The following is a 72,089-nucleotide window of genomic DNA, read 5'->3' on the forward strand; positions in this document are numbered from 1 at the left end:
ATGGCGGATCATTCAGATGTATGGACTTCAGAGGAGGAAAATGAGGTAATCTCTTACAAAACTCATGTTACCTAAAGAGCCGCCTTCAAGATAATGTTAAAGCTACAAAATAGTTATCAAGAGAAGATCAAATTTGCAGCTCTTACCACTTTAGGTCATTGAATTTGTAGACATGAGGTATGTTGGAATGGTGATTTCACTAAAATTTTAATCTTTTTTTATCTTTTTTTAGTGCAATTTCTCTTGAATTTTACTGTGTTCCTTGAAAAATTTGACAAAAACACTCCTAAATACATAAATATTTAATGTGTCGGTGAAAATATGGAAAATGACTCATTTTGGAGCTTGTGAACTCATTTTGGAGAATTTTGGTGAAAAAAAAAAAAACTATAAAAAACCAAAACTAATTTGCTTGTGATACATCAGCACTTACGAGAGTTTTTTTTACTTTTTTATTATATGATTTTTTTAATTTATTTGAGTTTAATTGAATTTTATTTTAAGCTTTAATTTTCATATTTTTCATTTGAAAATGTCTTTTTTAACTCGCTAATGCATTGTTACCTTTTTAATATTTTTACAAGTGTTAAAAAGATAATATATGCCTTAATGTAGTTTGAAGCTATCTTTGGACTTGATAATTTTTCAAAATTTTTCATGTATAAATTGTCCACTGAATGATTTGTATTTTGGTAGAAATTGAAGGAGAAATTGGTTACAATTGGCATGAAAAATAGAAGCAAAATCCAAGGAAGGCCGTTGGATGCATGTCGTCTCATGTGATCAAAGGATTGTGGTGCGCCTTTTTGGAGATTCAAAGAGGGACTAATTGGAGCTGTTAAGCTGGCCATTTGAAGGCTTCTATTCAGACATAATGTTGGCATCTTGGAAGTGAAAGATCAAGCGAAAAAAGCTTGAAGTGAACTAAGTCAAGAACTAGCAAACAAGGAAGCTAAGGATGAAAGCTACTTTAAGTTGGAAGTATCTAAAGGAGGTAGCAGCAGAGCTGGCTTTTTTTTTCGCTTTGATTGATTAAACCACCTCACATTTGCCTATAAATAGAAAACAGTGGCCAACTATTATGAGACTTTTACTACATTTTTACAATTTTTTTTCCAGATTTTCGTTTTCTTTGCATTTACTATCATTTCTCTCCAAACAAGTTTCTCCATATTCTTTTTCAGAACAGTGTGAGAGAAAAATGCCTTTATTTTCTAAAAATATTTTACTTTTTTTATTTTTATTTTACATGCACTTTAAAATTCTTTTAATAAAAGTTCATTTCCTTTAAGATTTTTTGTTCAATTTCAGTCAATTTTCATTAATTCTCAAATCTATTTGATTGATTTTCCCGTTGAGCTACTTGTGGTTTTTGCATAAGATTTTCATTAATTTTTACAAGTTTTGATCCAAAATTTTTTTGGTAAATTCTTAATTCATAATTTTACAAATCCGTAAAATTTTACTTTCAAATTTTTCCTACAAAATTCTATAAAAATTGGGAAAGTTTCAATTTGGAAAGTTCTAAAAATTTATTTGGCAATTTTCGATTTTAACCTATGTGTCATTTTTGGATTAAAATTTGATCAAATCTTATTTGCTTTAAGCTAAATATGAAATTTAAAAGATACAAAATATGGAATATATGCATTTACAATTAACTGAATTTGTAAATACTATAAATTCATGAATACTTAATAAAGCCAACATGACAAATAATTCATGCTTATAATTAGAATTAGGAGATAAAAATTAAATATAATGATTCGTATATTTATATCATATAAAATATTAAAATTTATATATTTATATCATATTTTACATAAAAATTATAAATTATAATATAAAATATATTTTTCATTTTATTAAATACATATATAATTATCATTAAAATTTTAAATTATATTTCTTCTGTATCTTTTTTTACTGATATTTCTATTGTTCTTTCAAGTATCATTCTCGCTTGAATTAAATTGTCAGGTGCAAAAAAATATATTTGTAACTAGAATATTCGTGGACGAGAATTTGACGAGAGTTCTTGTAACAGCCTGTGATAACAGCTGAAACCGGTTTGGAGAACAATTCCAGTGATTTAGGTGTGAGGACTCTGGCTTCCACGAGAAAGTTTATCGAGCAAAGCCAGACCGAGGCAGCGATACAGTGCGGGAAAGATGGGGTTTCTTCACTTTAACCACACTCTCACTGGCTCTAACTTCATTCTGCCTTTTCCAACCAAACCCACCTATGTTACCGCCAAATCTTCCCCATTCTTTTCACACATTCACATTAACTTCCCCTCACAAGGTAAGTGGGTACCATTTTCCCTCTTTGTTTGCAATTTAATCTTTGCTCTTCAGTAGTTGTTTCCCTTTTTCAGGGCAAAGAGTGGAATTGAGAAGAAGGGCCGAGATCGGTGCTTTTACGGTTAGGTGTTCGGCAAAAGTTGATAATGTAAGACATTGATATTATGTCTTTATATCGAAATCACTGCAATAGTTTTGTTGGTTTCTTTGGTTGAAATCAATAGTTGTTGGTTTTGGCTTAGGGCTCTGCAATGGTGAAAGATAAAAGCGTTTCAGTCATTCTCTTAGCTGGAGGCAAAGGCAAAAGAATGGGCGTGAGTATCAATTCCTATCCATTCAATTATATATGCTATTATTAGTTGAGTTCGTTTTCTATGGAGTATTTAAATTGCAATCAAGATCATACTGTGTGTTCAAATGCCATGTGAAGTATAAAATCACAATGCAATTTTGTTATCATCATGGCTTTCCTTTAAATTGTACCAAATCTCTTAATTATCCAACTACAGTTTTTCTTACAAATTACCATATGGGTACAAATCTTGTTAAATCTGATATATATTGGTTGGAGAATCATGAACTTTATTGAAATTTTGTGTGCCTTCTTTCATCATCTCCAATACTAGGCATTGGTTCTTTAATTTCTGCTCTTCTTGCAAAATCACAGTTAATAGCTAATAATTATGCAAATTTGAGACTTCAGCCGTGTAGTTTCCTATATGTTATCTAACAAAATAATGGCCTGTAGTACATATACATTTACATGTACTAAGTACATACTTGTCTTTTTATCTTACAAAATAATGGTCAAGTTTTTGATTCTCTGTTTATTTCATGAAGCATCATTATTGATACACGTGTATCTTGAAGTTACTAGTTATTGTATACACTAGAAGGCTTGGATTTTGGAGAGTTGAGGGGCTCAGTTCTGTTTATGCCAATTAATTTTTGTTCTTTAACCATTTGACGGTAATTATCAGTTGTTTATCCTAGCTTGCAAATGTTCTCATGCATATTTATACCAATAAAATTACACATGCTTTGTTATTGGTGGTTCTTTTTTTTTTTTTTTTTGATCTTCTAGATGATAACTTTCCTATGTTGGTGCAAACAGGCAAGCATGCCAAAGCAATATATACCACTTTTAGGACAACCGATTGCATTGTATAGGTAAATAAGAACAGCTTCTATCAACTTCATCATTTTATTAACCAACTTGATGCAAACTTTGAATTATTTTAAAGGACTCTTGGAACCTTGTATTTGGTAACTTTAAGACCAAAGTACCATTTTATATGCAAGGATAGTTGCATAATATTTGCAAAATGAATAAAATGATTTATTTAGGCTCCATGTGGTTATGGAGCCTTATACTTTTGTGATCATTGGGTTCTAACAAGCCAGCTGTAAATGTTATATTTGGCTCCTGTTCATTATGATGGTATCTATTTTCCTAAACTGTTTATATTCTTTATTTGGCAGTTTATATACTTTCTCACGAATGATTGAAGTGAAAGAAATTATTGTGGTTTGTGATCCATCGTACAAGGACATTTTTGAAGGTCTCTCTCTCTCTCTCTCTCTCTCACACACACACACATGCATGCACGCGGACAGGTACATATGTACGCTCAAACACACACTTTGTGTTTGTTGACTGTGTTTGGGCACTCACTCGCACAAGTGAAATGTGTATGTATGTTTTGTGCTTGTGGTTGACTGCCTCAGAAAATGTTTCATTGTGTTTTGGTTGTTTCCTAGACCTTTTGATTCTAGCGCTTCAGGAGATATTCCTTGTAATATGACAATTTTTATCCCAGAAACCAAAGGCAAAATTAACGTAGACCTTAAATTCACACTTCCTGGGAAGGAGAGACAGGATTCTGTTTACAGTGGACTTCAGGTATCTGCAAAATGCTTTGAAATTAAGAAGAGAACACTGTTTTATTTCAGTTTATGATATTGTCTGGTTAGCTTTACTGCATCCTTTTGTTTCCTCATTATTGATGCTTGTGTAACATAATATCTAACTAGTCTTTGGTGCTAGCTTCCAAAAGTTAAATCATGATTCTTTATTAAGAAAAGATTGCTTGAGATCTTGGAAATTATACTGAAAACAAGTTATTCTTCATATAAAATTTGCCATTCTTATTTTTCTGCATTTCTTTGTATCATTTGTTTGACCCCATGTTAATAGCTGATGTATGCCTTATAGACTGGAAAATAAGTTACTCTTCGTATAAGATTTTCCATTTTCATTTCTCTGCATTTGTTTGTAGCATTATGTTCGGCCTCATCTCAATAGCTGATGAATGCCTTTTAGACTGAAATTAATTTTGTTCCACATGTTATAAAATGACCTAATTATGGTCTACCAGCACAAACATCTGAGAATCCTAATCTGGATATAATCCAACTTTCTGCAATTTTTCTTGGAAAAGTTTCTTTCACAAAAATTACTCTAAAATATAAACATCTTGAAAATTTACAGTCTTGACTGCAAGGGAATGTTATCAGAATCTTTATACGAAGGTAGAACTACATGTAGCTATGGCCTTTTTCTCAACATTTCTGACATTTGAATTAAGGTATATTCCTCAAATTAATAGTTCCCTCCAAAATATGTACTTAAATTACAAGCCCTCCAAATTTAGTACTAATCAATCTCATACTATAGTTTGCCAACCCGAAAAGTTTACTCTATCTCTGCCTCTGTTCAGGTACATTTGTTTCATTGATCAATTACCTGATTGTTAATTATAAGATGATCATTTGCTTTTAGTTTTGTGGTCCTATGTTTTAAGGCAAAATGTTTCTGGATGCTGTGGCTGGTTAGTTTGTAATTTTTTTTTCTATTTTCCAAGAAAAATCCTCGTATTGTATGTTAATGATATCATATTTCCTTCTTGACAATCAAATGCTACTTTTGTCTACAGGCTGTTGATTTGAACTCTGAGCTTGTTTGCATTCATGATTCTGCAAGACCCTTGGTAACATCTGGAGATGTAGAAAAGGTTTTGACTTGGAAAGTTTCTGGTGATATCTAATGCAGTAAAATTAGATTAGTGGAACTCTAATAATAAAGATAAGGATTTGGAATATAGTCTCAGTATCTGTTGGAAGTTGGATCAATTAAAGCCTTGTTTATGTCCTTTCTAGTGCTTGTTATATATGGCATAGTGATCAGTGAAGCAGGTCTGGACTATCCTCTTCTTGGTATTGATTGGTGCAAGACTGCAATTATTTTGAGAGATTAATTTCTTTATACTAACCTGTTTGGCTATGACAAGCTTTAAAGCTTTGCTTGGTAGGAAGGATAGAAAGGGGTAAGGATAGAAAAACTTTTAATCTAATGTATAGGTTTCATAACTACTTTCCTACTTTGTAGCTTAACCATTGAAGTAAACATTTTTCCATCCTTACCCCCTTCCTTCTTACCAAGCAAAGCCTAAGAGCATAAAAAGTTAAAGATTCCGATACCATGAGACTTAGAGTTAAGGTATGGTAGACAAATTTGATGTCTTGAGTTAGTCCCTCATGGTGATGATAGATATCTTTGTTGTGACTTCTTTCCTCATTGCTGTGCTGTTGTTTTTGTGATGGAAGTGGGAAATGGCTATAGAAACAGGCAAATAGTGGTAATAGATTAATAGGCAAAGATAGTGGAGAGAAGATAGCGAAAGAGAAGAGAAGATACTATGGTCCCTGGCCTTCCGCTGAACAAATGGGATATCTTCTGTGTAGAGAGATGATGATCAAGACAAGTCTTGATTGGAGAGAGACAATTCTTTAAGCACTAGATGTATTCAATTGTATGTTAGGAGGGAAGGGGCCTTTTCCAATTTGAATAGAAAAGGACTCATAGAACCTTTTGTTTTCAAGTGGACCAAGGCTAAGGTATATAAGGCTTTAGGACCATCTTGTCTCGAAATAAATGCTTTCAAGTGTTAAGTCATGGGCCTATCTCTATATATAAGTCACTTTTTTTTTCCTTTCTTTTTCTCTTTGTCGGGATAACAACACACTCACATGTGAATCCTAACACAAGTCATTCTTTGACCTTTTCTACAAATAAATTCCAAATAATAAGTGATTAGGTTTATCATTGCTTTGTTAGGTTCTTAAAGATGGTTGGCTGATTGGAGCAGCAGTACTTGGGGTTCCTGTCAAAGCCACAATTAAAGAGGTAGATATTAATCATAAAGTCACTTTCTTATACCCTTTGAATTTCATGTGTTTATCACTGGTCTTTGCTGGTTGTACATTCACTTGATGTTTTTGTTTCTTTGGTTGCAAGTTATTTCCCTGCTTGCTCACATAAATAAAATTGTTCATTATCCAAAGAAAAAAAGGAAACAAACTATCTAATATAACTACTAAATTTTAATGGCTAAGAAAAATAACGGCGTTGTGACCTTGTAGGATGGGAATAAATTTGTATAGACTTTAACATGATATTGCTGAACTAGCATATATATTACTTATCTTCTTATCGATAAGTTCTAATTTTTTCTAGCTATACCCTTGTTAAACAAGGAAGTTCTGGGATGGAACTCTGACTGAGGCTGTCAATGGAACTTATAACATGAACAGATATTTTATATTTTCCTATGTTTCAGTCTCTATCTGTCTGTTCTGCGTGTTTAGAAATGTTCTTTGATAAATTTGGCTACATGGGATCGTCTTTTACCAAAAAATGTTCTGCTAGTTGTTATAGGTTATGATATTAATGTAGCCTTTTAACATCAAGAACAGGGTTTCTTTCTTCTTTGTAAGCCCTAATAAATTCAATTGCGTTTTAGGATTTCATTCAGACATTAAATGGACGATGATTCTGTTGGAAGCTCTTCGCACTGATCATTATGTTTTATTCTTTCTTTATGCGTTTTGTTGCATGTACTGCCATTTTAACATGTTTGCCATACTGTTTATATCCAGCCTCCTTTTTTCATTCTTAATACAAGACTTGAAACAGGTTACCAGTCATTATCTTTTCTTGTTTACTTGATTTAATTGATTGTCCAATATGTTCTCTTCTTCTGCCAAGGCAAATAGTGAATCTTATGTTTTATGTATTGGAAGCTCTTTGCCCTGATCATTATGCTTTATTCTTTGTTTATGCATTCTGTTGCATATACTGCCATTTTAACATGTCTGCCATGCTGTTTATCTCCAGTAGTATAGCCTCCTATTTTTGTTCTTAATCCAACACTTCAAACAGAATACCAGTCATTATCTTTTCTTGTTTAATTGCTTTAATTGATTGTGCAATTTGTTTTCTTCTTCTGCCCAGGCAAATAGTGAATCTTATGTAGTGAGGACTCTGGACCGAAAAACACTATGGGAAATGCAGACCCCACAGGTTTACATGTTGAAAGAGATAATATATCCCATTATTATTTCTGAGAATGCTTTGGTTGAAGATACCACATAAATAAGTATGCAACTTCAAATTTATATACAGGTGATTAAGCCAGAGTTGCTGAGAAAAGGTTTCGAGCTTGTGAATAGGTACTTGGTAATTCTCATTTTTCTGTTCAAATTGCTTATGTGATTGTCTTCCTTTTTGCAAATTTCTTGGGAAACATTTAACTTAATATTGCATGTCTTCTATTGAGAAACATTAATGGATATAATCTTGTCTTTCAAGTACATGTATTGTAGGCTAATGATATATTATGCCTACTGGGATGTGAAGTCAATATATTTTTGCATTTCATATTTTCCTCGATTGTCATTAATCTGTTAAGGATGCTGATAAAAAACAAAATAGGGGAATGCATGTGTCTTCATGCATGAATTTCTAGGAATGTCCATTTTTCCCTAGACGGCTAGACCTTTTTTGCTCCATTTCTACTCATCCATGTTAACACGGTTTTTGCAAAAAAAAAAAAGAAAAAATTGATACCCGAATTATAAAGAAATATTCAATTTGATACTTGAAGAAAAAATATTCGCAATTAAAATACTCAAAAGTATAGTTCTGTCCGTCAGTTTGCCCATTTGATTAATGGAGTTAATCAAATGTGTTAGATGTCCAAGTGCATCCAATAAGCACACTAAATGTGTCCAGAAAGGCATGTCATTTTTACTTTTATTAATCTTGTTGTGGATTTTAGCATTTGTTATTCTGTGATTTGCTACTGTAGTCTAAATGGAAAATGCATACTTTGAAATTTATATGTGATACAACAATGAACCAAAAATTAACAGCACAATAAAGCAGCTGCTTGTTTTTCTATCATCATGATTTCCTGCTAAGTGATGTATTGATCAATCAACCTTTACATCATAGTATTTCACCTCTTAACGGGTGACGAAGGATGAAGGATCTCTATACTATGTCGTCATAGGAATACTTCAACATGAATTCTAGCTATCATCAGTAGCTCCCCCTCAGTTGTTACCTACTAAGCAACCTCCCATAGACCCATGAAGTTTTGTCCCGGTGGCTTTTGCTCATATTTAAATGGGATCTTCTCCATGGCCAGGGTTTTATCCCTGACTCCTGCAATGCACTGGATTATATCCCTCAATTACCTAGCTAACCCATATATAGGCTTGTAATATCTCACCTAAAGATGGTTGAATGTTTTGAAATTCAATTTATGTTGAATGCATTCTCTTACGTGTGACTTCTAACAACCCTACTACGTATGGCGTACTCCAGAAGGTCCTTGTTAGCCTTTTTTTTCTGTTTCTTTCTTTCTTTTGGCCTAGAGGTCCTAGATAACTCTAAACTGTTATTAGTTTAACCACTTTTTCATTCTAATAGCAATCACTATGAGCTTTTCACATTAGTGGAGACCCTATGCATGGGAAGAAGAAAGAGCAACCCAGCAAGCAAGAAGGATTGATTGGCAATCGAACTAACTTTAGAATCATGCTGAAATATGAAAGAAAGTGCTGTCATGTTTAGGATGGCTGGTGATTTGAAAGAGAATAAAAAGAGTGTTGGATGATATAAAATTTGCTATTCTTTGCAAGCTGTCATACGGGAAAAGATCCACAATCGATGCGTAATAGGCATGTTTTAAGGTGTCTTCTTTTTGGGAAGCGGATAATCACTATTCTCAAGGAGTGTTAGCTTTGGCTATTTATATTTGAATATCTATTGCTTTCCGAGAAAGGCAGTGGTGTTTGAGGGTAAATAGTTTTTAGTCTTCCACCCAGTTGAATATTCCTTTGGATCCTAGGACAGAAGGTTAGCTTTAGCAACTATCATTTGTGGTGAAGTCATATTACTTGTGTGATTCCACAAGGCTATCTTTAACTGTGAAGTTTGAAGTGTTATTAGTGTAGATTTTGTGTAATATGTTGTCTTTTTCTTTTTGCTCTTAAAAAAAACAAATTATGTTTTCTTCTTTTAAATGTTTTCTCTTCAATTCTAACTCAACAATAACTCTTTTGGTAATATGAAACTTAACCCTGGAATTAGCTCTTGGGTTTGTTAAGCATCATTAATTAAAATGTATACAAGGAACAGATTCTGAGCATCTATGTTTCCCCGCAGAGAAGGTCTGGAAGTGACGGATGACGTGTCAATCGTGGAGCACCTTAAGCATCCTGTGTATGTAACTGAAGGATCTTATACCAACATAAAGGTATTGTTAATACTCAGTATTCTTTTTTTTTGCACATGTTTATTTCATTGTTGGGGAAAGCAACCCCATTAATTTATTTGGCATTGAAGAATGATGTGCTAAATTCTTGTATTTGCAGGTCACAACTCCAGATGATTTGTTACTTGCAGAGAGAATTCTGAGTATGAAATAACACATTCTCAGGTCTCTTAAGTGCCTCTGCTACATGTGAACAACCTAAAGCGACATGACCTCTAGAAAGAGGTGGAGAAATAAACCACAACAGTCCCCCTCAAAGATTTTCTATTGTTTGGAAACAGGAGAGGCTTTTTGAGAAATTTTTAAGTTCTTCCTTGTTGTAGGGTTGCTATTAAGAGGAGAATTATGCTGAGGATAAACCAGAGGCTGGCTAAGCAGTAGATGAAGGCCATAGTTTCTGTGGCAAAGAACGTATTATAGCAATAAAGATTTTACAGGAGACAGTATGATTATTAAAGCAACCCTTTAGTTTTTTTGGTCTTTCCATGTTTGTCTTATATAAATCAAATCTAATTCTAAGTGGTAAATAACAGTCATTCATAATTGTTATCTTTTAAAAAATAATTCTAAATAAAATATAATAATAATAATAATACTAAATATGTTTCACTTATGGTGGTGTAATACTAAACGAGGTTAGGTTTTGAAGATATTGATCATATGCTTTGTAATTAGTGGGGGATGTGAATTATATTAAATAAAAGCATTGAGCCATCCTATGTTGAAAATTTAAACTTTATTTCTGTAGCTTTTACTGTTCTTTCTCGTCTCTTAATTCACCCATAAAAATGGCCAAACCTAAAAGAAAACTGCCGAATTCCAGCAGAAACTTTACATTGACCTTTTCTGTCATTGAGCTCACATGGCTTGACTGGAAAATTAAATACATAAAAAAATATATAAATTTAAAGAAACAAATGACATCAAGAAAGCCAATATATTGAGCTTTCTAAATTACCTTCTACATTTGTTTTCAGTTTTCTTCGATTTCCCACACTCGCCAAACAACAAAAATCGTCCGGTTCTGCGTGATCCCACGGGCGTTCCCTTGACCTGTTAAAAGAAAAAGCTCATGTTGCATATTCTTGAAACAAAATTCATGCAAATACCTTTAATGTTGAGAGAAAGAGAGGAGAAGGGATTGCAGCAACAGCCTACCTTGGCCCTTCTGTGAGGCTTCGAGTTATTCCAACAGAACAACCCACTGCATCCTCCAGTTCCTGATCCTGATTCATATCCACTGAAGAGAAACCATGAATGAACATGAAGAACATAACACTAAAACAGCCAACAGCCATGTGATTTTATATATATATATATAACACCAAAACAAATCTTGGTCCATTTCGTTAAATAGAAAGCTCTTAGTTGCAGCGACTAGAATTGAATCCTAAATCCTAACAGCTTCAATATATATATATATATATATATATATACAGACATGTAACACTAAAACAAACCTTGGTCTATTTCGTTAAACAAAGGCAATAAATCCCATCAAACAAGTGCTAAAACAGCATTCTCATGAATGTTATAAAATATTTCAATTGGCAGGAACAAACATAAAACTAATGCCGTATTCTTACTATTACTGAGGGAATAGTAAAAAAAATTCAAGTTAAATACAAAATCCAAGAATTAGCTAGCAAGATCATTCCTACCAGACAAAAAGAAGGTGCAATGGTACAACAATTAATAAGTTAATAATGTCTCATACATTAACATCTAAAGCAAATCTTTGGATCAATTTAAACCAAATATTAAAGATTTAACTATAAACTTTTATAACCAAAATACACAGAAAATCAACCAGAAATCAATGATTTAACTAAATTGATAAGTTATGACTAAGTACAGAAACTTTTAGACACAATTAAGATTTTAAGAGTGTTCAAACCCATGCCAATTTTTTTTACCAATGTACTAAAAATATTAGCTTCCAGTTAATGATGAAAAATTAATCAATGGCCATCATACTGAATGATTTCAAGAATGTTACTCATTACGAAGGCTTTTTGACTTGTAATGATAGTACTAAATATTCAGCCGTTGCATTGACTTAACTAATTCAACAAATGCCTTTGAATCAACATAGAGAAGAATTGCTAAATGATGAAAATATTAGGCAAAACCAGTTATGAGATCGGTCAAACTCACAGGTTTTCTTTGCTTAAACTGCTATTATGCAGCAAGCTGGGAGACATGGGATAATGATCAGCCCTTCTACCTATCTGGTCCTTCTGAATCACTTGCCCGTCATTTGTTCTCAAAATTTTAAGCTCACGGTTCAGTTCGTCATCCCATTGGTGAGAGGAGAATGCCGATAAATTCATTGATCCCAAATTATTTTGACGATAGACCTCTTGAGGCAGAACCTGATTCTTTTCAGGCTTCAATCGATCCAATGACCCAGGAGTGCCTTTCGCTACAGCTTGTAACCAGGCAGTTTCTAACCTTTGCTCACGTATAATGGATTCAATTCTCTGCATTGGAATCTCTTGGCTACCCTCCTTTGAGCTGCCAATGTCAGCAGTGCCTTCAGCTAGTAATTCAGGTATTCTAACAATAGATCGTGCAGAGCAATTAGAATAGTCTTGTACTCCTCTCAGTTTACCTTCCAAATCACTAAAACTTCCCTTGGATAGTTTTAGCGACTCTGGATTTAAGTCTAAACCAGAAAAACCTTCTAGTACATTTTTAGAAATGGCCTTTCCGTCCTCAATTTCAACAGCAGTTTCAGCCTGCTGCAGACTTTCTGGCATCTCTGCTGGATGTGCATGGTCTAAAGAAACCTCACCATCTGTCAAGAGAATTAATCGAACTTCTACACTACATCTCATCACTATTTCAATAGAGTTCGTAATACTGCTTAAAAACCTTTCAGCCCTAGACTTGATATCTCGATCAGCAAATGTGAGATAGGCAATTAGAACACCTGCTAGCAGAAAAACTGAAAGTAAGAAATAAAGAGAAAAATATAAATGCTTGACTAAAAAGTAAGCTTCGCCATGAAATAGAATGCACAGCATGTGCACTGGATAAAGATATAAAAGATTGAAAAGAACAGGTGGAAGTACAAATATAGATGGAATGAGTAGACTATCTTATTTGAACATTATATCCATTCAACCTCCAGATCTTGTTTCAATTCCTAGCAAACTTCAAAGAATAGAAACCCAAGAATTTTTTCCTGAAGTAAACACACACACTCTAGAGAAAAGGTGAAACATGCATCAAAGTCTATTTCAGCTTTGATTTTAGAAACATGAAAACATTGGAAAAAAACAGTACATGGCCTATGTAACATCGAGTATGGATCACCACATTGGTGACCTACCAGTTAAGCTCTCAGAGTTGGAATACAATGTCATTGTAGAGAACCCTTTTAAGAATTGACACATGGTATACCAAATAGAAAATTTTACCCATAAGGCAAAGAAAATTCAGTAGGGCAGCAATAATGCTTGGAATATTGGACCCAAGAGACCATTTAATTCTATTATAACTGTACAAAAAATTCATAAATAAAATTCTTAATCTTCTGAAGTATATCCAATGCATGTTCACTTTAGGATACATTTCCTAATTTCAAAATGTAGATATATAATGAGATAACATAAGTAAAAGCATCACTAAAATCTTCTTTTTTTCTCACTTTTCAACATAAGATCACAAGTTCCAAAAAAGTCATCAATAGTGTAAAAAGTAAACACGTTAGATCAGTCCGTCATGAATTTTCGACTAGAAATTTAGGAAGCAAGATTGATCAGTCTGTCAGAATAAGAAACACTAAACTAAATTTAAGAACCAGCTGAAGAGTATCTATCACTGTAAAAGAATTGCCATCTCTTTGGCATTGCAGTAATCTATTATGCATCAGAAACCTTTATAGTCTATCTCACAAAGATATTTCTCACAAGCTGACTAGAACAAGATTGATAAGACCAATTTGATGTCAATTTTATCAAGAATAGTTATATCTTGTGTAATTTGCAAAATTATTCGAAATAGTTTAAAGTTTATGGGCTTACCTTCATCTTCAGCAAGAGACAAAAGCTTCCCATGATCATGTAGAAGCTGTCTCAATGTCTTTGAGTGGCACTTGTCAATACACTTTGCCCAGATGTCATCTAATTTTTCTAAATTTCTGCAGGCAAGTATCATATTTCCACTCAAATTATTGTCACATGCAGCAGGTAAGGCACCACCATCCATAATTCGGCCATGTGAAGGTCCAGAACTGGAACCATAACCATCAATCCTTGACACTAATTCTCCCTGATGATTGGGATTCCCATTCACAGATTTGTGTAAGGATGCAGAAGAAGTTGATTTCCAGGGCATAAACTGAGTTCCTGACTTTTGCTTGTAAGCTATAGCTTCCCTTGACGTGCTTGATGGGTCATCTTCAGTTGTCTTTGAGCTCTGCCTCCAGCTGCTGCTCGACTGAGTGAGATCTGGTGAAGGCCATGAACCAAGCTGAAGCAGTATAGCTGTAAACCATGTCGAGCGTTCAGTTGAAACTCTTAATTGTTTCTCTGCTTCTGAAAGAAGCTTCAAAGCATCTTTTAATCTCTCTAGTTCTGCTTCAGTCACTGCAGCAGACACCAAAGATCCATAAGAAAATTTTCAAAATAATAAAAATAATGTAAGAATAATAATAATAAATGCAGAAAAGGCACTGCAAAAAATTAGGCACCTAGAACAAAATGCAATAGGGGTATCATCTCCCTTTTTTGGTACAAGAGTATTATCACTTTCACAATTTCACAACCATTTAATATCACCGACGAAGTATATACAGCCATGGATAAAAAATCACAAGATGCAAGAAACTACACCATTCTAAAGAGCAGCAAGTAAAATTAAACATATTCTCATAAAGCGCAGACCACAATATGGGTCATATTGCACTAGTATATACCATCCATGTCCTTGATCTTGTTCTCCCTCTTGTGACATGAATATCCTCCATTAATTTACATATTCTCATGATAGCATCGCTAAATCTCCTTTACACATTGAAGCCACCCTAACATGTTTACTTCATTTTGTTCTTACTGGACTCAGTATACTCATTTGCAACATTGTCTTTCCTTATATACATATGCATCAATTGAACCATTTTCATATCAGTGGCACTCATGCTGTATCAGTTAATTGCTTGTCTTATCATTTTCCTATAAAGTATTTCCATTGAATTTCTGAAAATTTTGAGGTTAGATGACTCCCAATGCACTTCTCCATTTCCCCGTCATGCTCAAATCCTATATGTGATATCTCTCAATTTCCCTATCCTTTGGGATAATTGAACAAGATATAAAGACCTTGATTCATGGTATGGTCTACAATTCTTACTGACTTTCCTCCCAAACCTACTAGTAGCAGTTTTGCATTGTTTTTCATTTTAAGTACTCTTTTTTAGACTGACTAAACCAAGAGCCTTTAGGTTCCATTGTTGCTCTCCATAAGCATTAACCCTTTTGATGTAGAAGAAGTAGGGAAAAGAGATAGAATATAGAAATCTAGAGGGGAAATCAGAAATAGAAAGCAATTAGGGAGGAACAGAGGCACTCAAGGGAGAAACAGAAGAACTAAAGGGGAAAACCACAAAGAATCAATAGAGGGAGGAAATCTCAATCATCATTATCACAATAACTTCAATACCCATCATCCAAAAGCTAATTGAAACTAAAATAACATGTTAAATAACATGCATCACATATCTATCAAAAGGAGTCAATATATGGGGGCAGAGCCTACTATAATACCATGTTAAATTTTAAGACAGGTAACCAACCTAAAACCCATTGGCATAAGTGGAGAGTACCTTATTGTATTTATATATAAAAGATATCCCTATTTAATCAATCTGGGGTTTCTTTTTCTCACTGGTTTAACATAAAGGTTGATCCTGGATGCAAATATATTGCTATTGGCACAAAATATAATATCCTTCACAAGTCCATGCACATAAGTACTCCATCAACATGTTCTTTATGGTTTAAGTACATGTAACAGACTCTTTTTTCTTTCAAGACCTTTAAGAGGATTTCCCCGCGGACTTTATTTTAACACTTTTCTGTATCAGTTAACACAATGTGCAAATCTGTTTGTTTATAATGAAATCTCCTGAGCAAGTCCTTAGAAAGATAAATAGCTTCCATGATTGATTCTTATAATGGTGATTTGGTACTAGAGATTGTAAAAAACCCCGAATCTGACTGATTCAGTCTGCCCCATAACAATAGGAGCAATTTTTTCATAAAAATTGTTCTTATTAGGGTACGGGAACATTTTCAGGAAAAAAAAAAGGTGTCAAGGCAAGGACAGATTTGCCTAAGCTGTTCCGGCCCATGATTATTACCAAATTGCCCCTAATGTTTTTACTTTATGTACTTTACGATTACCAAAATGCCCCTAATATATAACATTAGGAGATACCCAGTGTTTCTTCCATTTCCATTATCAAGTTCCCCTATTTTCTACATTTTGTTTCAGATAATAGGATAATTTCAAATTTTCTCTTCAAATTCAATTGGGTTATTTCTCTAGTGTCATTTATTATATTTTTTTTGGTTGGTTGTGTTGTGTATGGTATATAAATATTTCCATTTTTCAGATTTCTTTTGTTCTTTATACTTTCTTTAAGTTTTCATTTCAAAAGGGAATTTTCTTTGTTTGAATGTGAACAGAGAATTGAAGAGAAACTAAATTACATAAGGACCTCTAACTTTCTGTGGAAGTAAGCCATTTGAATATACAAAAGGAATCACTATGAAGCAATGGAAACTAAATCACATGAGGTCTAATTCCAAGCTCCGGAACTAAGATTTTGGTAGAAATGAGAAAGTATTATTCAATACCTTAAGGTGGAAAACTAGGTTTGGATACCACTAGTCTATAGGTGAAGGGAAATCCAATATAGTAAAAGGCAAAGGAAACCCTCTCACCCTATCTCCTAAAATGTGAAGCTCTCCAGTCATGCTTACACAACGACCACACCTTATCTTTTAGTGCAGGATATGGAACTTGATATCTTGAGGTCGAACACTAGGCAGTAATGTTACTAGAGTTGAAAACCTTATCTTGGTTAACATACAATGTACAAACTATTTTGAATAAATCTTTGGCAGGCCTCATACTTTCTCTTCCGTGCTTGCCATTACCTTTCAAACAACCTCTACTTTTACTCTTTCCCTTCATTTTCTTCCCCTGTCAACACTTGTACTACAAATGAATGCATGCTGCTTATATACAAAACCAGGAAATGATAGACCATATCATGCAATGGTATATTCCCTAAACTAGCTAGGCTAGGTATGCAACTAGATAGAGATTCACCTCTTTGTGGTTTGAGTAGCCTATTGAATAAGTCAAGCACAAAAATCTAACTCAACAAAACTGAGAAATACATACCAAATGAAGCTAGTATGTACATTCTATAGTTGTATACAAGCATGAGTTCACTCATGTTTTCAGGTACAGATCTTTTAATTTTTATGAAGCAGTCAACAAAGGTTACAAGTCTAAACATGCCAAGCATATCTTTGTTTAGAATTCCAACAAATATAAGTTAATTTCTCTATTACATTTAAACAAATCAAATTTGCTGATGTCAATTATCTTTCCAAGTTGAATAAATCAACTTGGACCTTCTATTAAAAAGTTTTAATGTGTACCAAGGGGCACCCTCATAGATCCAAAAACATCTAATCCTGTAAGAGGGTTTGACATCAAACTGTCAAAAAGAAGCCTTTCTCTTTATTACAGATTAGTTTCAGCAAATAAAGTCAAAATCACATTATGCGGGCTGATTCAAATTTGGAACTTGCATTTTAAAGTACTAAAAAGATAATTACATTTTAGCAAAGTTCTTATACTTGCAACTCCAAAAAAATAAGATTATTCTGTGGCAAAACCATACTTCTGAACATTTATTGATATCGAGATTACTAAAGGGCATGGCTAACATAAAGTAGTAAAATCCTACACAGTTCAATTTAGGTTCGTTTTGGTCTGAACAACCTCACTTCAACACTTTATGTTTCTTCCAATGTTTATTCAAAACCAGGACACAACTCATTTTCAACTCATGACATGACCTTCTCTTGTTTCCTTTTTTCTTTTTTTTTTCTGGTTATTTTGATCTCTACAACCATTTTCCTTTTCATCATATGCTGACTTAAGTATATCAAACTAATAATATTAGAATAGTGATATGCAATTTTCATTATCAAGAAGCTTTCTCTATTATCAAAGAAACAGTAACAAATTAATGGGATTATACTCACAAGCTCGTCCACCAAAGAATGAGTGGCAGTACTTAGAATCAGCAATATTGTATGTTCCGGCAATGATATCCATAATAAGGCTGGCTAGTTGGGACATCAAAACCATTGGATCAACCCCTGAGTCCATCAACTCTCTAGCTCTTTTCACTGTTTCTGCTGTGTCAGATGACATTGCTAATTCCAGAAGCTCCAGTAACTTCACATCTGAAACAACTCCTACCTGCAGAAAGAAAGTGATATAAATAAATTCAAACCGTTCACACATAGTAAACTTACTATATTGCAAATTTTGGAAAATAAAGTAGTCCTTATTGCTGAGACTTGCTAAACTTACTATATTCCAATATTTTATTCTATTAACCATAATTTTATAATGTTCCTGAAGTGACCAATTAAAACCAGAAAATGAAGAAACCATACCAAGGAAACATTTTCCAGCATACTCACAAGTTCATTTACGAGAGAAGTAGTGATTCTTTTACCCAACAAACTTAGCTGGTCTAGCATTGTTTCTGCATCTCGAAGTGAACCATCTGCATTCAATGCAATTAAATCCAGTGCATCTGATTCGACCTCAAGATTCTCATCCGTAGAGATCTTCCTCAACCTTGCCATGATATCACTATCTTTTATTTTGTTGAAGAGGTACTTCTGACATCGTGATTGCACGGTACGTGGTACATTGTCTAGATCAGTTGTTATGAATATGAATACAACACGTGGTGGAGGATCTTCAAGGAATTTTAGCAATGCCAACCATATCTTGGAGGGCAACAAATGGCACTCATCAAAAACAAAAACCTTGTATCTTGATGAGTTTGGTGGCAGCCCTGTTGACATGTTTCTCAAAACGTACCTGACTCTGTCAATTCCTTTTTTATTGGTGCTATCAACTTCCCAAAGCTCCCTGCTTTTCCCAGAAATGAACTCAGTGCATTCTGTACAATACCCACAAGGTTTAGCATCTTCAGTAGCCATACAATTCAAAGCGGCAGCAAAAATTCTGGCTGTTGATGTTTTTCCAGTCCCGCGGGGACCTTGGAAAAGATAGAAAGGGGCAATCCTTCCCCTTGAAACAGCATTCATAAGGGATTGTACCACAATATTCTGCCCAATCAGTTCATTAAAGAAAATTGGTTTGTATTTCTGGCTTAAGCTCTTAATATTCTCTGGAGTACCCTCCTCCTCTCCTTCTCCAGTAAGAGCTACAATTTCCAACCCATCTAGACTCCTATAACTTGATGACCATCTCCTTCCATCCAATCTACTCAGGGCCTCCAAATCAAGCTCTCCAAAGTTTGTAGAGAGCTCATCATCACTATACCTGGTTCCAATGGATGACCCTCCTCTTCCATCACCACTATTGCTAAGCAATGGTAGACATTGAGCACTTCTTAAAGCAATTTTCTGCTTATTGGGAAGCGATGATGATCGTCTATGTCTATGGTACACCAACTGGCTTCCACAGAGAATGCTACTTCCTTTCCTCAAAGTATCAGAGAGGGAAGGAGAGTAACAACTCCCACAAACACCTCTATGTTTTGGGGTCCTCTTTGTCCAATAGCAAGGAATCCCACATCCTTGTTGACCTGGCAAATCCAAAGGGTCACCCACCTCCTCGTTCATATCATTAAATGAAGTTGTGGTCGCATCCCATGAGCCAACAGTGCTTGGGTTATGGTTAAAATACTTATTATAAGAACTAGTAGACAAAGCTGGGGTGCTATAACAATAAGAAGAATCTTCCTTTCTGCCAGTTTTCAACAATCTAGAGGATGAATGTGACCAGTTCTTGCGCTTGGGTTTGAGAAGCAACGGGGATGCCCCTGAAATCTTGCGAAAATCCTCAGAATTACTATAATCTTCAGTGTCATCCGATTGGTCAACAGAATCATCCCTTCCTAAACCTAAAGCCAATGCAGGACGAGCCCGGAGCAAATTTCTTGAATTGACTGAATTTCTATTAACAGCACTCTTTTTCTGTTCATATGGACAAAAAACATCGTTATGGGCACAATTTTTCTTACTCTTTTTGCTGGCCCCCAATATTCTTTTGGTGGATGGTGTGGCCGATGAGACGGGATTTGCATCTCTACATCTGAAAATCATTGAAGCAGAACAACTCTCACCCAAATAGGTATCACTCTTTGAATCCACACCGTTCCTTGCATCACTCAAGCTATTATCATCAACACTGTCTTGAATCCAAGAAGAGGACCGATCCCCATCATCATCATCATCATCATCCTCATCCATATTTATTGATGATGATTGCTGACCCTTCCAATTATAAAGAAAGACTCTCTTCTCCTTCTCATTGCCATTGCCATTACTATTATTATTAGCATTATTAATATGACCACGAACACTGCTTTCAACTCTAACAGGTAACTGAGATAAATCCAAATAAGCATTCCCATTTGGCCTGTTTAAACTTTCATTATCGAAATTATTACCTGCTGCTGCTGCTGCTGCTGCTGCTACTGCTGCTGCTACAGATCTAGAGGAACTGAGAGGTGATTTCCAAGAAGAAGTGGTCCCAGGATCCCGCAAAACGCGGGCAGCTTTCCGGATTTGAGTGAGCTCCTTCTTCAAGTGCAGCCTTCTTGGATCAGAAATTCTCACATCTGACATTTTTTTTTTCTTTTGGCTCAAATCAACTAAAGAAGAATCACCCCACAACAACAAATTGTTTAAAAACTATACATTTCCATTTCATCCATCGCATCTATAAAAAAATGTATGCAAAAAATTTTAAAAAATGAAGAGAAATAGGAAAGGCAAGTGTTGGAACGAGGGAAGATCTGACAGGTTTTCCTTCGGACAGTGTTTTCATTGGTTGACAGAGTGTCTATCAATGTCTAATGGAATGTAATGAAATGGAATAGTTACTTCTCCTCAAACTGATTTTTTTTTTTTTTTGGTTGCAATTCCTAAGAACTACTAGGGTTTTTGTCGCCTTCTTAGTTGGCGCCCCTAATCAATTCTTCGAAGTTGAATCTCCCTTTAATATGTTCCTTTTCATTTTCTGGTCAAACTCAAAATTTTAAGACCAAATGAGAAACTCCCTCCAACCGCGGAGATCACGGCACACTCCTTTTTTTCTTATTTTACCTCCCTTTTCTTTTTTTTTTCCTTTCTTTCTTCTTTTTTTTACTCCTCAAGTCACGGTCTTTTATACTTTTATTTGATAATTTTTATTAAAATTTTTAATTTTTTATAAATATAATGTCTTATAATAAAAAAAACTAAAAAAAAATATTTAAAATATAAAGAAATAATTTTCTATGACATTCACATTATTCTCATAGGTAACCAGTTCGAAAATCAACTTTTGAGTTTCAACTTTTATCAAACCCAAAACAACTTTTCATTGTGACCAAAAAAATCACTTTTATCAAAACCAGGAGGATATGCAATTAAAATAATTGGAAATGATCATCAAATTTAAGTCAAATAAATGAGAACCATAGATGCTAATATCACATATAGGATGGCAGCTTAGTCGATATTTGATAAATTTTGATTCAATTTAATTTTGGATCGAATAATAATAAAATAAATTTTAAATTAAATTTTAAATAAATTTATTTCAATTTGATTTGAGATGTATATCAATAATTTTATTTTTTAATTATTTAATTAATTTTATTTTTATATTAAAAAATAATATTTTATATTTAAAATATAATATTTTATTAATTAAAATCAGATCATGAACGATATTGTATAATAAAAAAAATATCAAATCAAATCAAATTCAATTATTATAGATATAAAATCAGTTCAAGTTTAAAACGAAAAAAACCTATTCTAATTTGACCTGTCGTCATCCCTAATCACAAATCATGTCTTTCTCCGAAAATTATTTATGATAATTTGCTTTAATTAGAATTCAACTCTTATAAAGAAGACACATCTTGATTTTGGGCTACATTTTTAGTAAAATATATTGTAATTTGAAAATAAAAAAATTATAAATAATAAAATTTAAATCATATACCTCCTAGATAACAGTGACTATATAAATCATATAAGTTAAACTCCGAATCCACGCCACCACATTGATTGTTAGAAAAACACAAGATACCATTAACAAATGCAAAAATAAAAAATAAAATAAAAATAAAAAGGCAAAACAAATGTGTAGAAGAAATTATGCATAGAGATGAAACTAGAAAACTGCAGCAACATATCATATATAATATTTCTAGTTGCCAACATCAGTTTAAAACAGAATTCCAATAAAAATGAAAACAAAGCAGGAGCCAAAGTGTTGCAAAACTTAAAATCTCATCAGCAGTCATCCAATTCATCAACTCTGTTTTACTTCCAAACTATAAACCTTGTCTGCTTCCTTTAAATTGGTTTAAGTCCAAACTTCTGAGCCTACTTTCAAACTCTAGCCCTCTTGCTACTGCAACTTGGGCACTTATACTGCTTGATATGCTCAGCCTTTGCAGGTGTAATCTTCACACATTTTCCATGGAACCATCTCTCGCAGATATCACAGCAAATCCAGAATTCATCAGTGCCATAGCTATCCCCACATGCCCCACATGTTGCACCCTGTTCATCATCTTCCTCATCTTCTTCCCCACTCTCATCCTCATCCTTTGATGGTGGAGTCGTCTTTACCATCTTACTCTGAGGTTCAGATTGACGAGACTGCAAACAGCAAAGATATGAACAGGACATGAAATAAGAGAAACAAATATAAAAACACAAAAGAATCAAGTTTACTTCTGGACCTTCATACCACTTTCGAACTTGATTTGCTTTTGCCACTGCTGTTGTGATTAGCAGATTGGTCCTTTGGTTGCTTGACATTTCCTGTCACGACTTCAAATATGGTCGGAAGTTCATTTATCATCTGGAAAAGCCTTTTCCTGCAAAAACATAAAAAATCCATTTAGAAAAATATTAGCAAATATCAAATTGACTAATTCACTGGATAAGGTAATTGTAGGGCCAACTTGTCAAGATATTGTGGAAGTATCATTCAAGTAAAAGACAGGAAAAACCTGAGGAAAGGTCATCCCCCCACCCATCCCCTCTCTCTCACACATACAACACGCACAAACATAGAAAAGACTCACAAATCAAGTCCCTTATCAGTGGGGACATGCATGTGTTTATGGGGACAGTAAATATGCATGCATGTCACCAGCACCTGAGATTAGGGAAAATGGTATTCAATACTTTCTTTTCTTTTATTCAATGAAAGAAAGTTGAGAGAACGGGATCCTTCAGTTCAATGATAAAAGACTGCCCAAAGACACAGAAGCAACAATTATAGTGCTCAAATTAAGAGGTGGCAGGTGGAGTGGTATTTTTCTACATATTCCCAGCAAACAGGGCCTTTCTCTTTTCTCTCACAGCTGCCTCTACCTTCTGCTTACCATTTTATTTTTTGGTCAGATAAGCCTCCTCACCATTGCCATTACACCACCACAAGAACGGAACTAAGGACTCATTTTGCTTCTTACCCAAAATACAAAGTCCAAATCTTTGAGATGGACCAGGCCTGGTGCCGGCAGACCGGACCCAGGTGCGGGTGCACCAGGCCCCAGCAGCCCAGCAGACCCAACAAACTGAACTTTCAAGAAGGATCTGGAGACATTCCCCACTAGAGCAAGTCCTGTCCTATTAATCATAAAGCAATGCAAATTCACGTGCCTATAAGCATTCATTGAGCTATGGCTGCAGGACATCACACCTTCAAATAAAAAAGAAAAAACACTATAGCAACAAGTAGAGCTCTTGTTCCTGTCAATCTAGACCAGAAACATGTAATCATCAGATCAGTAGCTTAGCTATGTTTGAGCACACATATATGCATGTGACACTACTTAACTTTAACAAGAAAAATAATAGCTAAATCACCCTGTCTGAGTGTGTAAATATTTAGAAGTAAAATCCAACAAACACTTCATTTCAATGGCAATCAAGACTTTCGTCAGCATTATATAACACTAGTCAAGTAGTCAAATGGAATAGAACATCTCATTTAGCATTTCGGCATCCATTACTACCTCTCAAGACCCAAACCATGCTCTCAAACTTAGCAACATGATATTATACAAAGTAAACAAGATAGTTACTACCTCAGGTGTTTAAAAGTAAGGCGTAGACAATTTTGGCATGTCAGCAAGAAAGTAACAAAAGTAACAGAATATCTCCCTACTCATCTATTTAACAAATTTAAAACAAAAAGTACACAAAATTAAAGATAGGATTGATGATTAAACAGACTTTCCACAACTTTGTACATGTACTATTACTTAATCCTTCACAAACTTTGTGCTTTGAATGAATGACAGCCAGATTGGTAACCTTCAATATAAATTTGAAATAAACTAATTTGAAGAGAACTAGAGTATTGGATTTCTAGATTAGTAGACGCAACAAAAATAATGCCGTTAGCACTAATTTTAAAATTAAACCATGATGCAGCAGCAACTGAGCTGTGCAAACAGAGACTCAATGTTCCAAAGTTGACAAAGAAAAAGTAAACATACCTCTCATTCTTGCCAAACCCAAATCGTGCACCAAAATAGAAAGCAACAGCAAGCAACCACGAATCACTGTGAACTGCCACCAATGACAGCCAGTCCTTCTCCTGCATCCCATCCCTAGCAAAGTTTATGCCCAGTGCAGGCTCTGGAAGCTCAGGAGGCACCTCCTCAACAGGCAAGTTAACTTCCCATGTCTCATTTGGAAGCCCATATAGGCATAAGTTTTCCTTCTCTGCAAATAAATTTAATGCATTCAAGAAAGAAATGTAAATCCAGAATTTTCAACGATATAACCTTGCTGAAATTAATCACAACAAACTTACAGCACGTTAATAACTTTTAAGTCGTTAAGATTGCATCAAGATAAAAATATCCAATGATATACTAAAACTTTTCTACTAACATATAAATATAAGCAGGTAGGAAAATAAATATTAAATTTAATCAAATAGCCATGAGCACCACATGTCAGTAAAATTTTGTCAAGTAGAATCAGGAACCAAACTGCTCCTAGGAACTGAAATTTAAGAGTAAATCCAAGATATCATATGTGCTTTATTATTGTCAAGGAAGCAGCATATTGAAGTCAAAGAGTAAGTTTCATGTGTAAATGAAGAAAATGAAACATTCCCCACGTACACCATAAAACAAAGATACCTTTATTTCTACATTTTCATTTTGCTCGCCTTTTTAGTTCCAATTGTATGATGCCACATTCAAGTTAGATTAAAAAGGCGTTTCTTATAATTGTTAATGAACCTACACTTGAAGTTTTACACAAGGAATACACATTAAAAAATAGTGCAGAGTGACATGTAATACAACAGCATAATAACCATGTCACCAGAATATAAATGTCAACATTCACAGCAAATAGAACCAAAACTCAAAATCATGAGAAAATACAGGCCCACTTTGAAGGAAACAAAAAAAAATTGCAAAAATTCACCGAGTTCAGGCAGTAACACGAGACAGGCTGATTAGTAGAGTAAATAAACCAGGATATCGACCGTGATGAAAAGGTAAAGGTTAACAAAAGACACAGGTTACGCAACCATGTGGAACATGCTATTGTTAAGCTTTCATATCGAGGTTCCAAATTGAACACTTGACAGAGAGGTTAACTAGAAAAACCGTCCACTCTATCAAAAAAAAAAAACATGAGACAGTCCACTTGCAAGAAAAGTAATGCATCCATATAACTAGGCAAATTCTCTCTGCCTAGCAGGAGAAGCAAATATAATGTAGGAAATAAACCAAGACTTGATATCATAAAAAAGAATCAAGGGGCAGATATGATAAATAATCTGAGAGGACTTAAAACAAGAAATGTGCTAAAAGAATCCATGGGTGAATTATGAATCCTTTACTGAGTACTCCACGTAAAACATGCTGACAGAAACAACCATCACCAATTTATGGATTGATAAGGCCAAAAGGAAATCAAACCATGACCTATTTATGGACTGATAAGGCCAAAAAGGAAATCAAAGTCTCACATGACTAAAGATCAAACTGAAATTGCAAATTCAAGCACTAGACATTAGACAATAATTTTGACTAAAAGAACGTAAAAACAATGTCATACAGAGATAGACAAGTAGTCGTTAATTAAAGAAAGAAAGAAAGAAAGCTGGAGAAGAGGAAAACAAACACACAGTCAACGCTGCACCTTTAACCATGAGAATGAAATACATAAAAGAGCTAAAGAAACCAACCAGGATCACACTGTTGGTAGAACTTGTCAACATCTGCCATAAAAACCCAAACCCATTAATTGAATTAGATTTTTAAGTTCGAAATTTTTAAAAAATTAAAACAATAATAAAAAAAAGAACAACAACAAAAGAACGAAAGAAAGAAAGACGAACGAACCAGTGGTGAGAGCCTTAATCAAGCCAGACCGTCTGCCCTTGAAGTCGTTGAAGACTTCATCTACCGTTCTCGGTATTGGGTGTGGTATACCTTCCATTCGCTTTTCTCAAATCCTCTTTAAAATGTTCCTTCACTAACCCAAATCCTTAATCTCTCCTTCTACTATGTATTTATATTGAAATATGAATATAATCAAACTAAATGAAGAGACGTATACGGACAAACTACAAATAAATGGGTCTTTTGAATCGAATTTGAGAGCAGCAAATCACAATTAAAGGAAAATCTGAATTAGGGTTTTTTGGTGGCTTGTGAAGAGAGATGGGATTGGAAATTGGGGATTTACTTCAATTTATATTACATTATTATATTATAGTTGGATGGTGAAAGAGACGAGGAGACGGATAACGGAAACAAAAGCCAATTTTAGACCAAAAGATTGAGGGTCTTAACTTATGTAATGCCCTACCCTCCCTGGCCTTGCCTTCGTCTCCCTTCTGGTCAAATCATATTTTTTGAATTTTATAAAATAAAACTTTATTTTTTTAAAAATTAATATTTTAGTTTTTTTTTAGAGATTTTTTAAATTTTTCAAAAATATTAAATTTATTTTTTTCAATATTTTAATTTTACGATAAAATTTATTTTTTGGATTTATTATTTTTTGTAATTTTTTATTTTATTTTTTGAAAATTCTTTATATTTTTTATTTTTTTTTGTCTCTTAAAAATTTTTTATATTTTTTAAGATTTAAATAATAAATTATAAAAAAGACTTTAGAACTTGTTCTGTTTTAATATATTTGAAATGTAAAAACATAAAAATCTAAAAGTAAAAAAAAGAAAACAATATCGAAACACAAAAAAATTCTTATTCTATTTATTCTTAACTTAATAATATAAAAATGTGTAAAAAATTTTTAAAACTCATAAATTCTTTTTAAAAACACAAAAAATAAAATATATATATTTTATAAAAAACAGAAAATTTTAAAAATAGAAAATTTTATAAAAATTTCAAAATTTTAAAATATTAAGATTAAATATTTTTGTTTAAATAATATGTTAAATTTTGAAACAAAAACTTTTAAAAATGAAATTTTAAAAAATTAAAATATGGAAAATTTTAAATTTAGTAGTTTAAAAAATATAGAAAATTTTTTAAACAATTGAAAATATTGAATTTTTTAAAAATAATATAAAATTTTATAAAATTCAAAACATATGATTTTTAAAAATTAAATTATTTTTAAAAATGTTAAATTTAATATTTTAAAATATGAAAAATCATTTAAAATTTTCAAAATATTAATTTTTTAAAAAAAATTTAAATTTAATTTTTGAATAAGTAAAAAATATATATATTTTTATAAATAATTGGATCAACATTATCAGATTCAATTTATATTAAAACGAGATTTTTACAAAATTATAATAAAGAGACTAAAATTCAAATTGTATATTAGTACAAATACCATTTTCATAATTTGATAATTGATTTCATTCTTTTAAGTTATCACATCAGTAAAATCAATGTCTATATCAACAAAGTCAATGTCACATCATCAAGTTAACGACACGTTAACATTTTTAACAATAAATATGTAACGGAGTTAGTGATAAGATTACAATTATCAAATCAAAATAGTATGAGAACTAAATTTATATGAATTACAATACATGACTAAATTTTAATTTTTGGTAGAATACAAGAACCTCTAGCATTAGTTATCCTCTTTTTTTTCTTTCGAAAACTTTTTTATTTGTTTTTCAGAGTACATAATAAATAATAAAATTGATTAATATCATGAATGGTCTCAGAACTATAATGAATTGTTTAATGTGGTATTGAAATTTTAAAAATATTTAATATAATACTTAAATTATAAATCTATTAATTAATGTAGTACTTATTTTTAACGTGGATAGTTTCAAATAATGATATATAATACACAAACAACCTTTCAAATACCAAATTAGTTACAGATTCATAGTTTAAATACCACATTAGAGATTTTACTATAATTTAAAAGTCATTCAAATATTAATCTTAATAAAATTTAGATTTTGGGCACTATGTTACCTTGGGTTTAAGCATTTTTTGTCCAAAGAAAACCTTGTGTTTTAACTCTATCCATTCATGTTTTGAGTTGGACCTCACGAGTTATTGTCATATCAAAATGATTTAGTAAATATCACCCTATATTATATTTATGTACACATTATTAAATGTTAACTTGATTTATAAATATATATTGATTATAAATATCCTATTATGTTCGAGTTTAATTAAAAAAAGGGGTAAAACACAGTATTGATCATATTATGATGTGTTTTTCAAATAATCAACAAATTATTAAAATTTTCAATTTAATCACTAAAAATTGATTAAGTGTTTTTTTGTCATCCAGTCATTAATCTCTAACGGCATGTAGACATCATATTATCACGCCAACTATCAAATGCCATGTGGTATTTTCACATCATTCAATAAGCTATGTCGCATTGTTATATGGCATTATAAATTTTGAAAAAATAAATGTTGCTAATGTGGTAATAACGCATGACATTTGATAGTTGAGTGATATTGTTATGTCAACATGCTATTGGAAACTAACGGTTGGATGACTAAAAAATTTTAATCAAACTTTAGTGACTAAATTGATAGTTTTAATAATTTAGTGACCATTTTAAAAACAAGACCGTAGTTCAGTGACTAATGATGTAATTTACTCTTTAAAAATATCCTTATTAATCTGAGTTCAATAATCTATTTGATATATTTTTTAGTCTTTTCAATACAATTTGAATTTTATTAATTTGGATCCAAATCAAGCATATTTAAAATTCAATTGTTGGGATTTGTTGGGATTTGAAATTTATTAACTCGAGCCTTCAAATTGTCGAGGCCTCAAGATTATTAATTGGCCTCCATGATTGGTTAATTAAACCTTAAACAAGTTTGTCCAAGTTATTTTTATTTCTATTTTCTTTAACATTGATTTTGATAAAAAAAAATTTGAAAAATAAGAAGAAAAAAAAAGAAAAACAAAAATGAAAAAATTTGAAATAAAAATAGATAAACAAAAAGGGTAAAAAAAGATAAATCTAAAAGGGATTCGGGTTGAGCTTTTTGAAAATAAAGTGTTTGGATTAAACCCTTTTGGATAAAAAAATTCAAAGGGATAATGTAAAACAATCTCTTGAATCATAAATTTTTCTTGATTTATAGTCCTATTTCCTTCAAGATTAAATCATTATTTAACTAACCATAACAATAACCAACAATCAAAGAGGCAAAGACAACAAAAAATGTTTTGATTATTGGTTAACTTTAAGGTTTTGGGCTTAGTTATTTCAAGATTTTTTTTTTTTTTTTTGGATTTCTTAACTAAAAAGGAAAGGAGATTTTTCTAGGAGTTTGGAGTTGGACGAAGGTTAAAATGGCAAATGAAGCTTTCGTTATGATTTTAGATCTAGGCTTAATGGGAGAAATTTTGGAAAAACCAATTAAAAAAAGTAAAGAAGGAGTCAAGAGAGTTAATAGATTTTTTTTGGGCTTTTTGGTACCAACAATGGTGACTAATGGTGGCACACAATGGTCAATATAATGAAGTTTCACTAGGCTTTAGGGAACTTGAAGATTTCAGCCATGTTTATAGGATTCTTAAAGAAAATAGAGCGAATTGGAGCTAGAGCAAGAGAGGGCCAAAAAAACAAAAAATTAATTTTTTGCTTTTTGCAAAAAAAAACGAAAATAATATCATTTATGAACCTAACTCGTGTTTAAACTGACGTATCAACCCACGAATGACTCGACCTGTAAATGCCCAAGCCAACAAGCTGCGACTAAGCTATATACCAAGCCGTGCCGTTGACTAAGCCACCAAATCTATTGATTGGGTAGTTAACCAAGCCATATATTGAACTAGGATTGTATTTGTTTCAATCTTTGGCCCTTATTTGCTGCTAATTACTAGCTTGCCTCTACTATATACGATTGATGATTGTGACTCACTATATGTATTTACTTGTTTCTTATTTTTCTTGTAGTTACCTCCATGTTGGTGTGTGTTTGATTATTTGAAACTCAAATTCTAGATAATTGGCTTTTCGAAATTGCTCACTACCCAAATTTTACTTTGTATTTTCTCTTTTAAGGTTAATTACCAAGGTTAATTACTTGACTATTGATTATGTAGGGATTGAATCCCATTTCACTTTGAATTAACCAAATCTATCATGATTTTATTTTGACTCCTTTAAGATTTTTTTTCCTTCTTCAATGAAATCAATTTTCTTAAGATAAGGTTTTTTCTAATTTAAAAAAAAAGTTAAAATATTAATTTTTTCTTAAGATAAGTAATCCTTAAGATAATTTTTTTTTAATTTAATGAAAAAGTTGAAATATCAATTTTTTCTTATGATAAGTTTTTTTTTAAATATTAAAGAAAAATTTAAAATATAAATTATCCTTAAAATAAAATTATTTTGAAAATATTAAGAAAAAAGTTAGAATATAAAATTTTCTTAACATTTTAAAAAATAAAATTAAGTTTTAATCTATCAACTATGGAATTATAAAAAGTTATAATTGCAATTTATATGTAAATCTCCAAGTGAGAAAATATTCTTAAATTTTTGTTAAAATATTCGAGTAATTTAAGAAAGCTTTCCAATATCAAAGTTTTTAAGTAATTTTGAAGTTTCACAAAAAATTTTGAATTCAATAATAGTCTTTTCAAAAGAGACAAAAGTCATCTTGGATATTTTTGATGTGAGAAAATATTCTTAAATATTTGTTAAAATATTAGAGTAATTTATGAATATTTTTCAATCTATAAATTATTTTAGAAGTTTTTTAATATTTTTAGAACTTTGGATAATATGAAAACTATATGGTATTAGGAGTATAATCGATTGAGTTCGAGCTCGAACTTAAATCTAAATTCGAGGTTCAAAATTTGGCTCGAACTCGATCAAGTTCTATTTCTTTAACTCGAGTTAGACTTATGATAAAAATTAAGCTTTTCAAACTCGTTCGAATTAGCTCATGTAACATATAAAAATAAATTCAATTCTTATACTTGACAAATTTTTGATTTTTATATGCTTAAGATTTAGCTCGAGTTCGATATTTTTTATCAAACCTTATAAATATTGTATTTTTCAAGATGATAATAATAATAATAACAACAACAACAACAACAATAATAATAACTTACACAATAACTAAATCCAAAAAATTATCTAAACACAAAAAAAGTCTCTCATCAAATTAGTCAAATACAACACACAAATAAAAGACATAATTAAACTTAGAAACTAAAGTATTGAAAAAAATTAAATATTCAAGCAAATAAGTCCACATACAAGTTACAACAAGTCAACAACAATATATATACTTGTGATGGTGCCTTCATAATATTATGTCTTTAAATGAAGCCCATATTTTTTCCTAACAAATCGACACAAAATAATAATTAAAAAAAAATTATAATTAACAATAAGAATAATAGTAACTTTAGTATTTAACTATCTTAAATAAGGTGATTAAGAGTAACTTTTATACAATTAAAAACTACTTATTTATTGTAAAAGCACACATGTAAAAAAATAATTATGATATTAATACAATGACCAATAACTTTAAATTTTTAGCATTAGCATAAAAATGAACTGCATCTTGTCCATTACCTGATAATCAAAGTAGAAAAATATTGACAGTGTCTTGTCAATTGCCATAATATAAGTTTCTATCATTGGTTAACATATGATTCATAATTGTAATGCAAAAGGCTTAAGCTAGACTAGCTACAACCCTTTTTTTTTTTAGTAATGTTGTGACAAATTAAAGGTATTTAGTAATAATATTTTATACTTGTATAAAAGACATTAGATATCCTCACTTTAAGGTATTTTTAGCACAATCTCAATTGGTTTCTTCTATTTTTATATAGATAAAGTAAAGAAAAATAATAGTTAAAAATTAGATTAAAGTAATGAAAGCCACAAAATAACAAAATAATAATAAAAAAAAACTCACTTTGTTTTTCTTTTTCATTCTATGAAGATTTCGACACTAATCTCTTTCATAAAGTAATGCTTACACTGTGTCAAGATCTAAAGAGACACGATAAGTATCAGTAACTCTACCTCTTACACTAAAGGTAGCCGTTAAAGTCACTGTAATGATAGGAATAACGAGTCGCTTTCTACCATTCTAGATAATCAAAATTAGTGAAATCTCCTTTACAGATAAAGTAGCCCTTAGCTAAATAGACATCTAAATCAGATTGTTGTGGTTGAGCTATTTCAACTGATTTTACATAATTTACAAATTCAAACTAACTAGAAGAGAAAGCTTTTATATTCGTACCACTAATACCAATATCATCAAGGTGGTTAATAATAGCACATATATATTTATAATAAATATATCTAAATTGATTCTGTAAATTAAAAATGTTAATTTGTTATTTTTTGTGTTTTATAAATTAATTTTGTGCATTATAATTTAAAAATGTTCAAATCATATTGATATTTGTTTATTTATTATATCTAACAATTATTACTTGTAAATTCTTAAAATCAAGAGATTTGTCATAAATTTTAAATTACAATAAAATGAATTTAACAAAAGTTAAATTAATTTTTCAAATTTCTTAACAAGATTTAGGTAGTGTTTGGTTTTTAAAAACATTTTTTATTTTTATTCTTTAAAATAGTTTTCATTTCTTATTTTCAATTTCATTGAAAATGCATTTGGTCAACAAAGATGAAAGATTATTTTTAAAAAATGAAAATAATGAAATGTGTTTGGTTTATTAAAATTTTTATTTTTAACAGTGGTGTATATGGGTCCCATAATTATAATCATTAAATAGTTAATCAATTATAAAAGAACACGTTCATGGTAAAACAACATAGACTTATGAGTTTGTGGTGCATATCTTTATATAATTGCCTTTTGAAGGATTCGAACTCTGGAGAGGAGTGCGATTCATAAACGAGAGAACAACTCTTATGTTTTCACCATCTTTTTTTGTTTTTCTTATTTTTTTTTGGGAAATAACGAGAACATATTTTTTTATTCTAAAAAATGATTAAGTTTTAATTTTCATTATCTAAAAAATAGTTTCTTTAAACATTTACTAAAAAAGTTTTCTTTATTATTTTTATTTTTTATAAAAATGAAAATAGAAAATGGATATGTTTTCTTAAACCAAACAAAGCTTTAAATTTTCAACCAAGTACCAAATGTGTTTTTTCGTTTTTTTCCTTTTTTTTTGGTACAAGGTCAAAATTTAAGAGATTTAAGGAAAGGAAAAAAGAGATTTAGCTTACTACAACTCCTACTTTATATATATATATATATATATAACTCTTATTTTTATTTTAAGCTCTTTCACGTGTTGATGTAATTCTCTTTCCACCAAAAAAATATTAGAACTATTTTGCAAAAGGACAGAAAAACACCAAACTCTTAGTCTTAAAATTTCATATTTATTCTTTTAAAAGAATATTTAGTTTTCATGTTTTGATAAAATTTTTAAATATTATTGATTTATTCATACTTTTGTATTTCAATTTTAAATTATAAAAAAAATTCCCATAATTCATTGATAGATTGTGTAATTAGTAATTCAAAAGGTTAATTATAAATTATGTTATTGTTAAAAATATAATGTTGTCATAGTAATATTTTTGTTTTATAATTTTATAAGCTTATCATGTTTTTATTAGTATAGTATGATAAAATATACCTTAAGAAAAAAATAAAATAAAGTATATTATATATTATTAGTTAGTCTTTCAAAATTATATATCAAGATCCACTACTGACTATCATGCACTTGAGTTTTAGCACTATGCTCATTGCCATATTAATACTCATGAACATATATTCCTCATAAATCTCATATAAAGTATCTTAAACTTTAACAATATTTTCTCTTGCTTCTCTAGTAGGGTACATTCGAGGAAAGTAAAACTCAACAATCTTCATTTTACACTTTGGATCCAATATAGCTACTATACCCATTAACAAATTACATTCTCCTAGATGTGTAATTGATCAAGTTCAAACTAATACAGTATCAAGCTCGAGCTTAAGCTTGACTTCAAATTCAATGCACGAAAGTAAGCTCGAGTTCAATCGAGTTTTATTTTTTTAGCTCAAGTTTGATTCGAGATAGAAATCGAGTTACTCAAATTTGCTCAATTATGCTCAATTATGCTCGTTTAACATATAAAAATAATCTCAATTTTTATATTCGATAGAAACTCGATTATTTGTACTCGAGCTCGAGTTTCAAATTTTTATTACTATTTTTTATCAAATCTAATAAATATTACATTTTCAAGATAATAATAATAATAATAATAATAATAATAATAATAATAATAACTTATACAATAACCAAGTCTGTAAAATTATCTAAACACAAAAAAATAAAAGTTTTTCATCAAAGTATTCAAATAAAATGAACAAATAAAAAACATAATTAAACTTAAAAATTAAACTCCTAATTGAAAGAAATAAATATTCGAGCAAACAAGTCTACGCACAAGTTACAACAAGTCTACAGACAAGTTACAATAAGTCAACAATAATATATATGCCTATTTGTACAATCAACAGTCTTAACATCGTGACGAGAATGAGGTATGTGAACAAAGTTGATAGTAAACTTCTGTAATCTCTAATTAGAATCTATAAAGTGTGTTGTAAGAACTATGTACTCAATCTTTTGATTACTTGACTTCTACAAATCTATTATTTAACTAATCTTGCTAACAATCTTTAACAATGCCTTTAAATTTTTTTTTTTACTTCATAAGCTTACACACAATCATTTTTAATAGTATTTCATGATATCTTTTCCTATTAAGGCATCCAATGTTTTCGCATAATGTTAAAATCTTAATCTTCCACAATAAAAAAAAAAAAAAGAATGTTCATGTATAAGGATCCAATGTGCAGCTATCTTTCTCATATTTACCATATCAAACTTGCCATCTGTGAGAATAGGTAGTATCTATACATAACCATATATGTCTACTAGCTGAAAGTTTATTATTTACTGTTGATTCTAAAAAATATTTTGCTTAGCACAAGTTATTAAATGTCTTTTAAATTGAGTTATACTTTTACTTGTATTTATAGCTAGTTTTTTCTTGCAATGGACATTTTTTTTTAAACCATTAGAAAAATTTATTTCTTTGAACTCAAACCAAATAGCCGATATCTTTTGCCTTTTTATTTCATTACCTTCATCGTATTCTTCAAGGTTAGCATCATCACATTCTTTATCATTAGTACAAATAATTGATGTTTTATCTATGTTACCATTAGTGGCATCTAAAGTTTCATTCATTGAACCATTATCGTCATTTGACACCATTTAGCTACCAAATGAAATTGTTGGTTGAAATGGTGCAGAGAAGATTTTGGTGTGGTTGGCAACATGTTTAGTTCTCTATCACAAAAAAGATAAATCAAAACAATAATTTGATTTTGGGATCAAACTAATAATTCGCTATTAGCTTTATTATTCGAACTCATAAAAGAACATATACATGTTCAATATTACACAAAAAGACTAAATTTATGATTAGTAAAACAAGGAAAACCAAGATTGAATATTCCTATATCTTTTTTTCCAGCATATATATTTAGGTAAAGCTTTGTTTGGTAGTTTTGATAAATCTTTTTCAAGTTGAAAATAGAAGAAATAGATGTAAATTATTTTTTATTTACATAGAAACCAAGCTCTATTCATTTAGTTGTAATTTGACTCAGTTGCACTTGTAAACATTTTTAATTTGTTTCTCAAGATGCCATATCACACTGTTGATATTGTGACAATACTTCTAGATTTTTTAAAACCAATTGACAGATAAAAATGATGGATTGAAAGCTCAAAATGATATGCAGTTATCTTTTTATTTTATGTAAGGTAATCGTAAGGCCTACAAAATCAAAGCAAGAAAAAAAAAAGATCTAGACTCTTTATCTTTCAATGCCCATTGAAATTTCAAACTAGTGAAGATTTTTTTTTGAATCAACAAAATATAGGACAATAGCTTTAACATTACAGTCTAGCAATTTTTCTTCAAGTTTGTAAATAATAAACTACCTTGTTAATTTTACAGCAATCATATGTTAATAATTTATTAATGATTTTAGAAAAACTTGGGAACTTGCTTAAGCTATAGGTAGAGAATCCAAAAAAGCAAATTTGGATGAATGATAAGATGTAATATAATAATGAATGGAAGAATAAAATAAAAAGGGCTTGTTTTCTCAAAATCAAAATATAAAACTAGGTTTCATACCCCATTTTTCACTACTTAATACCATAAAAGTTTGAAAAGCAATTAGGCAAGGAAACCAAAAAGCTATGGACTAACCCTTTTAAACACAAGTATTAAGCCAAATAGATTACTTTAGTTGAGAGTAAACTATCATGAAAAAGGCAAAGGGTCCTTATTTAAGCAGTCGTTTTCACGCTTTTAGATTATTACACTTTTTTGTAAAAATCTGCTATATATTTTAATAGTTAATGGCCGAGAGAACAAATAATTGAGAAAATCATATCGGGAGGGAAAAGACAAAAGATTTAGGGATAAAAAAAAAACTTGAAGTGAATAGCTAGCTAAAACCTAAAGCGATGAGGTATTGTTCCGAAGGCTAAAAAAGGAAGGGCTAACCATTAGATGAGAGTAGAGATGGAAGAGTTGATTTTAGAGTCACAACCTAAAAAAAGTGTAGAGATAGAGAATGGATATGAAAGGAAAAAGCATTGTTGGTTTGTTGGGAGAGTGAGTGAGTGAATAAATTTTGAGTTAGCGTTTTTTACGTTTTTTAGGTTAGGTTACTTATTTATATAAAATATGGGTAAAATAGTAATTTTGTAAATAAAAAATAAAAATATATATTAAAATAAAAAAATTCGATTAGACTCCTTAGCTACTTAAACCAAGCATTAAGATACTTAAACTCGGCTTACTTGATAAATCGAATTACTTAAACTTGAGCTTGAGCACAGCTTGATAATAAGTCATCTAAATTCAAATTTTGTTCGAACTGAACTCAAGTAGCTTTGCAAGTACATGTGTATCATTTACACCATTAGTTAGTATTGTCCTTTGGATAAACGATGTAGGGAATCATACTATAGATCTTACTTGGTTTCGTAGGTTAGAATATGCTTTTTTTAAAAAACCTAATCACATTTAGAATAGCTTTAAAAATAGATAAAATTTAGTTAGATGACTAATCACACTTAATAAAAAAGATTGGTGGCAACTTCTTTTCTATTTAGCGATCAAATTTTTAAACTTGTATGTTATGACATTACATATAAAACCTAAATACCTTTACTTAATATTATTACACATAAAATTTGTTCTGATGGTGGTTTATCACCTCCTTCCAACCACCACATCGACCTTACCGTGAAAGTTGATCCGCGTGTTTGTTCTACATAGGGACAATCAACGTTAGGATAATAATTAAACTCAATTTCAACTTAACAAAATATTTTTTTTTTTGAAAATATTTATTTATACAAGTATTATTTGATATATATAGTAATTTTTAATTTTTTATTAATTTGACAAAAACATTAGATAAATCATTTACGCCATAAATAAATAAGTTAACATGTTAAACAAATAGATAATTTAGATATAATTATATGTCATGTGTTATTTCTATATTTTTTTATCTATCAAGTATTATTCACATATTATCAAAAACAATATAATAAAATATTTTATTAAATAACTTAAAAATTTTAAAAATCAAATATAAAAATCTTACATTTCCTAAGGTCAACAAAATACAAGAATCATAAATTTCTTTTTAATATTACTTTTCTCAAAAATCACTTTTTTTTTTTTTTGAAATTTAAGAATCCACAAACAAAACGTCTTTTAAATATAAAAGTAAAAAAAAAAAGTAATAATTGTACTTATAATTACAGTGTTACTACTTTTTATTACATAGAGTAATAATAAAGACTTTGATAAAAAAATGGATAAAAGTAAAAAAATGATATTATTACTATTTATTATATAAAATAAAAAATTTAATAATTTGAGGATAAATAAATGTAAAGATAATAAAATGTATCACTATATTTATTATATAAAAGTAACAAAGTTAGAAATTTGTTAACGCCTTAGAAAAAAAAGTAATGTGTTAACAAATAAATATAAAATAATAAAAATAAAAATAAAAATATGATAATATTACTGTTTATTATATAGAGTAATAAATTAAGTAATTTGATAAGATATAACTATAATTAAAGATGGTATATAAATAATAAAACATAATGAACTCAAAACTTAATTTAGTTATACAATTAAAAAAATAACATCTAACAACTTTAAATTCAAATTACAAGTAATTAAGAGTGTAAATGATAAATCAATACTTGTAAGTTATTTGGACTCGATTCGAATAAAACTCACATTTAATTTGATTATTTTCGAGTCAAATTCAAACTCAAGTAGTTTAATTTATTAAATGCGTCGAGTTAGAGCATACTAATATTCAACTAAAGTAGCTTGTGAGTGTAATTAAAATTTTATATTTTATAAATATTTTTTTATCATTTTAATTAAAAAATTATTATTTTACTTTTATATATATTAATTTAACTTTGATTTTAAATTCAAATACAAATAATCGAGTTTAAAGTTACGCATGAAAGCTGAGATATTTTTTATTTAATAAATAAACTTAATCAAACGAATTCGAATAATTTAATTTTTATCTCAAATTCAAATTTAAAAATTAAAATTCAATCAAATTAAAAATTTTTAGTATAACTTGACTCGATTGGATTATATCTCTGCTTATAATCTTTTCTTTTACAAGAATCAATTGTAAAATAAATAATAATTAGATTATAATCCGTGTGATGCACGGAATAATTTTATTTATTTTATAAGAATATATATATATATATATGTTTCTTTTCAAAATTATATTTAAATTTTTAAAACTCATAATATATATAAAATTTATATATATTGACTTGTTATTAAAAAATAAACTTTTAAAAAAAAAATTTTTGTCTATCCTTTGGATATTTTTGTTTATAATAATATTTATATATCTGTAAAATTATATCAAATAAAAATAAATTATGTATTTTTTTAAAAATAAAAATATATATTATTGAATGATAAATTAAATAATAAAAGAAGTATTAACACATTTTCACTTTACTAATCTTGATTTAATTATTATACAAAATATGAAATATGTTAGAAAATATGTGAAAAAGAAAAATAAAATTGAAAAAAAAATTTCATAAAAATAAAACTGCAATAACAATAAAATATATATTGGGAAAATTTATAAACAAAAAAAATTGAAATAGTAATAGAATATACCTTAGAAAAAAGTTACTGAAAAAATAAAAAATTTGATGTTTAACAAATTATATTTGTAATATTAAATTTGTAGAAAAATTTTTTAGTGACAATTAGGATTAAATAGATAATTTTTAAATTAATTTTTTAAAATTTAAAATAGATATAATAAGTGATAAAGATAATATTAAATTTTTTACATTTATTTAAAATATAAATTTGATAATTAGAGTTCAAATGGATATAATCATTTTGATAATCTTATTATTTAAAGATTTAAGATGAAAATTTTTTGAATTTTCAAAATCTTACATAAAATTGCTTGAATTTTTAATGTCTTACATAATTTTTTTTTAAAACTAATTTTTTTAAATAAAAAATTTTAAATAAAGATAAAAAAAATTATTGAAAGAATTGGATAAATTTAATTTTTGTAATTTTAAATATTTTAAAAACATTTTGATAATTAAATAATTTTTTAAATAAGGTTATTTGGTAAAAAATAAAACTATTTATTAAAAAAATAAAATTCATATTTCATATTTTTAAATTTAAAATATATATCTCTAAATCGATTTACGTTTCAATTATAATTTGAATAAGTTTGATAGTTGAATAAATTTAAAATTATCTAACTTATAATTAAAAAAAATATCTTATTTTTTAAAAAATTATCTTATGTATCATTTAAGAGAGTTGTTTATATATATATATTTATGTGATAAATTTGTTGTGTATGTTGTTATATAATATATATAGATTAAAAATATTTTTGCTTTTTTTTTTAAATAGCCGGTTATCCGGTTTTCAAAGTATACAAATTTAATGATGTGGATGGGAATAACTGTGCCAAATCACAAGCATTTGGAAATCTCTGCTGAGGGAGGTTACGGCAGAAGGAGGGAGCTTTTCGGTTTCCATTTTCCTACAAAAACCGAAACGAGAAGAAACCAACGGAGCTAATCGGCAAGTGGTTGGTTTTGGGTCATCTTCTACTCGTCTATGGTGTGGCCTCTCTTTGAAGATGAGAGGATTCGCTCTTCCACACACACATTATTGCTGCTACGCCTCTAGGTGCAAGGGCATGACACTCATCATCATGGGAAAGGCCAAGAACTCCCCTTCTCCTTCCAATAAGGTTTTCTTGTATTTTTTTTTTATTAATGGGGTTTTTTTTTTTTTTTTTTGTACTACCGCTGGAAGCAAATTAAAGAGCTCAAAACCAAAGCAAGGGAAAAATGGTTAAGGAAATTGGGGGTAATCCACAGAAATCATAGGGTTTTGTAAAAAGATTTTGAGTAAGTCAACTCATCTATTTTTTGAGCAAAGTCAAGTGAATATGATGAATTTTTCTTCATTGCTGACCTTTTCTAAGCTTACTTTTGGAATGTCAGTGAGCTGATATTGAACAAATTCTTTAGATTATTTTATTCTTTTACATTTGTAGACTGTCTCTTACAAGCTTACTGTTGATAGGGTCCTGAATCAGCACCTCCAAGAATCACATCCAATGTCAAGCAGAATTTACGGATTTTAAAGCTGTGGAAGGTATGTTGTCAGTTAGCTCCTAAGATATGGAAGTTGCTATTTATTCTATATCCTTTATCTCTTATATGAAAAAATTATTGTAGGAATTTCAAAAGAGGAAATCTACTGTACCTAAACCTGCTACTAGTTATAGGCGAAAGAAGTTGCAAAAGGAGGACCTTCCAGAGGACATAGAGCTTTATCGTGATCCGACAACGACTCTTTATCAGTAAGCACTATCTTGGTTTCTTTCTTTGGTCGTTTTTGAATTTGTTCATTTTTCAGCTTCCTGGTGCTAAAAGTTTTTACAGTACCAACCAGGGTCTAGATGATGCTGTCCCTGTCTTGCTTGTTGATGGTTACAATGTATGTGGCTATTGGGTGAAGCTGAAGAAGCATTTTATGAAAGGGAGGCTTGAAATTGCTCGCCAAAAACTAATAGATGAGCTTGTGACTTTTAGTATGCTACGAGGTTTATACTTTGCATCTTCTGTCACTTGTTTGAGGCTATGGTTGTATTGATTTCCTAGGGCATGCCTAAGTGGAATGGTTGTAAATATTTTGTATATGTTCTACTTCTTTGTTCCCTCTTTGAATTCTCTGCATGATCACGATGGTTACCTAGCTAAAAATTAATATATCCACCAACTAGAAAATGATAATTGATTCTCAGCTTTCTACATTAGTATCTTCAATAACTTATTAAGGTATTAGTCAACTTTGTTAAAATTGAAACTCAGCTTTGCATCTGAATATAGAGTTGACTTGATTAATATAAGATGTTTTTGTGTAAAACCTCCATTGTTGTTTTTCTTTTATTGTTAATGTCCTATAATTCTCTGATCAAATTGATCGGGTGATGTAGGAACGAGGATCAAGTCCTCCTTTCTGTTAGGATATGTCAGCTGCATTGTTAATGACTTGATTAATATAAAATGTTTTTGTGTAAAACCTCCATTGTTGTTTTTCTTTTATTGTTAATGTCCTATAATTCTCTGATCGAATTGATCGGGTGATGTAGGAACGAGGATCAAGTCCTCCTTTCTGTTAGGATATGTCAGCTGCATTGTTAATGACTAACTCTATTATTTCTGCAATATTTTTAGGGGTTAAAGTGGTTGTTGTGTTTGATGCCATGATGTCTGGACTTCCTACACACAAGGAAAATTTTGCTGGGTACTGTATAATTCTGATTCTATTATTGTCTAAATTAATTTCCATCCTCCTTTTTTATTTAAGTTCATTACAGAAAAATATCTTTATTATCTATGCTAAACATGCTTGTTTTGACAAACCAGTGAATTTATTAGCAATTCTAGGTAGCTTATTACCAGAACATTATCATATTTATGATATAGTTGCTTGTTTCTATTGGAAAACTTAATTCTGGTTTAAATATTTTATTTTTAAATTAGGTCTACATATCTTGTTTTCTACTTGATCCTGCTGAAAACCCCTTGCTTGTATGATGATTTTGTTGCTAAGTTCACAAATCTTCATGGTTGCTAAATTTTCTTAGGTTTATACTCAGTTACCGTACCTTCTGGTTTTCTTCAGACTCCCAGGAAAATGTTTTCAATTTATTCTACAATTTGACCATACTCCTATTCAAACATTGGCATGCTAGATGCTTTTGTCTCATTCCACCCATATTTCATGATCATTTTGTGGCTGTAAAGAATTCATTACTTTGAGATACCAAACTTAAAATTGTATGCATAACTTCACCTTTATTTTAATAGATATTAGGAGAAGGCTCGAACACTTGAACTTGCAGTCACTCATTTGAAAGAGGTGTTATTCAGCTATTAAACTAAAGGGATTTGACATTCATTTATTGAACAGTTAGCAACCATATATCTCTACTACTAGTTATGCTGACTTTTTTCCTCTATATTTGTGTTAGTATGACAGGTCAGGCATCGGGAATGACCCACAATTCATTGTTATGTTCATGTGATATGTTAGGAATGACCTACAATTCATTGTTATGTTCATGTGATATGTTAGTAGTTTCTATAGTTTTTGCATGAAATGTATAGAACATGTAAGGCAATGCATCTTCTATAGAAGTTAAAAGTTTAGCAGCAATGAAAAAGAAATATTGGAGAGCCAATGCTTGATATTGATAGTAGTCTAGTGATTGAAACTTCTATAATGAGCCATAGTATGCAGATAATGTGCCTTAAGTTGGCAGCATCATCAAATGTTTGCTTATTTATGTAATTGAATTTCTTTGTTGTTGATAAAATTTAACTATGACTTCTGATGCTAATAATTTTCAATTTTCAGCATTGATATAGTTTACTCTGGAGAATCTTGTGCTGATGCATGGATTGAAAAGGAGGTTTGAGATGACAACAAGCTGAGAATTTCGAATTGTTCCTTTTCTGGTTATTTAGCATCTTTGGTTTAATATATAAAGGATTAAAGGATAGATTTCATTCTGCCTCCTTTTCATATCACATTATAGAGTTTTACTTTGCTCTTCATGTCTGAAGATAAGTTATTTCAAACTAGAAAATTATGTTATTGGACAAAAAGGAAAAAAAAAAAAAGCTACAAAATCATGTTTTTTATTTGCTCAAGAACCATTTATGATAAATTATGAAATGATGGTGCAAATATCATCATAAGCAGGTAGATATGCAGTGTATCCTTCTTATGTGTTCCCTTAAACTACATAAAAAAACTCTTACTGTTTGAGGCCTCCATGGTAAATTGTCTTCAAGAGTTTTAGATATGATGCTTTGGAATGTGTTGGAGAGTGTTTGAGAAGTCTCACATCAAATAAAGATGCTTCTCCTTTGATAAACTTTTTGCATTGAGTAGCTCAGAATTAGGGAATAGTTTCAGTTATGCATTTAGCATAGTCAGCCTAGTCCGCCTTGTAAGTTATTTCCGATAATATCTGTTTTGCAAACTCTTTTGCTTGATACCTTAAGTATGCATCTTTCTGTAACATCAATGTAATATTTCTTGTCATTGTTATTGACTTCTAGTGTGGCATCTCATATTTAACAGGTTGTAGCTCTAAAGGAGGGTGGATGTCCCAAAGTTTGGGTTGCGACTTCTGATCATTGTCAGCAGCAAGCGGCATATGGAGAGGTAAGCATTTGCATTATGATCAAGGAAATTATTTTGTTGTAGTGATCATGACATTTTGCTAGGCTATAATATTCTGATGGTAATTTATGCTATGTGCTCATTGCTGGGAATTAATCATGCAAGATCAGAGATTAAGGGGCAGAAATTTAAAATTTTATTCCCAAAATATTTAATCACTCAATGATATTGTTATGCACGTTCTTACTAGCATCAAGAAGATCAAGAATCATATCTAAAAATCTTAAGTGGTGTTAGGCCAGGGTTTATGATCTAAAAATCTTCGAGACCTTCTAGGTAGGTTCTAGCAAACCTTCAGCTATCCATTTGTCTAGCCTCCATTGGTATCCACACAATTAATTAAAGAAAAAACCTTGAGGAGAGGTTGGGATAGCCAAAACCGAGACCTAGTGCTAGTTAGGGTTTTGCTTCTTAAGCTTTTGTAATTTCTCAAAACATGAGATATCTTTCTTTTGTGTATAAGAGGGATGGCAAGGCTCTTTAAATAGATCAAATTTGGGAGCCTTGATCCCAATCCTATTCCTAATAGGATATATTTTACTACCTTATAATTTGACCCTTGAACTTATTAATTAGTTCAATTAAGTCCCTAAAGTTTCAAACTTTATTTCAATAAAGTCCAATTTGATTATGCCATTTTAATTTCTCAATTATTCTTAATGTGTGTGACCTATTAGGTTTTTAATATGTTGCCAATAAATATGAATATTGTAATCCTAGCGCATGTAGGATTTGATGAATCAAAACCCTTTGCTTCATCATTAATTCTTTAAATAAACGACTTCATATTTATAGATCAAGATAGATATTTATAAATGTATCATAGGTGGACTAGTGAATTTCAGAACATCATGTTTTCACTATCCTTTAAGTAAGATATTGCATATTTAAAGGAACATTTGTCCAGCATCCTTTAGACGAGATATTGCATTCTTATATATAGGAACTATGAGTAGGTTGCTTATGCGGTGATAACTAAGGAGGTGCAACTGATGATAGTTGGAGTTCTTCTCCTTTAGCATGGAGTGATGCAAAAAGAACGCTTTTTTCTATTTATAAGTGTGAAGTATTACAAAAGCCACAGAGGTGGATATAATTTATTACACTTTTCATATTACCTATAAATGCTTCCATTGTTACTGTTAGGGATATTGGATATTTATTTACACTCAAGTGTTTTAGAAAGTTTATTTGCTCTATTTGAAGGTCTAAAAATATTTTGACCAATGGAGGATGTAAATTGTCAATTTGAATAATGTAGTTACAATTAATTATAATCAATGATTATGTATGTTATTATTTTCTTCATTATTTGTCTTGAACAATTAAAAAATAGTGGCGATTACGACCTGTGTTATTATTTTTGGCAGGGAGTAATCTATTTTGACAATTGTTTGAGATTTGTCTATTAAAGTATTCATTGCCCGTTGGATTTATTTGTATTGACGGTTTTATTCAGGGAGCCTTTATTTGGAGCTGCAAGGCATTGATTTCTGAGGTGAGGCATATTAATTTAGTCATATGCTGCATTTACGTATTCCACACAAATCGGATACCTGTATTAAACTTATTTATTGACATGTGGCTGTTAGAAAACATAATTTATCTTGTCATGAGAACACTGATGTTGTACTTTTTAACTTGTTATTATATCCTTGTTTCTTCCTTGTAAAATAGGTTAGTAATGCTAGAAGAAAACCATCATCCATCATGGAAGGGACTCAACCTTTGAGGAATTGAATAGAATTCAACTTATAAAGTTTAACTAAACAGTTTAGTCTTTATATAAATCTAACCCCCGCAAGAAATTATAAAATTAGTTGATAATATCTTATAGTTGAAAATATGTCATCCTTATTGATAAATTATAATCACATAATAAATAAAATTTAATGAATAAATCCTAATCACACCAAGATGATATATATCCAAGTAAGAACAAAAAATAAACATGAAAAATTCCCACCTCTTAGAATAATATTTTCCTCAAGGTTGGAGTCATCGAATCAGCTTTTGAAATCTTCCTTTGGGTGTTTTATTAGAACTCAACTGTCAAATTATAACTAAGGAGTTTAGGATGTGTTTGGTGCATAAGACTATGATAGGATAGATTAGCATTAGATTAAATAATGTTATACTATCTTGTGTTTAATGTATAAAGGGATTATGATAAGATAATTTATTTATTAGAACTCAACTATCAAATTATAACTAAGGAGTTTAGGATGTGTTTGGTGCATAAGACTATGATAGGATAGATTAGCATTAGATTAAATAATGTTATCCTATCTTGTGTTTAATGTATAAAGGGATTAAGATAAGATAATTTATTTATTGGTTAAAATTATCTTTTCTCAAAATTTATATAATTTAAATTACTGATATAATTTTTAAGGGTATAATAGGACATGTAAGTTCAATCCCATGGATTAAAAATAATCCTCTCCGCTTTGGGAGGATTGAATCATCCTATGCCAGATTAATCTTCTTTACAATCTTATCCCTTTCTTTAGATACAAACCAAACATAATATGAGATAATCATCATCCTATCAATAATCCTATGCTTCTAACATAACCTTAGTCCTCTATATATAGTAAAGATCCTCAAGAAATTGTTGATATGATCACACCTAGTTGATAATATCTCATCTTAACTCTTGAATCATAAACAAATAATTAATGAATTCTAATAACCTAAATAAACAAGATATAAATCCTATTCACACCAAGATGATAAATGTCTTGCGAAACTAGAGATAAACAAGTAACAGCTTTTCAGTTAGTATGCGGTGATGGCTTCTTCTTTAGCATGTGAGAGGGGGGAGAAAGAGAGAGGGAGTGGTGTCTTATGCAAAGAAAAAATATCAAATTCATGCAACAGAAATACTAATTTTATAAGTTTAACGCACCATGATAGTTGTAACCTTGTATTAGTTAATACTATTTGCACATTCCGCGCATTGCTGTGTATCTAATGTGATGATTTGATTTATGTGTATTTATATTATTTAATAAATATGTTAAACTTCAATTACATTTAACACTAAGTATATTCATCCACAATTAATTGGATTTGTAAATATTATAGATTCATGAATGATTAAGTTCGTGAATGGTTAGATTAATGCAATTTGGATTTGATTCATAATTAATTAATACTAAATATGAATATAAACTCAAAATTTAAATGACACCAAACACGAAGTACACTTATCCACAATTAATTGAGTATATGAATATCATAGATTTATGAATGCCTAAGGTCATGAATAGTCAAAGTACATTCATTAATGGATAATTAGGTTCATTGATACCATAGATTCATGTATATTAAGTTCATGAATATTGAAATATAGTAGATATGAATCTAGACTTAAATTTTAAATGATATAGAATACAAAATACATGTATTCACAATTAATTAAATTCATAAATATTATAGATTTATGAATACCTAATGAATAGATAGATTCATGTAATTTAAAATAAAAAATAAAAACATTAATAAAAGAATTGTTCTAAAATACCATGTGTCACCATGTTAATAACCTGCGGATAGAAATAGTATATGTTAGATTGGTTGAAGATTTGGAGTCCTGTTGAGAAAGCTGGAGAGTCAATATGGTTTTTGTTAAATTTACATGATTGTAATTTAATCCTTATGACAAATCTATTGATTTTAAGAGTTTAAAAATAATGATTGGTGGATTTAGTAAATAGAGAAATAATAAGATAATTTTAATCCCTCTTTACAATCTATAAAATTAGATTGTGAGATCACATCATCAACAACAAACTAATCCTTATATCCCATAACTTTGGTCAGCTGTATTGTCTATATATGGCATCCATGTATGACATACTGTTGTCCTTGTGTACCCCTTTTTTATTGAAGTATTGTTTGTATACGGTCATTGCTATTGATTGTTCCTCTATAATTGTGTGTAGATTAAAGCTTCACAGAAGGAGGAAGAGAGGATGCTTCAAGAACAAAGGTCTTCTTTTCATTGGAATGAAATTTACAAAAATTTGCACAAGAAATTGAAAAAAAAAAAAATTAAACGCATGCCATTTGGTAGTTTATTTACTGCATTTTAAAATGACCATACATCCTGTTGAACTTATGATTCACAATAAATTTCTTCTTGTTGACTGATAGGGGATCTCAAAAAATTGTTTCATAACTAGATTCTATTGAATGACATCAATATATGTTCTCAAAGGCACATTAGGATAATATAATGCCATGTTGAACGATGGGTCTAAGGCCAAAATCAGAATACATGTGGCCTTATCTCCTTAACGTGTGCCCATAATAACCAGTTAAGGGCATATTGATCATTTTAGGAGATCTATAACTAGTTTTGTCTCCATAGCTTGAGGAAGAGGAGTAACTAGAGATCTCCTGGTGCATAACCTAATGGAATCTTCTAATACATATGCATATGATGGCACAGGTAGTCAAAGGTAAATTCTCCACACACACTTTGAAATCCTTATCCTTGTTTCACACTTCATTAAATTCACCAACATAAGCATAGCAAGTGTTGAGAACATCCATGACATGAAATAATTGAGATAGTTAGAGGGATCCATGGTTTGATGCTCGATCATGAAATGTGAATCTAGACTTGTAAGGTCTTATTTATAGGTATTAGAAAATGGCTTGAGATTTTTCCTTGTGAGATCCACTAGTAGGCCCCCTTCATCATTTTGTTTGAGAGAGGTGGTTATGGGTTTATTCTCAATAACCATTATACCTGTAGATTGTTGGCTGCGGGCGGAAGTCACATGTATATACAATTTGGGCCTTGGGATCATATTCCAACATATCATGAAGGAAGCATCCGTACTAGATTTTTTTTTTCTTTTTTTTTTTTTTGTACAAAGGAGGTCACAGCTTGGACCATACTATAGATTTGAGTGTCAATGTTATGCCTGTGACTAAAGCAGAACTTGGCAACTTAAGCTAGACTTGCTCTGTGGACCTATCTTTTAGCCTATTTAACTTCACAGCTCACATCTCATTGGGGATCTGTGATACCTTCAACTTAGGGAAAGTTTGAGGGTTGTTTAACTTTAGGATAAGCATGCTTTCCATTTTTATTAACACCTGAATTATGCTAGTTGAATGCACCAAATAGATAACAATAATTGGCTCTAGACTCAAGTATGTTGGGCTGATTGTTTGATGAACTGTACTTTGCATCTTTGATACAAAACGGTTTTTTGATTTATGATTCTGCCATTTTCAGATCTACTTCCTTTCAAGGTAAATTATTAAAGCACAATCTCAAATCTGAAGTTGTTGATGCTCTCAAGGATTTAAGAAGACAGCTTTCTGAGAATGAGTCCAAATAGCTTTTCTAATTTGGTGTGTTGTTAGTGGTTTGTTCATATTCAGTATGCCTTTCTTCTAAATCATAGTAAGCACAATTCTGAGCATTTTTTAAGTTTTATTTTATTTTATTGCTATTGCTACTCAAACCTTGTGTATAATAAATACTTTGCTGCTTTAATTCCTGCTGCTTTTTTCCTTTATTATTTTAGAACCGTGACCAAATTGTTCCTTTTTGTTGTTGGTGATTTATCATCACTTTATGAATCTTGTTTTTTGGTTGAAACAATTGGATTGAAGACAGAAAATATAAATGAAATTTTTTGATATACTGATATTAGAGTTTTTTTAATTCTACAAATACGGTTAAAATGGTGATATGTTTATATTTTTTAAATTAATTTTTTTAATATACATTAAAAGATGTGTTATTATTTTAATTTCGTTTATAGATTTAAAAAATTTTGCTGTCAGAATATTTTATAATTTTTTAATATAAATTTTCAGTTGAGTTTGTGAGGTTTTTTATTTTTTATTTTATTTTTTGAGTAGTGAGGGATAGGAGTGTAAACAAGTCGAGCTGAGTTGAATAGTGAGAAGCTCGAGCTTGACTCACAACTCGGGGCTCGATATTCGGTTCGAGCTCAATCGAGTTTTATTTTTCAAGTTCGAGTTCGATTCGTGATCGAATTCGAGTTACTCGAGTTCGTTCGATTAAGTTCGATTAATATGTAAAAATAAGCTCGATTCGTATACTCGATAAGAATTTAATTATTCATGTTCGAATTCGAACTCGAATTCGGACTCGAAATATTTTATTAATTAAAATAATAAAAATAGATTTAAATAAAAAAATTCGATTAAGCTCGCAAGTTATTCGAGTCATATATAAGAATACTCGAATTCGGTTCTATTGATAAGTCGAGTTACTCGAACTCGAGTTCGACTCGATAATAATCGAATCGAATTCGAGTTTTTTTCGAATCGAACCCGAGTAGCTTGCGAGTACTAATGTATCATGAGGGAAGGTTTTTTTCATTTCAAGTATGAGGGAAGGTTTTTTTCATTTCAAGTAAGGGTAAATTATAAGCTTCAAAGGTAAGTTATAATAGATTTATGGATTATTCACCAAAAAGATTGTCCGTAGCCAGAATTGAATGAATTGATGAGTTTTTGCAATCATATTCGGATTTAAATCCAGTAATTTAAAATATGATATAGTAATATAATATAAAAATAATATGAATAAAATATATAAAAAATAATATAATTTAAAATTTTAAAAAATTATAAATAAATTTAATAAAATTAAAAGATTATATTTTATATTTTTATATTGATATAAATTATGATATATAATTTTTATATAAAATATAATATTTTATACGACCGTATCACCGGATCTATTCCGGTAAGTTTTAGTAACAAAATTTAACACAACTTACTTTCTTCTTTTTAATTTCTTTGTTCTTCTCTATGGTAAAAGGAAGAGCCTGGAGCCAAGTTTGAACCTAGTAGGATATCAGCCCACCAGAAAGAGAGACAAGATCCGTTAAGCCGCTGAGTGTTATTTCAATTTGGATACAAACAAACAAAACAAGGTTTGGGCTCGTCAAAGCTTCAAAGCCCATGTAAATGAGTCAACCGCAACAATTTAATTAATTTTTATTAAATATTCAATTTAAAATCAATTCAGGTAAATAAAAGGTTGAATTTGATTATAATGCACATGTTTTTTAATATTTAACATACGTGAAAGAATACTACTTTAATTAGACTTAGTTATTTTTATAGTCGTATCATTTATAAATATTAATTTATATATTTTTATCGTATTTTATAAAAATTATATATTATAATTTATATTAATAAAAAAATAAAATATATATTTTAATTTATATTAAATTTATATATTATTTTTATTAAAATTTTAATTTGTGTAATTTTAATATTTGTTGTATGATGTTTTTAATTGTAACGTGTTTGAGCCAAAATCGGACCTCAGTAAGGCACCTAGCAAAAGGAAGATGAAGGTCAGGAGCAAAGGGATAAGGTGGCTTCGACTTCTGTACTTTAATGTTCAAATCAGTGGAAAGTATAAATAAATAAATAAATAAATAAAGGAAAAATAATAGAGAAACTGGCCCAATGTTACCTGTGAGAGAATCTGAGGTATTTTTTTCTTGATCATTATTTTGAATCTTGATTAATTTAAAATTAAATTAGATTAAATTTCATAAAAAAAATTAAACTTTCATAAATTTATTTTATTTATTTATAAAATTTAAAATCAAATTTTTATTTTAAAAAATTAAATTATTTATCATTCAAATCAATAAATATTGATAGGATATGAGATTTTTATAGGGTGTAATTTGAATACTTTAACAAAATTTTCACAAATTTTTATGGATAATTAGAGACAAAGAATGACACGTGATCAACATAAAAGAGAGAATATGCAAAAATAACATGAAAAACAACAAAATAAAATTTTAATTTGATATAATATTAAAAAAAAGGAATTATGTATTCATAAATTTAAAATAAAATTATACATAAATATCCTAATTATGTATAAAGGACACATTAATTTTAAAAAATTCATAAAATATCATAATTAGTAATATTAAAAATTATTTAATTGAATATCATAATTTTTTACTATAATTTTATAAAAATATTACAATTAAATTTTTTAATAGACTCATAACATCGTAATTATTTTTTTTATCAACAAGTGATTGATTTAATTAATTAAAAAAAAATTTTTTTGATAAAAAAATTTTAAATTCGAATCTTATTAATAATCACTTATTTGAGTCATTTTTAATGTATAACTTATAATTAATTTTAAATTATTAAATATGATATATTTTATTTTAATTTAAAAAATAAAATAATTTATTTATTTTAATTTTTTTTAAAGATATAATTGTCCCTTCTTCAATATATATTAAACATATAAAAATTCATACATTCTTATATTATTAAAAAAAAAAAAAGGCAATGACAGATGTTATTAAATACCACCGCCACAGCCAGACTGTCAATTCTTTGGTGCTATAATTTTCTGTCTGACTCACTTTGACATTTCTATTTTTGACTGTTCACGTGTTTTTTCTCTACTATTTATTAATTATTTTGTTCATTTCTTTATTTTTTTTTATTTTATCCTTTTCTTATATCAACTCCTCATTGTTTAGAATTATATGTTACATCCAGTGAAAACTTCTAAGAGTTCGAAGAATTTTTTAATATTTTAATATTTAATTTTTATGTAAATATTCATTCGATCGATTTATTTATTTATTTATGTAAAATATTATTGAAATTATTAAATTATTTAATAATTTAGTTTAAATAATATTTAAATTTAAATTTTATTAAATTAAATTTATAATTAAATAATTATTTATAATAAAAAATAATGAAAAACTTTTGTTATTTAATCGAATAGATTTAATTTTGATTGATTTGATTATTATTGATTATTTAAAAAAATTTAATTAATTTAATTATTTATTAAATAAAAATAAATTAAATCGATTATTGATATTTTTAAATTCAACCGATCGAACCGATTAACCGTACGGGGAGGTGTTAATAGCAAAGGCAAAGAGATGGAAGCAGAATGCAGATATTGAAGACATGAACGACATAGTAATATGATTCGAGGAATGGGAGTGAGTGAGTGAGTGAGTCAGTGCATCTATGAGAGTCAACGAGTTGCAGAGACTAAAAGGATATGATTCACGAGATACCTGCGTCCTTTATTAACTCTCCCAGACTGACTGCCAGCTCCAACCTTAGAATAAAAAAAAAAATAAACAAAACAAAAATTCAGCTGAGCCCCAACAAAGTTGGTTCATGTCTTAACTATACAAGAATAAGAAGAGAAGAAGAAGAAGAAAGAAATTAATGAATCAAGTCAGAGAGTCAAAAGGGGTCCCTTTCCGGTCAGGTCAGACGGTCAAGCTTTGACTCCTTCATTAAAATCCAACGGTGGTGGTGGACCCTCCATGTCTTTGTGATGGTTGATGATTGATGATATAATTAACCTGTCGAGTCTATGTTTTTGCTTTGTCTTTTTCTTGTGCAAAAATTACAAAAACAAATGCAATTAAACATGATTTTCACCGACGCCTCAGTGTTCGAATAACAAAGAAATTCGATTCTTTTTAAATTAAATATTAATTTTAAATTTTATGAAATAAAAAATAAATTAAAAAATTTTATTTATTTTTATAAAATCTATTCGATTCAATTTTAAATTAATCAAACCTACAATAATTTTTAAATACCAAAAAATCTTAGACCAAAAAAAAAATTTTTCCATCCTCATTTCATGTATTGCATTTATGCGATTAAGAGTCGGCAACTTTCTAAGCTCACAATCTTCTAGTAACATTAAAAAAAAAATGCCTCTCTCTAATCAAATATATATATTTGATCTCTTTTAGAAGAGATAATATATCATAAATAATATTTAAATTATAATAAAAAAATACTTAATATGATATTTAAATTTAAAAATTTTAAATATAATATATAAATTATGAATATATTAATTAATGTGATATTTGAAATATTATTTGCATATATTATATATAAAAACTTTTGATAGATTTACTAATTTTATTAATGAAAATATGTCTAAAAATTTTTTTGAAAAATGTTTTGGAAAATTTTTTTAATTTTTCAATTTGTAGGGGGAGTCCATAGAGACCTTAGTTTGACATATATATCTACCTTTGGTTATTTACAATTACGTGTTATTATTTAAAATTAACGATGTTAGAGACGATCAATATCATATTAATTAATATATTTAAATATTATATTAATAATTTTTTAATTTCAAATATTATTTTAAATATTTTATTATAATTTAAGGATCATTAATGGCGACACTTGCTTTTATAATTTTATCCTTACATTGTTGGAATTTGACAAGGAGGGTGTGAGAAGCACTGACCACTGACCAGCTCCACTTTGATTGGAATTCATGGATGATCAAGTCGTTTGGGCAATTCTAGGGTTGGTTGGACTAGGACCAAACTTTCACATATTAACTTGCAATTATGATGTTACCAACTTCACCCATCTTTTGCTTTTATGTAACTTAGGTTCTTCAACCATCATAAAGTGCATTGTACAAATATCATATCCCTTTCCATTCTTTTTTCTTTTTTTAAAGAAAAGAAATAATGCTACGTACCTTATATGTAGCATTAATGTAATGCACCTTTGTTGCAAATGCAGCTCATCTTCTTTGATCTAATTTTCATATATATTTTTTCCTTAGATTTCAACCAAAGAGCAAATACGACAATCAAGACAAGATTAGTTCGATACGCATTTAATTTCTTACTATGGTAAAAGGTCTTAACACTTATTGTATATATTCCCTAATAATAATGTTTTTTTAATATATTTATACATTAGTATCATTGTCGGATTCATTTTTTGTGAAAGAGTGTCCTTGTAAAATTGACAAATAAAAAAATTTGACGGAAAATTTGCTCTTGCAAACTCTTTATGTTGATAACATAAATTTATCGGTAAATTTTTATATATTATAAACGGACATCCTCAAAAAAAATCCTTTATCTGTCACATATAACAATATATAGAAAAAAAAAAAAAAAAAAACTATACAATTGTATCTTAGCTAGAAAACTGCACAACTGCATGGATCCCTTGTAGAAGATGGGTTTGGGATACAGTTCAAAATGAGAAGGTGTTAATTAGGCTCAGTCTCTTCTATATATAATCTAATTACAATGGAGTAAGTTACTAAGAAACTTCTCATGCAATGACAATTTATATAGAAATTTATGTGAAATCATTTGCATTATTAAACTACCAAAATCCATGTTACCGATCTATCTTAAGCGTGCTCCAAATTAAATCAAATAAAATTTTAGGCATGCTTTTCTACGAATGAATCTGAAACAAAATCCTAACATGCATATTATGTAAATAAACATTAATAAATGATAAAGTTCATGTTTAATTAAAATATAAATAACATATTTAATTAATTAACTAATAGTAAAGATTCATAAAATCATAGATAGTTCATATACACTTTGGAGTGGCAACAACTCAAAGGAATAAAAATTTAGTGCTTCACGGAGAGAGCAAGAGAGAAATATGTGTGTTCAACAATTGTTTTTTTTTTTTTTTTTTAAAGGATATTCATTGAAGTATTTCAATCGTAGAGAATCACTTTGTCCAGTGAGATTTGGTGAATTTTTTTTTTTTTTTATAAAGGAGGCTAAGACTTAAAGAGAAATTAAATAAAAATTTTTTTTGTAAGTGTTAAGAATCAAATCTCATCCTTACAAGAATTTAGATTAAATAATTCGTACGTTCATATCATGTAAAATACTGATAATTCATGTATTCATATCATTTTTATATGAAAATTACATGTTACAGTTCGTATCGATACGAAAATATAAAATATATATTTAATTTTATTAAACTTATATATAATTTTTGTAAAAATTTTAAATTATATTATTTTCGTATATTTTATTTGTATATTTTTTACATCATATCACCGTGTCATGTTTGAGATTATTAAATCTATAAGAATCCATCTTCTAAAAGAAGTAGATGAACCATGTAGATTAAGCCCAAGTGATTTTTTTTAATGAGATAACTTTATTACATTATTCCAATTGTCGTAATTAATCTTAAATTTTGAGTAAAAAGCTGGCGATATTAAATTATTTTAATTTGCTTATTTTATAGTAAATTTCATTTAGAAAAGTTTCAGTGATTTTTTTTTCTATACTATAAGGTTTTCTTACATTAAATAGATTATGTGATGATTTTTATATTCCATGTTTTTTTTATATATATATAATGTCAAAAAAAATTTTGGATTTTGTCCAATATATTACCTTTTCAAGTAGGTTCAAGTAAGATTATTTACGGTTTAATAAATAATAAAAAAATACACCTTTTTTTGACAGTTGAACGAACTAGCAGTTGATTTTATATTCTATTTTTATGTACCTCACCCTGTTGATGATTTGTCAACGGCCCAACAAAAGCTAAAATTAAGGCGGGCTTCAAGCTACTCGGATTCGCTAATTTACGCGGTTTTTGCGTTTCGCTTGCATGAAAGTTGATTTACAGCCTGTGGTGAACAAAACAAAAGAAGTCATATTCAAACAAAACCCTCATTGCCAATCAATGAATAAAGCTAAATGTCATATCGATGGACGAAAGAAACTGGAAAACAAATTCCTTGAGATTAAAAAACCATGAAAAAAATAAAAGATTTCCATGACAAAAGCAAGTAAAGCGTCATTTTTTGGGGTGTGGATGATATGCAATTTTCAGCAAAATTAGGCAACGTCCAGATGTTAGGGATTATGAAATTGACACACTTGGAAATGGGATAGATTCCTTTCAATTATTTATTTAGTTTTCTCCCATTCATTTGCATCTGAAGAACACAAGAAAAGTGAGTTTTTGTAGTTTTGTGAGAAAAAGATTTAAAAAAAAAAAAGATGTAACGTTTCGTTCTGTCCGGATGTGCGTTTAAGGGCTTACGACATTGGTTGGACGGCTGAAGATCATGCCCTGACAGAGCCCTCAATTGGTCGGTCACTGGCTGCACCTTAAGCACTCCGGGTCCCTCCCGACACAGCCGACGAATAAAAGAAAAGTTTGCAGTTGTTAAAATTCAAACTTTAATCGAATGTTATCTTTTAAAAATATACGTATAAATCAATCGATTTAACTTCAAGTTTAAATTCTACAAATAGTATCTGAAACTGAGATGATAAGATGACCACAATTCAGGGTGGAAGATAATTATAAGAAGAGAGACGCAATTTGCAATGGAAGAGGCGGAAAAGGGCTGGCAACCGCCAAAATGGTCCAAGCCACGAGTTCTGTTGGACAAACGCACCTCAACTATAATAAATACATTAACATCACTCAACTATTCGGTCGTTGCAGTTATAAGTGGGCCCTCTAATATTATTCTATCTCTCTCTATATTTATTTATTTAGTTTATTTATTAATGATATAAATTGATCTCCATTATATATGCTTTTGTAGATATTTTTAGCAGATGACGAGGTCACTCTCCTCAACTCCACCACTTTGCCTCTATTTGAATATATATTTAAAATTTTAATAAAAATTTACATAAAAATTTGATAAAAATAAAAAAAATTTATATTTAACGTGTTAATATAAATTATAATATAAAAATTATTATATTTTATATATGTTAAATACGAAATAAATAAATATGAAATAAATAATACGCTATAAATAGATCTAATTTAATCTTATTAAACCGAATGAAAGATAGTGAGCGTTGGAAGCAAGCCAAATTTGTATAATATAAAGTTGATTTTGTTTTGTTTTGTGTTTGGAATCTCTCAATTTTCAATCAATCATAGTCCCACCATAAATGCAAGAGTCAAGGATAGAATAGCGCTTAAGAAGACTCTTCTTGATCTCTCCGTTGATGCAATCCCCAATTCCCATTAGTTTACGCTAGCTAGAGTAGTAATGGAGCCACCAAATTTCGATAAACCAAATCTCTATCTATCAATTATTAATATCTATTACTTAAATTTTAGTTATATACGGATGAATAGCACATGATCAAACGCAAAGTCAAGTGTCTCTCTTTTATTTATTTGTTTTTTTTGCTTTTCTCATCTTTTTTTCTTTAAAAATAATTTTTTTTACTTTTTTGCAATTTTAAAAAAAAATTTTAATAATAATTTTTAAATACTAGAGTGCCACATGTCAACCAATGGTTGGTGGCCCTTTTCTTTTTTGTTTTATTTCGTTTTTCCTTTTTTTTTTTTTTTTACTTTTTCCATTTAAAAAATTAATAAATTTTTTTAAAATTATAAAAATATATATGTATAAAGATCATCTTTTTATGTGTGAATCCATTTATATCAAATTTTTTTTGCTTTTCTTTTTTAATCTTTTGTGATTTTTTAAATAGAAAAAGTAATTAAGATTTTTTTATTTTTTTAGAATAAATGATGTGCAGTCTACAATTCTATTTCCTTTAATTTTACTTTTTTTCTTTACTTTTTTAAAAAATTATTTAATAAATACTTTTAATATTATAACATTATATTAAAAAAAAAATTTTTTTGTTTGAGACCCACATATATCAAACTTTTTTTTTTCTCATTTTTGCCTTTTTTACTTTTTTAGTAATTAAATTTTTTAAAAAATATTTAATAAATTTTTGTAAAATTAATTTTTTGTAAGACCTAATTGATATTAATTGCATGTCGTGTGCTTATTTTTTTCCCTTACCATATTTGGATAAATTTATTATAATACTTCATTTATCATAATTACAAAAATATCCTTCATATTTTGTTTGGCTAAAATTATTGTCATACCCTTTGGACCTAATTACAAAAAAGACCTTTTTAATTGTTTCATATGATGCCTTTTCTATTATAATTATGAAAATACCCCTTATTATAATTGATTAAAATTACTAAAATGCTATCTATGCATAATTATTAAAATACTCTTTTAATTGCTTTATGATTATGCATTAAATTTTAACATCTATATAATAATGTGAACTTAATCCTCATAAAAATGATTATAATGCCATTTTAATTATTTGACAATTGAATTATATGTACCCAAATTGATTGTGATACCCACTTTCTATAATTAATTAAAATTACTATAATACCCTATCAACTCAATTACTAAAATACCCTTCTTACCATAATTGGCTAAAGTTATCATAACACCTATAAAATCACAATTACATAAATATCCTCCTACCATCATTTACCAAAATTATTATAATGCATTTTCTACCTTATTTACAAAAATACCCTCATAAAATATACTGCCAAATTTGCTATAAAACCCTCTAACTAGAGTTGCAAAAATACCTCTTATGTTATAATTGCTAAAATTATTATAATACCCTCTAACCATAATTAGAAAAAAAATTACTTTTAGTTGTTTCATATAATACCTCTCCAACCATAATTACAAAATACCCCTTATATTATAATTGACCAAAATTAATATACTACCCTCTAATCATAATTATGAAAATAACTTTTGATTGCTTCATAATTACGAATTAAATTTTAATATTCATATAATAATATGAAATGAATCTCCTTATAAATGATCATAATGTCATTTTAATTACTTAACAATTGAATTATATGCATCCAAGTTGACTGGAATGCCCTTCTTTCTATGATTAATTAAAATTACTACAATACCCCTCTCAACATAATTATTAAAATACTCATTTTATCATAATTAACTAAAATTATTATAATATCCCTACAACTCGAGTGTAATTGGGTAGTTTTTCTAGTTATTATTAATCTTAAAAATTCCCTCCTTCATCTATCTCACTACTGTTTAGGAAGGCAAAATTCTATCATGTTGGGAACATCTTTCAAATATTAATTTCAAATATAAATAAATATATTTTTTGAGTTTATATTTGATACATTGTAAGTATACAAAATTTATATATTGTTACTGAATTAGATGATGTCAACTCAAATGAAAATTTTTTCAAAAAATTAAGATTTTATATATTTATCTTAAGGGCTAGTAAATATTTATGTTTAATCGTGATATCATCTGGGTCAGTACATCAAATATAAACTTTTTTATTACAAAAAATATCGTAATCTAAAAATAAAGAAAGATAATCAAAGAGCTATAAGTTAAACCCTATATTTATTGTATATCACCTTTTAAAAATAACTGCATTTGCACACATAGAGGGATATCAATGAACTTATAATATCTTCAACCCACTTCTAAAATTCTCTCATTTACTTATTTAAGGTTAAGATAACTTGATTATTCATAATTCAAAAGGAATACATATAGGGATTTCTTTCTTATGATTCAACAAGTTTAGGTGGGAATATGGGTTTCAGTCTTAATCTTAACTTGTTAAATATAGAGAGGCCTCTTCAGCAGATAATATCTAATTAAGAGCTGAATTGCGGTAGATATTTGCCCGGCCCATCTAACGAAGGGCACATTAAAAAAGTGAATTAATGGACGAAAGTAACAGTTAAAAAAATGAAAGAATTATTTGCAGAGTCAAAGGGGTTTGCTGAAGAAGGACTGTGTAATTGGGCATGGCTACAAGTTTCCAGTACACGACAGTTTTTCATAAACAGCAGAATGTATAAAGTTCCAATCGAATCCGATAGAAGTCCTGAATGGTCGGTCCATGGTATGGGTCCATTGAAAATGATAAATCGAATTAAATTCGATTCCATCAATTATTATTTATAATATGTAAAAAAAATTTTATATTTATAATGTTTAAAAATTAATTATAATATTATGTCAACCTAATCATAAATCAATTGACATCAAAATTTAAATTAAATAATAAAAAAGAGACATGAAGTCAAGAGTGAAGAGACTTGTATTATATTATAAGGAAGTGGGTGAAAATAATAAACCAAATTCCTGATGAAGTACATTACCTAACTAAAATTTGATGACCAATTAGATCACTAAATCGGTAGGCAAATCTTGCTAGAAATGGATTGTAGTTAGGAAGGAGCTAGAGAAGTGAGGGTGGTAGCGTTTGTTAAAACAAAAATGATATGAATGATGGAAGGAGCTAGGGGGGGTTGTCATTGTCATTGAAAATTCTCTATATATTTTTACTGTAAAATAAAAAAATAACTTTGTATGTATGTGCAATTATGCATGAATGCAGCCGCTCCTACGATCCAAGAGTCAACACATCCTTCTTTCATTTTTCCTTTCACCCTAAGAAAATGACAAATCCATAAAAGTTGACTTCCATTGATAAAAATTAATGATAAAGAGTTTGTCTTTTTGTTTTTGGAAAAAATCTTCTTCGAAATGCAATCGAATAAAACTTTCAATAAAATTTTTTATAAATATTTAATTATTTTATATATATTTTAAATTTAATAAATAATTATAAATAATATTTTAAAATACGTTAATTAAATAAATAAATCACGAACATAATAAATTTTACTTATTTTCGGTTTCTTTACACTTTTAATGTTTAGTAAATATTTTAAATTCCAAAAATTATTTTAAAAATAATAATTTGATCGGTGAAATTTAAAAAATTCTACTAATAATTTATCTTTAGAGAATTTACTCGGCCTTTCTTGTTTTAGATAATAATTGCAAATTGAAACTAACTTATTTCAATTAAAAAATATAATTATTTTTAAAAAATCATATCTAACATATTTAAAATTTAAAATTTAATACTTATAATTTTTTTTTTATTACCAAATCGAAGTTTTCTTTGTAAAATAAAGAAAAAAAAAAGAGAGAAAGCTTTATTTTTTTTTTCTTGGATTCCTTTACAACCATATAATTTGTTTTTATCGATGTACTGAGTTCTCTAATGAGACACGGTTTGGCTTTTACGTGCGTAGAAAAAGGCAGAGTAAGCTTCGAAAGCTAGAATGCTACACATAACATCAAACAATTGGTAATTCCAATAAATTAATGCAACAAGCCATATATCTCAAGAAGATTCATATGATCTCCTTCTCAAATAAATAAATAAATAAATAAATAAATATTAACATATTATAAAAATTTAAATTTAACTAGTAATATCAAATATAGAATTACTATTTCATATGATATGATTGAGTTTTTTTTTTAATTTTTAATTTAGCTTTGAACCTCATATCCTTATATTTATTGGCTAAAGAGGATATTACTTACATAAATTTTTTCGAACAGTACTCTCAAAACATCAACTCTAATATCATGCTAACTGATCCAACGGTTGGTCCGTATTATAGTTGTGAGTTTAGTTTTATTCTTTTAAATGTATCTTATAAAATATATGGTGATTCGATATAATAGATGATTTAATTATATAAAGAAAGTAATAGTTTAAAATTTTTTAAAAGTAATAAATTATATGTGTAAAAATTTAAAATTTAAATTTGTCGAATGTTATTTTTCAAAAATAATTATATAAATTAATTTAACTAAAATTCGAATTTAATTATTTTAAAAATGAAAAGGGAACAATGAGAGAGATAGAATAGAAGAAAAAAAAAGGAAAGAGAAAAAAGAGAGGTAGTTATCAGAAACAGCAGAGTGGTCACGGGTTTCACTTGACCGAAGGAGGCATCATCTTCCCCACAATTAAACCTATTAATACAATTTGTATTTGTAAATTTTGTTCCCTTGAAGCCCCCACACAGCCACCTCCCTACCAATTACTTTTCTACATCTACATTAATTCTACTGCTCTTTTAATCAAAATAAAAGGTCTTTGAATCCCTTTTCAATATTGCAATACATTGTCCAATGATTCTCCTTGTTGAAGATTATAGTAAGCTCAAAATTAGATAGCTTTGTATGATTAAACAAAGAATTCTCTAAAGTAGTGCATTTCAAATTTATTTTTTTTGAGTAATTATCACTTGAATTACATTTTTTCAAAGGTGTCAAAGGTCAAAACATAAATAAAAAAGAGTTAATATTTTATATATTATTCATGTAAATTTTTAATTTTACAAACGACATTAAAAAATCACACACGTCTCATTAATTTATTTTTTTATTTTTTTAAATATACTTTAAGAGGTATATCTTGTCTTTTTAACTCCGCTAATGAAGTCTAAAATCTTACTATTAATGTATTTGATAATTTCTTAAATAAAATTAAATTAAACGCACGAAACAACTAATAAATCAACGTATAATTGGACAAATCTAATATTAAGGTCTCATTTTTGTCATTGAAACAAGGGAACAAACTCACATATAATGAGACTAAATTTGAGATCTCAAGATTAGGACCTCCTTGTTGTTATTCAAACAAAACTTCATTAACTTATTTATCTTTATCTTAGTAAAATGGTAAAAAAAACCATCAAATAAAAATTCAATAATTATTTAAGCTCCTAATATTTTATTATAATCAATCAAGCTCTAAATTTTTTAATTTGGATCAATTGAACTTATTAAACATCTATTTTTACCTTAATTAAACCATTGATTAAACGAAAATAGATATTGACGATTAATAAATTTTCATCTTAATAAGAACTCAATTAGTAAAAATAAATGTTGATTGCAATAAACCAATAAAAACTTAAATGATTATTAATTTTGTTGTCTTTCTTTACTCTCTCCCTTATGACTCTAATGAAACCCTTAACTAATTCAAATGTTTATTTCATTTTGTTTCGCTGGTTACCCCTAAACCATTAGATTGTAAACAGCAAGGGAAATCTAATCAGCCTAACATGGTGCCCACAATTACCAGTAGCCCCCCAAATTAATCCACCATCCAACTATAGTACTTCTATATAAATCTTTGATTTCGAAAAGGAAAATGAAGAAGAAAATAAAGAGAATGACTAATAATGAATGTGTGGAAAATGAGGCTGTAAAACCAAAAAGTAACTAAGCTTAGCAATGCATTGTTCTTATATACATATAAGTAAATTCGGATATGGATTCAAATGGAGCAATAGGTATTTATGGTTATCTTCAAAAATTAAAAAGTAAAAAAAAAAATGAAAAATTTCATTGAAAATTTTTTCTATCGATAAAATTAATAAATCCATAAATAATTTTTTATATATATTATATGCGAACGGTAAATTGGCATAGCTAAGTTTCCCTCACAGTAATAAGCACTGCATGAGAGACCTAAGGTAAGAGTGAAACTACAAAAATTTAATGGTTTCATCTTGAAGCCATAGTTGTCCCAGGTATACTCAGATCATTTAGCTCATTTGGATGATGAATCATTATTTACTCAAAGAATATGGATCTTTATAGTAATTTCTTTTTTTTTCAAATAAAAAAAAACTAAATAATGATTTCTTTTAAAAGGAAAACAATAAGATTTTTTATATTGATGAAACTGATAAATTGAGCACAATACATATTTTGATCATATGATCTGAGAAAAAAAATAAGAACTTGAGTTTGAAATAAGGTAGATATATATAAAGTATTAAACTGTTAAATTTATTAATTTTTATAAAATAAGAAAAAAAATAGAATATATATAAATCTATGGTGGAAGAAAGGTCCAAGGGCACCGCTAATGGTTGTGGCCACCCTGTCCTCCTTTTGACATGTCATTTTCTAATCTTAAACACCTTATGTAGATCTTTCTTTTCTACTCACCTTCTCAATTTTTGTCTTCTCTCTTCCTCTCTCTCTCTCTCTGTGATTTAAAGACAGATAGAAAATTTAACCTTTCTCTTATCTCACCTACCATTTGCACCACTCGATTCGTACAAAGCTGCCTCTCAGAGTATAAAAAGGGTTGAGGCCAACCCAAAGGAGGAGCTGATTATGAGTCATATATAGTTTGTTGGTTTGATTTAGTTTATGGCAATAGCAGCAGCAGCAACCATGAGCAACGACCCCAATGATAATACCAATAACGTCGACGTTGACGACCACAACAACAGCAGCAACAGCAGTAAGGACAAAGATGACCATGAGCATGATATGGTCATGCCTGGCTTTCGTTTCCATCCTACGGAGGAAGAACTTGTAGAGTTTTACCTTCGCCGTAAGGTTGAGGGCAAGCGCTTCAATGTTGAACTCATTACTTTTCTTGATCTATATCGCTATGACCCTTGGGAGCTTCCTGGTAAAACTAAATACCCTTGTTTCCTATATTATATATAGCTGTTTCTAGCTACAAAAATCACTTTGATTGATGATTTATTTAATTTTATGGGCATCAGCCATGGCAGCGATTGGGGAGAAAGAATGGTTCTTCTACGTGCCAAGAGACCGAAAGTACAGAAACGGAGATCGACCAAATCGTGTTACGACTTCTGGCTACTGGAAGGCAACAGGAGCTGACCGCATGATTCGAGCAGAGAATTCTCGGTCAATTGGCCTCAAGAAAACCCTAGTTTTCTACTCTGGAAAAGCTCCCAAAGGCATCCGAACTAGTTGGATTATGAACGAGTATCGCTTGCCTCACCACGAAACTGAACGCTACCAAAAGGTATCCATCTCTCTCTTTAGCATCACGCAGCCAGTTTACACTAAACCCTACTTTTCTATTGCTCCTAAAAATGCTTTTCAACTTCAATTGTGAGTCCCAAAGTTTCAGTTTCAGTAAACCAGGTGGATCCAAAAGCACCATGATTAGTGAAAGTTGAGTTTCCACTCTTAGTTGTTGTTTTTAGTTGATTTCTTTATTAATTAAATCTTTTTTTTAATATCTGAACTGAGAGGAGCATGCATGAACTTGATTTCTGTATTAATTACATGTATTGAATACTGCTGCTTGTTGTCATAACCGCAACCGATGCTCAACGTCCGAAAACTTTTGATTTAGGCTTCCATGATATCGCTTCGTCCTTCATCAGCTACTTATTTTCTTTTTCAGGCAGAAATATCGCTTTGCCGCGTGTACAAGAGAGCTGGAGTGGAAGACCACCCTTCACTCCCACGTTGTCTTGCAACAAGGCCATCGGCCTCATCGAGAGGACAGCTGCAGTCACAAAAGAAATATCCTCAGGATGCTGCTCAACAGTTAGCCATGGAAAGGTTTCAAGCTTTCGGAGGAGGACAATCACAATCACAACAAATAGAGATTGAAAAGATAAGTGAGACTGATGGAAGCAGTAGTAGTACTTCTGATCATGTTACAACGGCTCTCCGACTTTCCAAGCAGAATGTGTACCGTCCGATGGTTCCTATAAGCACAACACTTGGGTTACCATCTGGATTAATTGAAGAGGAAGGATTGTTCTTAAATCATCAGTCTAAGCAAGGCTGCAGCTCTTTACTTCCCAATTGCACAACTCTCTTTCCAATAGGCTCTTCTTCTGTTTCCTCAAACGTTGTTGACGATCTCCACAGGCTAGTAAGCTACCAACAAGCTACAATGAATCAGCATCAATACTACAGTACTGATCATCATCAACAACAACAACATCAATGCGAGTTTTCTATGTTGCCCCCACAATCACAGGCACAGCAGCTTTCTCTGAATATGCTACCCAGCTCACTTCCAACTGCCTTCTCGGACCGGTTGTGGGAGTGGAATCCAATCCCAGAAGCAAATAGGGAGTACAACATCAATCCCTTCAAGTAGCCTGTGTAGTGTACTGCATGCATATACCATTCATATATATTCTGTATGTTGCTACTACTCCTTAATTTCTCTGCTTTTATTTTCACCATCTCATGAGTAGTGCTAGCTAGCATTCAGATATTATAACTCATATCCATCAGTACTCTTTGTTTGTTTCTCTATTAGGGTTTTGGGTTTTTATGAGAGGTTGTTTGATTCACTTAAGTAATCACTTCTTGCTGGGATTTAGCTAGATAGGGTAGTGCAACAGCCCCAGGCTCCAACTTAAAGAAGAGATATGTACTATTATTATCACTTTAGAGATCATATATTGTGTAGATCCTGATGACAAAATTATGTTTCCAGATGCAATTGAATCTAGTTAAATTACTTACAAAAATCTTTTTTTGAGAATTAAAACCGTAGGATTTGAATCTTGATTATTAGAACTAAAAATTTAATATTTTACCAACAAATCACACTACTATTGATTAGATTACTTTAAATTACATTTTCTTTAATCTTTAAAACACTAGGGCGGTGGGCTGAACTTGTATAATCAGTGTAGATAAGAGACTGATGATGGTATGATTGAATGTTCCCAAAGATTATTAGAAGAGTATTGCAGAAGTGATCTGGGGTTGGATCAGTTAGGACCCATCCCACAAACTGACAACCAAACATCCGCCTTATTGAAGACATTAAACATTCTCTTGTTTTGATGCTTTTGTTGGGGAAGGAAAATTATTCATGGATCTTTTACACTTAGGCTAAAAGGTAAGCAAATGAAAAGCGAGAGCAAACACACAATTCAAGAATATTTCATGTACAAATTTTTTTATTATAATTCAATAATTATTCAATTACAATAAAAAAATTATATAAAAATTTATCATGATTAATTAATTATAATATAATAATTATAAGTGATATACTCCCGTATGTCTATCGTACGACTAATTCTGATCTTTATTTGGCTAAAATTAAGTCGTTGGATTTAGAGACGACCCCTCCCTCCAAAGACATTAAAGAGTAATACATATAGAGCATGGATAACCTGGTCTAGTTGTCTACATGCAGCAACGGAGGTATAGGGGGGCATAGCTGTATTTAGGGTGTGCCGTCAGCCGCTGCTGCAAATGCAAAGTCAGGAAAAACCGCATGTGCACACTTGGTGGTGGGCGTACTTGCTTCATTGTGCGCCCATGCAGCTTTGTGGCTGTGGCCTTTCTGCCCTTTGGTTTAGACTAAAACCAGAGAGGTCCATGCTACGACTGTCCTCCTATGACCTAATACTTTTATTTGTAGCTCATCTCTTTATTCCTTAGCCGAATGTTAATAAATGCATGAAAATATTATAACCACATGCTTAGAGTTGTCACAAAGGATGATCCAAAGAATTTTAAGCCTAAAAGAAAGGGCGAATAGCAAATGCAGGCCCCTCTGTTCAAGTTAAAATTGTCATGCCTATACAAGTACACTTCTCTTGTCAGATAGGTCAGATAGGGTCAGTTAAACCTTTCTGCCGATCGATTGGCCGTTCTTGCTGTTGCTCCCTCCGGCTATTCTAGGAACAGACCGATGCATGATCCGGATGCGAATTCCACCCAAGTCAAAATCTTCCTTCAAAGATATTGTTATAAATCTTATATATGTATCAGAGAGCTGGGTCATCCCACTCATGAAGGCAACAAATGTGGGAGGCCTGGCTTTCACCTGAGTAAGTACTTGATCTTGGTTTGAGCACCCTGGTCTTTCCAAGAATTCCTGCTCATAACCTGACCAACAAGAGAAACAGATTCAAACAGACGAACAGACACCATTCAATTACTAATTACAATTTCAGCGCTTTAAGATAAGAAAACAAAAGATATTGGACGCAGACGTTAAGTCGTGCAGTGGACAACCATAAACACCACTTCTAATGTGTATCAATGACTTGCAGAGATGAATACTACCGGGATCCCAGTTACCTGTTGGCAAGGCCACGATAACATAAAATTATATAATGGTCCTCATCACCATTTTGAATACATAAAAAATCAATGATAGGTGTGTTAATGCATCTACAGAAGATCATCCTACAATGTGTCTACTCTAATTTTTTGAACAGGTTCATATAACTAGCTCTCTGTGGCCTCACTTAACTCTCATTTTTTGAAAGGAGACAAAAATTCTACACTGAAACAGTCAAATGTGCATTTTCCTACGCACTCAATATTCTGCCACAAGTGCTTCTATAATGAACTCCCAAAATCTAAACAAGTGTAACTTGCCAGATTAATCTATTGCAATAACAACATCTTTGATACTTCTTATGCCAAATGTTATAGCAGTTCACACCTAACACAATTCCCAGCCTTTGTTACCATGCCAAACAGTCATTTAGCTTACTCAAGCCATTAAAATCATTACCCATTATCCCTACAGTATCACAGAAAACTCACAGTTTTTCTAGCCAGGCATACAATGAAAAGCACATAACATCATTTTTTTTCACACATTCCACTATTTTTTATGCACTGTACATGACCTTCTAAAGACAAAATGCCTTTACTTTGCTTCCCTCAAAGAAATTAAAATATTTAAATGCACACAATTTTTGTTCCAAGTAGTAGATATAAAAAGATTCTTTAAAATATTATCAAAATAAAAATAAAGATTAAGCTGACAAACCTGGGTATAACCATCTGAATTTCTTAAGGAACAATTCCTTGACCTTTTTATATAATATATAGAATTTCTTTTCCCCTTTAGAAGACCCATCTTGTTCACAATTACGACCAGACCTCGACCTTCTTCCACTGCTTCTCTTGCTATAATTACTTCTGCTTGTGTCATGCTACACCTAGCTTTTGCAATCTGACCATCATCCCATGGACATCACAACCATAAGTGTTAGACGTACAGAAAAGCTCTCCCTGCTGTGCATGTGTTCCATAGGATCAAAATTTTAAGCTACTATTTGTTGTACCTTCAGAATGAACATGAACCACCACGGGAACAAAAAAGAAAGAAAAGAATAACAAAAACAATTCTAAAATTCTAAGAAATTTGCAGCACTCAGTTCTTAAGATTTGACAATATATCAATTCGACTATAAATAACAAGGATATTTATAGACTGCTCGGTAAGAACTTTGTAAATAAACAAGATTATTGAACGTAACTTAAATTCCCTAAAACAGATATACAAAATTACAACTGAACCCATGGTATATATATACAACTAAAAAAATTGGATCCATGATATACGCCTCTTAAATCTGCAACATTCCTCCCCTGCATCATCAATAGATTACACCGTTCACAGATTGACGAAGGCAAAAGGTCCCAAATGACTAACCGCTATTTCCCTTGATTTTAGCAGTCACAATCAGTCTCCAACACAAAGAAAATCCAATGCTTCCAAATAATGATGCAACAATTATATCCATCATATCATAAAGGATTGACCTCCAAAGACAAATCATTTTAAAGATATGACACGGTATAATGTATGACAAACCTCTTCAGCATCAAGAACCAAAGCAACTACATGAGCTCTCATCAGATTTTTTCTTGATAATGCTCAATGAAGCCGGTCCTTTCTGCCAATCAACTCTTTGCACCCAACCAACAGTATCAACCTGAGATATAAATCACAGCAAAATCAAAATAACAAATGCTTGAATTAAAGATTGGTTCATCCAAAGACTTAAGACCAAACAACTACAAAAAGAATTAAAGCAGACGGTATCAGACTAGACCTAAAACAAATAGGGTGGAGTAGCTCTTCACTGCAAATCCAGCCTATTAACCTTCCTTCTAGCAATGATTAGGTATATTCTCTAGAAAGGTAAAGAAGTTGGTTAATGTTGCATGGCATGAGCTAGGAAATAAAAAAAAAGGAAATGGTCTGGGTCAAGAGAAAAGGCTCTGTAAATTTTGGATTTAGAATTGTCATGATGATAATTGAAGGAAAACTCACCTTATGAAAACTTCCTGGAAGATAGTACTCAGGAGAACCTCAATAATTTAGATAGTAAAAGAAAAAACTGAAATGGAATCAATCATCAACTTTATGAGAGTTCAATTTTGGTTGGCATTATTTTTTACTTTCTCTGAAAAAGCAAAAAAAAAAAAAAAATCTTTTGGGTTCGACAAGTTTCAAAATTTTAAGGAAATATCAAGAAACTGGGCAGCTTATGTTTAACATAGGCACTTTTGAGTTACATCAGATCCCAACAGTCACCTGACAAAAAAAAGAGTTAAAACAAGCAAAATATTTATACCAGATATATAATTCTTCCTTGATATTGAAACTGTGCCCTCACTGAATCTCTAACCAAAATCTAGTCAAAACTGTGCTTCCTTGATGACCAAATGCTCTTATTAACTAAGGCCATATTGATAATACAACTATAAAGACTTTTAAGATTTTGTTTGAAAGCCATATAGTGCTCGTTTTCATTAAAAATTGACGAAACATTTACTTAATTGAAACCTTCTCTTTAGATTTTCATTGGGGTCAATACAAAAAAATAAAAATTACAAAAAGTTTTACTATTCCATATATATAGACAGACACACACACACACACACACACATAGCATTTCTAGAGCTCAGCAGGATCAAATGACCCCACTCAAATCTATGTACCACGAGTGCCTTCAAAAGAAGAGTACAGAATACCAGGTCTATATTCCTACAAATCCACATAGTTAACATATGAAAGTGAATATCCTATAGCCTTAAGCTCCATTTGTATGCACTCAATAGTATGTTTGGGTATCAAATCTACGCTACAGGAGTATCTGATAAACCATTGAAATGAAAATTTTTAACAGCATAATGTTTTCAATATTTTAATGGTTTACTGCTTTCAATGTGTATGATAACTTACTCTAAAAACCCCCTTAAATGAATGATTTAAAAAAAAAAGTGTTCAAAATTTTAAGTAGTTAAAAGCTACTTAGTAAATTCAATCATTTTTAG

The 72,089-nt window shown here is 29.9% G+C and overlaps 5 protein-coding genes and 1 long non-coding RNA gene across 24 annotated transcripts in view; 3 read left to right on the top strand and 3 right to left on the bottom strand.

Moving 5' to 3' along the window:
- Positions 1-1,957: 1,957 nt before the first annotated feature.
- Positions 1,958-10,409, top strand: ISPD (Nucleotide-diphospho-sugar transferases superfamily protein). 5 transcript variants are annotated; one of them, XR_016343931.1, is made up of 14 exons: positions 1,964-2,304; positions 2,378-2,451; positions 2,546-2,617; positions 3,418-3,473; positions 3,786-3,865; positions 4,795-4,891; positions 4,981-5,023; positions 5,240-5,317; positions 6,421-6,489; positions 7,597-7,665; positions 7,768-7,814; positions 9,817-9,907; positions 10,026-10,150; positions 10,249-10,409. XR_016343931.1 is itself a non-coding variant. In XM_089764491.1 (13 exons), the coding sequence occupies exons 1-13, from the start codon at positions 2,172-2,174 to the stop codon at positions 10,077-10,079; spliced, it is 963 nt and encodes a 320-aa protein (XP_089620617.1). In that variant the 5' UTR covers positions 1,965-2,171; the 3' UTR covers positions 10,080-10,409. The 5 variants fall into 5 exon arrangements, 2 of the variants coding, with proteins under 2 accessions (XP_089620617.1, XP_089620619.1); XR_016343933.1 differs by having other exon boundaries at positions 1,958-2,304; positions 9,822-9,907; positions 10,026-10,409; XM_089764491.1 differs by having other exon boundaries at positions 1,965-2,304; positions 10,026-10,409.
- Positions 10,410-10,625: 216 nt separating this feature from the next.
- LOC111278884 (protein STICHEL-like) lies at positions 10,626-21,482 on the bottom strand. 4 transcript variants are annotated; one of them, XM_022865604.2, is made up of 7 exons: positions 18,640-21,482; positions 18,220-18,439; positions 13,957-14,520; positions 12,083-12,860; positions 11,084-11,165; positions 10,884-10,978; positions 10,626-10,796 (listed from the first exon to the last, which is right to left on the bottom strand). In XM_022865604.2, exons 1-7 carry the CDS (start codon positions 20,851-20,853, stop codon positions 10,784-10,786), a joined length of 3,966 nt encoding a protein of 1,321 aa, XP_022721339.2. In that variant the 5' UTR covers positions 20,854-21,482; the 3' UTR covers positions 10,626-10,783. The 4 variants fall into 4 exon arrangements, with proteins under 4 accessions (XP_022721339.2, XP_022721340.2, XP_089620615.1 ...); XM_022865605.2 differs by having other exon boundaries at positions 18,667-21,479; XM_089764489.1 differs by having other exon boundaries at positions 10,626-10,978; positions 18,640-21,480.
- Positions 21,483-22,388: 906 nt separating this feature from the next.
- On the bottom strand, positions 22,389-27,157 carry LOC111278885 (PHD finger protein ALFIN-LIKE 7-like). Of its 2 annotated transcripts, none has more exons than XM_022865607.2 (5): positions 26,613-27,157; positions 26,456-26,488; positions 24,741-24,969; positions 22,982-23,108; positions 22,389-22,887 (listed from the first exon to the last, which is right to left on the bottom strand). In XM_022865607.2, exons 1-5 carry the CDS (start codon positions 26,707-26,709, stop codon positions 22,615-22,617), a joined length of 759 nt encoding a protein of 252 aa, XP_022721342.2. In that variant the 5' UTR covers positions 26,710-27,157; the 3' UTR covers positions 22,389-22,614. The 2 variants fall into 2 exon arrangements, with proteins under 2 accessions (XP_022721342.2, XP_022721341.2); XM_022865606.2 differs by having other exon boundaries at positions 22,979-23,108.
- A 13,701-nt stretch (positions 27,158-40,858) lies between these two features.
- Positions 40,859-50,180, top strand: LOC111278886 (yacP-like NYN domain protein). The gene is made up of 10 exons (XM_022865608.2): positions 40,859-41,144; positions 41,483-41,554; positions 41,638-41,762; positions 41,845-42,005; positions 42,640-42,709; positions 43,826-43,880; positions 44,558-44,641; positions 46,119-46,157; positions 48,610-48,656; positions 49,917-50,180. Exons 1-10 carry the CDS (start codon positions 41,031-41,033, stop codon positions 50,020-50,022), a joined length of 873 nt encoding a protein of 290 aa, XP_022721343.2. The 5' UTR covers positions 40,859-41,030; the 3' UTR covers positions 50,023-50,180.
- Positions 50,181-65,276: 15,096 nt separating this feature from the next.
- On the top strand, positions 65,277-67,260 carry LOV1 (NAC domain containing protein 35). Its single transcript, XM_022865199.2, has 3 exons — positions 65,277-65,670; positions 65,768-66,036; positions 66,424-67,260. Exons 1-3 carry the CDS (start codon positions 65,403-65,405, stop codon positions 67,132-67,134), a joined length of 1,248 nt encoding a protein of 415 aa, XP_022720934.1. The 5' UTR covers positions 65,277-65,402; the 3' UTR covers positions 67,135-67,260.
- A 1,188-nt stretch (positions 67,261-68,448) lies between these two features.
- Positions 68,449-72,089, bottom strand: part of LOC111278403 (uncharacterized) — a 6,999-nt gene continuing 3,358 nt past the window's right edge. For 3 of the 11 annotated variants that reach the window (XR_016343935.1, XR_016343940.1, XR_016343934.1), the window contains exons 4-7: positions 70,862-72,089; positions 70,621-70,741; positions 69,790-69,975; positions 68,449-68,891 (exon numbers count right to left, since the gene is read on the bottom strand). The exon at positions 70,862-72,089 is cut by the window's right edge and continues 560 nt beyond it. This is a non-coding gene — a long non-coding RNA (uncharacterized LOC111278403). Of the gene's footprint in view, positions 68,892-68,914; positions 69,087-69,789; positions 70,742-70,861 lie in introns of those variants that run through there. The other 8 variants (XR_016343939.1, XR_016343937.1, XR_016343944.1 and 5 more) reach the window with 8 other exon arrangements.

The sequence above is a fragment of the Durio zibethinus genome, chromosome 8 (genome assembly GCF_047325235.1).
Source record: "Durio zibethinus cultivar Kanyao isolate XHJ-2024 chromosome 8, ASM4732523v1, whole genome shotgun sequence".
Classification (NCBI taxonomy): Eukaryota; Viridiplantae; Streptophyta; class Magnoliopsida; order Malvales; family Malvaceae; genus Durio; species Durio zibethinus.

Coding starts and splice junctions, on each gene's coding strand:
- LOC111278884 (XM_022865604.2), bottom strand. CDS start 20,853: ATGTCAGATGTGAGAATTTCTGATCCAAGAAGGCTGCACTTGAAGAAG. Junction 11,166..12,082: donor AGTTTAAGCAAAGAAAACCT/GTGAGTTTGACC, acceptor GTTTCTCTTCAG/TGGATATGAATCAGGATCAG. Junction 10,979..11,083: donor AGCCTCACAGAAGGGCCAAG/GTAGGCTGTTGC, acceptor TTCTTTTAACAG/GTCAAGGGAACGCCCGTGGG.
- LOC111278885 (XM_022865606.2), bottom strand. CDS start 26,709: ATGGAAGGTATACCACACCCAATACCGAGAACGGTAGATGAAGTCTTC. Junction 26,489..26,612: donor GATTAAGGCTCTCACCACTG/GTTCGTTCGTCT, acceptor TTTTTATGGCAG/ATGTTGACAAGTTCTACCAA. Junction 24,970..26,455: donor CTACCAACAGTGTGATCCTG/GTTGGTTTCTTT, acceptor ATTTATTTGCAG/AGAAGGAAAACTTATGCCTA.
- ISPD (XM_089764491.1), top strand. CDS start 2,172: ATGGGGTTTCTTCACTTTAACCACACTCTCACTGGCTCTAACTTCATT. Junction 2,305..2,377: donor CATTAACTTCCCCTCACAAG/GTAAGTGGGTAC, acceptor TCCCTTTTTCAG/GGCAAAGAGTGGAATTGAGA. Junction 7,666..7,767: donor GGGAAATGCAGACCCCACAG/GTTTACATGTTG, acceptor ATTTATATACAG/GTGATTAAGCCAGAGTTGCT.
- LOC111278886 (XM_022865608.2), top strand. CDS start 41,031: ATGAGAGGATTCGCTCTTCCACACACACATTATTGCTGCTACGCCTCT. Junction 41,763..41,844: donor CCGACAACGACTCTTTATCA/GTAAGCACTATC, acceptor AAGTTTTTACAG/TACCAACCAGGGTCTAGATG. Junction 48,657..49,916: donor AGGATGCTTCAAGAACAAAG/GTCTTCTTTTCA, acceptor TGCCATTTTCAG/ATCTACTTCCTTTCAAGGTA.
- LOV1 (XM_022865199.2), top strand. CDS start 65,403: ATGGCAATAGCAGCAGCAGCAACCATGAGCAACGACCCCAATGATAAT. Junction 65,671..65,767: donor TGACCCTTGGGAGCTTCCTG/GTAAAACTAAAT, acceptor TATGGGCATCAG/CCATGGCAGCGATTGGGGAG. Junction 66,037..66,423: donor AAACTGAACGCTACCAAAAG/GTATCCATCTCT, acceptor TTTCTTTTTCAG/GCAGAAATATCGCTTTGCCG.